The sequence below is a fragment of the Rana temporaria genome, chromosome 6 (genome assembly GCF_905171775.1).
Source record: "Rana temporaria chromosome 6, aRanTem1.1, whole genome shotgun sequence".
NCBI lineage: Eukaryota > Metazoa > Chordata > Amphibia > Anura > Ranidae > Rana > Rana temporaria.
This window is the reverse complement of record NC_053494.1, coordinates 217590350-217662438: the sequence shown is the minus strand read 5'-3', so window position 1 is coordinate 217662438 and position 72089 is coordinate 217590350. Positions and strand designations below refer to the sequence as shown.

The following is a 72089-nucleotide window of genomic DNA, read 5'->3' as shown; positions in this document are numbered from 1 at the left end:
GGATGAGACTCTCTGTCTCTTGGCTTATGGCTGGGGCCCCTCTGACCCCTTGGGTGACACCCTCTCAGTTTCTGGCTGGGGCACATCTGACCCCTCAGGTAAGACCCTCTGTCTCTTAGTTTCTGGCTGGGGCATCTCTGACCCCTCGGGTAAGACCCTCTGTCTCTTAGTTTCAGGCTGGGGCATCTCTGACCCCTCGGGTAAGACCCTCTGTCTCTTAGTTTCTGGCTGGGGCACATCTGACCCCTCGGGTAAGACCCTCTGTCTCTTAGTTTCTGGCTGGGGCATCTCTGACCCCTCGCTGAGACCCTCTGTCTCTTGGCTTCTGGCTGGAGCACCCCTGTCCCCTCGGGAGGGACCCTCTGTTTCTTACCTCCTGGCTGGGGCCCCCTGATCCCTGGGTGAGACCTTTCATTTCCCACACTGAGCTATCCTCAGACCTGGGTATCTAACGACCCTGCACATCTGGGTACTCAGACCGGTTGTCTAGCAAAAACCCGGACAGATAGATAGATAGGTAGGTAGGTAGATAGATAGATAGATAGATAGATAGATAGATAGATAGATAGATAGATAGATAGATAGATAGATAGATAGATAGATAGATAGATATTGTTAGTTTCTTTGTAAATATGCCCGGAGCTCCACATTGACCTTTGTACGGCGCCCCCCTCTGATGTCCTCCGGCACCAATGAGTCATTTCGCTCAGCTGATCGGGTAACATAGAAAGTAACAGAGCGCAACCGGTCGGACGAGTTTGCGACAGGCGTTCCCCCCCCCATCACCCTTCCGGGTTCTTGTAACAAACGCACGTCCATCATGTACAATTTCTCTGGTTGGTGGCTTTTCTCCGGCCTGTGACTTTAAGGGCTAACTCTCTACATTTCAGTTAGGGGCGGAGGCGTCACGCCGCTGCTCACATCAGTCAGAGAGTCCCAGGGGGTGAGATCGGCCTCTTATTAGAGGAGGTTCCCACATGCACGGGTTCCGAAACACGCGGATCATCGGTCACGTTTCCGTCCCGCAGGCAAAACTTTAGCGCTTTTTTTAACCACTTGACCACCAGAAGGTTTTACCTTCATGACCCGGCCATTTTTTGCTATTCAGCACTGGTAATTGCGCGGTCGTGCGACACTGTACCCGAGTGAAATTTATATCATTTTTTTCCCCACAAACAGAGATTTTTTTTTATCGTGGTAGTTAACCACTTCCATACCGGGCACTTACGCAGCTTCCTGCCCAGGCCAATTTTCAGCTTTCAGCGCTGTCGCACTTTGAATGACAATTGCGCGGTCGTGCTACACTGTACCCAAACTATTTTTTTATAATTTTGTTCCCACAAATAGAGCTTTCTTTTGGTGGTATTTGATCACCTCTGCGATTTTTATTTTTTGCGCAACAACTAAAAAAATACCGAAATTTTTGAAAAAAATTAAGTTTTTATTTTTTTTTGAAAATTTTTTTGTAAATAAGTATGTTTTCTTTTTTAATTACGGGCACCGATGAGGTGGCACTGAACACTGATAGGCGGCACAGATGGACACTGATAGGCGGCGCTGGTATGCGGCACTGATGGGCACTCATAGGCGGCACTGATGGGCACTCATAGGCGGCACTGATGGGTACTCATAGGCGGCACTATTGGGTGGAACTGATGGGTGGGCACTGGGCACGGATGGACACTGAGGGGTGGCACTGATGGACACTGAGTGGTGGCACGGATGGACACTGAGTGGTGGCACTTGTTTATTTACAATTTTTCCAATCAGTGCCCATGTTGCCAGTCAGTGCCCATTTGTGGGCACTGATTGGCATCTATTGTGCATATTTTTTACATGTGGGTGGCCATGGGGGATGTACCTGGCCATCCACATGTTTCCTCCAATCCCTGGTGGTCCTGGCGGCTTCCCTGTGGTCTAGTGTGGGCAACCGAGGGGTGGCTGCGCTGATAAAGAATCAGCGTGAACCCCCCCGTCAGGAGAGCCGCCGATCGGCTCTCCTCTACTCGCGTCTATCAGACGCGAGTGAGGAAGAGCCGATCAACGGCTCTTCCTGTTTACATCGTGATCAGCCGTGATGTTCAGAGACCATCAGAGATGCTCAAAGACACTCGGAGACCATCAGAGACTCTCAGAGACACTTGGAGATGCTCGGAGACCATCAGAGACTCTCAGAGACACTTGGAGATGCTCAGAGACACTTAGAGACCATCAGAGACTCTCAGAGACACTTGGAGATGCTCAGAGACACTTGGAGATGCTCAGAGACACTTAGAGACCATCAGAGACTCTCAGAGACACTTGGAGATGCTCAGAGACACTTGGAGACCATCAGAGACACTCAGAGACCATCAGAAATGTTCAGAGACCATCAGAGATGCTCAGAGACACTCAGAGACCATCAGAGACACTCGGAGATGCTCGGAGACCATCAGAGATGCTCAGAGACCATCAGAGACTCTCAGAGACACTTGGAGATGCTCAGAGACACTTAGAGACCATCAGAGACTCTCAGAGACACTTGGAGATGCTCAGAGACACTTGGAGACCATCAGAGATGCTCAGAGACCATCAGAAATGTTCAGAGACGCTCGGAGACCATCAGAGATGCTCAGAGACACTCAGAGACCATCAGAGACACTCGGAGATGCTCGGAGACCATCAGAGATGCTCAGAGACACTCGGAGACCATCAGAGACGCTCAGAGACACTTGGAGATGCTCGGAGACCATCAGAGACTCTCAGAGACACTTGGAGATGCTCACAGACACTCAGAGACCATCAGAGACTCTCAGAGACACTTGGAGATGCTCAGAGACACTTGGAGACCATCAGAGATGCTCAGAGACCATCAGAAATGTTCAGAGACGCTCGGAGACCATCAGAGATGCTCAGACACACTCAGAGACCATCAGAGATGCTCAGAGACACTCGGAGATGCTCATAGACATTTGGAGACCATCAGAGATGTTCAGAGACGATCAGAAATGTTCAGAGACGCTCGGAGACCATCAGAGATGCTCAGAGACACTCAGAGACCATCAGAGATGCTCAGAGACACTCAGAGACCATCAGAGACTCTCAGAGATGCTCGGAGACCATCAGAGATGCTCAGACACACTCAGAGACACATTTGGAGATGCTCGAAGACCATCCGAGATGTTCATAGACACTTGGAGACCATCAGAGACACTTGGAGATGCTCAGACACACTCAGAGACCATCAAAGTTGCTTGGAGATGATCAGAGAACGCTCAGACACTTGGAGACACTCAGAGACCATCAGAGAACGCTCAGACACTTGGAGACCATCAGAGATGCTCAGAGACGCTCAGAGACCATCAGAGACACTCAGAGATGCTCGGAGACTATCAGAGATGCTCAGAGACCATCAGAGACACTCAGAGACACTCAGAGATGCTCGGAGACTATCAGAGATGCTTAAAGAGGCTCAGAGACACTCCGAGCATCACAGGTGCCCCCGCACCTCTGGTCACATGTGGTACTGCATAGACAAGCAGTGGCTGTGGAACGGATTATCTGAGTTTCCATTATTTCCTATGGGGAAACTTGCTTTGATATACGAGTGCTTTGGATTACAAGCATTCTTCTGGAACCAATTACGATCATAATCCGAGAATTACTGCACACATTTCCCCCTCCAATGAGGGAATCAGGAATCCAATCGGCGACACAATACTACGCCCATAACTGAAATGCCACTTATTGGGTGGAGTAGCCCTTGAAGACGTGGCAGAAGAAGCGGGCGCGTTTTTCCGTAGAATCACACCCACCCGCCGCTGCCGGGACGTCAGAACAGCCAGTTGAAGCGCATTCTACCTCCGGTGATTGAGTGACAGGCCGGGGGTGACGGCAATTCATTTAACCGTCATTAGGCTACGGCGGCCCAGTGTCTACCTGTCACCATCAGACAAAAGGGTGTAATAAACCGGTATTTGCGGCGAGCCTCCCGAGAAGAAGAAACGCCTCGGAGGCACGAGGTGCAGCACGTCTCCGAAGCCTCCCGGGTCCGGCTCAGGAAATACAAAAGTACCAAACACGCGGCTCGGAAAGAACTTTCGCTTTTCGTTTTGGAAAGAGAGTAAACATTTCATCAGGTTTTTATTTTCTCTGTGTGACCCCCATTAGGGAAATTTGTCTTGACTTCCTGTCTCTGTGACAACAAGAAATGGGAGTGGGGGGGGGGGTAGGGGTTGTCACCGGGACAAGAAGGCACCGACAAAAATAAAATTCTTACATACGTTGTAATAAATACGTTGTTACAAACGCTACTACAAAGGGGGTGTCTGTGTCCCTCCCTGATAGAAAGATACTCTCACTTCCTGTCCGGACTCCTGACAGGAAGTGAAGGGGAATTCCCATTAATGTGGTCACAGACCCCCCCCCCCCCCCCCCTGGCAGAAATGATAGTTCTCTGTCCCATACTGAATGAGGATGCTGTAAAGATCTCTAGGAGCTCCCTCTAGTGTTAGTTTTTATATTGCCGTGTGTCGAACTTGTAACAAACTTGGATAATTTAAACTGAGTGGAAGGTGACAACATGCCGGGACCCGGGGTCACCGTCAGAGGAACCCTCATGTCAGTATGACCTGCAGATCCCGAGATATAAGCAGATTGAAAATTCAATTTGGACTTTTCTGTAAGGCTCATTTAGACTTGAGACCAATCAGGAGTCCTGTATGTGCTGCTACACATTCCTCAGACAGAGAGTTTATAAACATTGTATCTCTCTCTGAACAATGTTTAGAAGCAGGGATGATCCTAGGGTCACAGACGCCTGGGTGCAGAAATATTTCTGGCGCAAACCACATGGGCGTGGTCATCTTACTAACTCCTCCCCTTTACAAATGTTTCTATGGCTACGACTTAAACACAGAGATGCTCCCCTAAGAAGTCTTCATTAATGTCCCCCATCAGAGCCCCCCACAGCAGGTGTCCCCCATCAGAGCCCCCCAGCAACAGGTGTCCCCCATCAGAGCCCCCCACAGCAGGTGTCCCCCATCAGAGCCCCACAGCAACAGGTGTCCCCCATCAGAGCCCCCCACAGCAGGTGTCCCCCATCAGAGCCCCACAGCAACAGGTGTCCCCCATCAGAGCCCCCCATCAGAGCCCCCCACAGCAGGTGTCCCCCATCAGAGCCCCCCACAGCAGGTGTCCCCCATCAGAGCCCCCCACAGCAGGTGTCCCCCATCAGAGCCCCACAGCAGGTGTCCTCCATCAGAGCCCCCCACAGCAGGTGTCCCCCATTAGAGCCCCCCAGCAGGTGTCCCCCCATCAGAGCTCCCCCAGCAGGTGTCCCCCCATCAGAGCCCCCCCACAGCAGGTGTCCCCTTTAGAGCCCCCCCACAGCAGGTGTCCCCCCATCAGAGCCCCCCACAGCAGGTGTCCCCCCATCAGAGGCCCCCCACAGCAGGTGTCCCCCCATCAGAGCCCCACAGCAGGTGTCCCCCATCAGAGCCCCACAGCAGGTGTCCTCCATCAGAGCCCCCCACAGCAGGTGTCCCCCATCAGAGCCCCACAGCAGGTGTCCTCCATCAGAGCCCCCCCATCAGAGCCCCCCCACAGCAGGTGTCCCCCATCAGAGCCCCCCCCACAGCAGGTGTCCCCCATCAGAGCCCCCCACAGCAGGTGTCCCCCATCAGAGGCCCCCCACAGCAGGTGTCCCCATAGATCAGTACTTGTCCAATAGGTGCATGTACCTCGGGCGCGCTGGGAGTAGAAGCACATTACAGGGGGCGGGGCATATTTGGCTACTAGGAGGGTGGCACTCGGAGAGCATTTCTGGGAGTGCACGGGATGATTGGCAGCAGCTCCGGCCAACCCAGAAGCCTCTCATCACACCGCCTATGGGAGAAGAGCCGACACACGCAGAGGGGGTGGGGCAGACAGGAGACTGCTCCACGCGCACCGGACAGAATTAGTTAGTGGAGCCTAATACCAGAGCGTGTTCCGGTACTAGGCTCCGCTGCGGTGCCCAACCCGGATTCCAGGGACAGCAGGAGGTATGCGCTCTTTTGCCAGCGGAGAGAGCAAGCGGTATGGGGAACCGAAGCACCCACTACATGCGCTCTGCCTCTGGACACAGACAAGGAGGAGGGAGGGGAGCACTTTGGAGCTTCGGCGCCCCCACCTCTGCGGCACCTGGGTGCGAAGCACCCCCTGCACCCTGCCTAGGATCGGCCCTGTTTATAAGTAATGTTACTTTGTGTCCCTCGTTCACCCGTCTGATTTATGTTTATAAACAATGTTACTTGGCATCTCTCTATACCCTGTCTGAACAAAGTCATTTTGTTTATAATAATTGTTCAGAGGAGAGATACAAAGTAACATGGTTTAGAAAAAAAATATTTCTCTATTTCTCACATACCTCTCGGCAAGGTCTGACGGAAGTGGGGAAGGCTACCTTTCAAAAAAGATGCCCACTCAAAAAAGATGCCCGCTACCCCCGGGGGAGCAGTAAAACCATGGCTCAAAGCATATTTTTTACTGCTTTTTATCTCCCCGTGTAAACAGGACAACCAGACAAGCAAAACACATGTTTTTATATATATATATATATATTTTTTTTTTAATTGTTCCTATTTAACCCTTTAATAATGCCTATTTTATAAAAAGTGAAAAAATGCGCATACCAAAAAGAAACTTAAAAAAGCAGCAGACTCAAAATGTTATACAGCATATAAATCAATAGTTAAAAAGTGGGAGTTGCGCTAAAAATAATAATAAATGAGTGACCATATATAAATAAAAATAAAAAATTGCTGAGCCAGAGTCAGCTCAATCAAAAAACAAAATGTAGAGTATAAAAACTCAATATGTGTTCATAAACAAATCAATAAGAAATATATATTATAAAATTGAAAAAAGTCCCCAAAAAAAAGTCCAAAAACACTAGGAAGTGAATCCAAATCTGTGGTTTAAAGTTGGGACAATATCCAAGTGAAAGAATTCAGGCTTGACCCTTACCAGAAGTATAGATCCCAGGGGATCAAGAAGAGCCATCCATACTGTAGCCACAAATATGTGGAGCGGTCCTATGTGGAGCGATACAGGGGTTCCTACTTCCGTAGACTCAGCCCAGTGAAAAGTAAAAGGAAAAAAAAGAAAAACAAAAATAGTGCAAAAACGGATGATAAGCAGACACAGACTAACTCCCAGTGGCTAAAGTTGACAGACACTGTGCAGTAAAGCTGGGGTCCCACCACCAAACGAACACACTGACCCTTACCAAAGATAAGCGACCCTCAAAGGATCAGTTTTGCATGTCAGTGTGTAACGATCTACAGCAGGAAGACGCTTGTCAGGCAGGTCATTTTGATCCAGAGGTCAGGTAACCAGGAAACATGAAAGATATGCAAACTCTCATAGTGAAATACCATCAAAGTTTAATTAATAAAAAAAGTAGAGCACTTACAATTAAAAAGGTTCAATGCAGCAGAGATAAAATGTAGCCGGCCGGCAAACAAACAAACGAGGCACGTCCTCTGTACGCGATGACGTCAGCACGCCAACCTCCCAACGTTTCGTCTTCGTATAGACGTGGTCACGGGAATGCCTATTTTATCCTCATTCGGCTTATACAGGATGTGACATCACCGCCGCGCCTTGTCATCTCATCCACTCTGAGAAGGCTTTGCATTCATTGAGAAAATGCAAAAAAAAAAAAAAACACAGCAAAAGGGAGAGTAGTTACATTGAATGAGAATGTCCCTTGTGCTGGTTGTTTCTCTCTCAGTTGAAATCTTCCATCCTGTGCCCCTCACATGCCCCATGCAGAAGTAATCTTCTAGCATTGTGTGGGGGGGGGGTGTTAATGGGGGCTGAGGAAGCTGTCATAGGCACTTATGCTCCCCAGTGGCGCCGCCTCCCTAATCCATGTGCCCGGCCCCTAATCTACATGCGGGGCGCCGGACGTATGGATTTCAATGTTTGTCTGTTTTTTTGAAGCACATGATTACAGCCTGAGGCTCTAATTGGCTTAAAAAAACTTGGGCTCGAGGCGCAGAGCACTGCGCCCCGAGCCCACCCGGTTGTGTGACAATAGCAAACTTTTGTTCGATATTGTCTTCCTGATTCTCCTCCCGGCCAATCAGGAAACGGGCCCCGAGACCTATTTCCTGGTCGGCCAAAAGGAGAAGCTACCCTATTGGCCGAGGGAAGAGGAGGGGGGAGACACATGGCAAAGACACAGCCGTGGTGCCGAGGAGGAGACGCACGGCAAGGACACCATTGCGATGCCGAGAAGAAAACACAGGGGAAGCCAGTCGGTCGTCGGGAAGCTCCGCCCGGGGTAAATGTTGCGTTGTTAACCAACCGACCCTGACCGGGGGGAAAGGGGTGGGGGTGGTGCAGATGACCAGACGGGGGGGGGGGGGGTGGCTGTTTGCCACCCCCCACAAGAAAAGATACCACAGCTGCCACTGATCTCCAGTCTGATCATATCTATATAACAATGTTACTTTGTATCTCTTTATCTCCTGTCTGAACAAGATAACATTGTTTAGAGGAGAGATACAATGTTTATTTATAATCAATGTTACTTTGTTCAGACAGGAGATAGAGAGATACAGGTGACCTGATCGGGGGATTGGTCAGGGAGTCTTTAGGCCCTGGAGCGGGGAGCAGCAAACTTGGATCCTCCTTATCAGCCTCCTAAGGTAAGGAGGCCTCTGATTGCTGCCTTCACCATCTGTCTCCTGCGGCAGGGGGGTGGGGTTATGATCGATGCCTTTACCATCCGACTCCCGTTGGATGGTGGCTGGAATCGCCGCCTTCTCGTCTGTCTCCCGTTGGTTTGCCGTCGCCCTCCCGCCCAAATATTGAGCACCAGCCTCCACTGATAGAAATTTATGCACCCGATTAGCACCAGAGGCTCTAATAGGCTCAGAACTCACCCAGTTGTGTGACCATAGCAAATTAATTTTCACTATTATCACACTAAAGTTCCTCCCTGCCAATCAGGAGGGAGGTCGGCAAGACCTGTTTCTCGGTTGGCCAAAGCGTCAGGCGATCCTATTGGATGCCTGGCGCTTTGGCCAAAGACACATGGAGGAGGAAGCTGGAGGAGCAGACACCGGAGACGCTGCTCACACTCCAGGAGAGGACACCACAGCCCCGCCACTGGAGCGGTTACATGGTGGGCTGGATTGGGTGCTGTGCCACACCACCCCCCCCCCCCCCGGGAGGGATCCCATCAGCCGCCACTGAATTGTACTGTGGCTTCCATGAATGAAAAGCGCTCAATGGATGGAGGACGGGTGAATGAATGGGAAGGCCACCTCCAAAGACCATTTTCATGGATGGAAGCTCTAGTACAACATTTCATGGTCGACTCAACAAGGAGTTAAGGACCTGGCTGCGCAGTGGCGGTTTGCATCTATGAAGGGCGCAGGAACGCCTGATAGGCGTCCAATCATAGGAGAGGACCAGAGTAGGAGCGGGCGGGAGAAGAAGACATTGAGGAAGAAATGGAGGACAACCGCTCGCCGCCTGCTGTTACCTACTGCCCACCTGAGACAAGGTAAGGGCCGGGCAGACAACGGGCTCATAGTGGCAGCACTTGGGGCACAGTGGCAGCATTTTGGGACACAGTGGCAACACTTGGGGCACAGTGGCAGCATTTGGGGCACATCGGCAACACTTGGAGCACAGTGGCAGCATTTGGAGCACAGTGGCAACACTTGGGGCACAGTGGCAACACTTGGGGCACAGTGGCAGCATTTGGAGCACAGTGGCAGCATTTTGGGACACAGTGGCAACACTTGAGGCACAGTGGCAGCATTTGGAGCACAGTGGCAACACTTGGGGCACAGTGGCAGCCTTTGGAGCACAGTGGCAACACTTGGGGCACAGTGGCAGCATTTTGGGACACAGTGGCAACACTTGGGGTACAGTGGCAGCACTTGGGGCACAGTGGCAGCTTTTGATGGGCACAGTGGCTGCGTTTGATGGGCACAGTGAGGCTGCAATTGATGGTTTTTTTTTCCTGAATTTTTCAGTTTGTTTGCGCCCCCTCAAAAATTTGGAGCACCGGCCGCCACTGTGGCTGCGCTATCCTACAGTGGCGCCAAGATCAGCCGACTGTCCCAAATGAATTCGCTTTTCCTGAAAATATTCCTTTAAATGAAATGGTTACATTATAACTTCTCGCCAAATCTTTATTTCAGGTGGACGCGGTGACCCCGTTATCTCCGCCGCCGTGTGCCGGAGCGTCAGAGGTTAACCTGCATCCCGGGTGCAGAGAGTGACAATTAATAATGAATACGCCGTCAAAGTGCGGATTTCAAAGAGACGCTCCAACCTTCCATCCTGGATAACCAGAATCATCAAACGAAGGCGATGACAAGATTTTAGGGGGGGACACTTCAAGACCTGCCCCCCCCCCTCCCCCGAGTCTGATTCTATACATTATCCATAATACTTTGTACCTACACATCTATACGGCCTGAGGACACGGAGAATCAATGGATAAAAAACACTCAAATAGAATATTTTATCACTCAGTCCTTCAGAAAAGAAAAAATATATATCTGCAATTATCTAGAATTATGGAAATTTCCCACTGATTGTAACCCGACTGCTGTCAGAGGCCCAGAGGGGACAGGGGGGGGGGGGGGCTTTGATATGGATTTCTGAGAACGCAGATCGCCCGTCACTGAATATCTGTATATGACGGAGATGTTCTATGGAATATCTGTATGCAGGGGGCTTGGGGGGGGGGGCCGGAGCCCAGAATGGGTCCCCGAAAAGCCCAGAGTCTCAGGCATGCAGCATTCTATTGTTGGCCCCAAGACCGATCTGATTCCGAGCGCGGCCGAGGGCCATAGCAGGTCCTGCCTTCTGGATGGATGTCCCACTGGTCCAATGCCGGGACCAGGGGACATGTGACATCCATCATAGGCGCTGCAGGCTCCAGAACGCGGGAATTACAAATTCGGCCGCCGCACCACATCCCTGCTCCCAGCTCGGGCGGGCAGCTCTCCTTTTCGGCTCCTCCTCTGACAACTGACTGCCTGCTGTGACACCGCACACCGCGGCTGAGCTGAGATAGGTCAGAGACAGTGTATGGATGTAGGCAGGTCAGTGTCCACACAAAACACCCCCCCCCCCCCCCCCGCCGTTTCCGGTCTTGGACTTCGGGCTGAAGGCCCTGGACTTTTTGTCCCCTAGCAACACCCCTGTTTTATGGAATATCTGTATGAGACGGGGATGTTTTATGGAATATCTGTATGAGACGGGGATGTTTTATGGAATATCTGTATGAGACGGGGATGTTTTATGGAATATCTGTATGTGAGGGTGATATTCTGTTAGTTTCAGGGCCAATATCAAGCAAAAATTTGGCCCCCGATTCATCCCTGAACCGGAGAATGGGGATGCACAGCATTTCTGTAGCACCAATTCAGGTCAACACTTTTTGGGTTGATTTACTAAAGACAAATCCACTTTGCACTACACGCGCACTTAGAAGTTCAGTCACTGTAGATCTGAGGGGGAAGCTCTGAAACAGGGGAGGGAAAGAGAAAATCTGAAACGAGTGGGGGGGGGGGGGGCAGAGAAGATCTGAAACGAGGGGGGGGGGGCAGAGAAGATCTGAAACGGGGGGGGGGGGGGCAGAGAAGATCTGAAACGAGGGGGGGGGGCAGAGAAGATCTGAAACGAGGGGGGGGGGGCAGAGAAGATCTGAAACGAGGGGGGGGGGGGGCAGAGAAGATCTGAAACGAGGGGGGGGGGGCAGAGAAGATCTGAAACGGGGGGGGGGGGGGCAGAGAAGATCTGAAACGAGGGGGGGGGCAGAGAAGATCTGAAACGAGGGGGGGGGGACAGAGAAGATCTGAAACAAGAGGGGGGGACAGAGAAGATCTGAAACAAGAGGGGGGGACAGAGAAGATCTGAAACAAGAGGGGGGGACAGAGAAGATCTGAAACGAGGGGGGGGGGCAGAGAAGATCTGAAACGAGGGGGGGGGGGCAGAGAAGATCTGAAACAAGGGGGAGGCAGAGAAGATCTGAAACGAGGGGGGGGGGGGGGAGATCTGAAACGAGGGGGATTCGCCCATCAAGCATACAGTGAATAGCTGCCGATTGTTAGGGAGCGAACCAGGAAGACGGCCGCTGCGTCCTTAACAACGGATGAATCATCAACTGTCAGCAGGCTTCCCCCGTTGTTGGCTGAATATATTGAAAAAAAAAAAAAAACACACCCCCCCGGCAATAGGGGAAAAAAAAAAAAAATGGGAGTCCCCTCACAATCCATAGGAGACCCTTATCCGATCATGCAGTCTGGCAGACCAGGAAATAGGGGGGATCCCCTTAAAATCCATAGCAGACCCAACGGGCATGATATGGATTGGGGCACCCCACCGATTCCCAAAAAGTAGTTTCTGTACTTTTGGCGACTTCGGGTGCAATTTCAATAGACATCTGCGCAGGTACCCGCATAGGCGTTTCTGAAATCGCACCCCAAGGGTCGGACTGACATGCAGGGATAAAATTGTGCGAGTTCAGCTGACCCCGCATTATTTCAGTCCCGAAGCATACAATTCAAAAAGGGGAACTTTTGATTTTTCAAGTTCAGATCCCATAGACTATAATGGGGTTTGTGGTTCAGGTCCCAACTTTTTCCATGTTCAGGAGTTTTGGTGTGAACCGAACCGGGGGGGGGGGGGGAAGTCATTACTAGTTGACCACCTCTTGTCATGAGCAATAAAGATTTACTTGATCCATACTTTCTACACACTTCAGATGCATTTTTAGGATACCCTGGTAAACAATTTTAAAGTATTGAAAAAGCTATTTTTTTAAATAAATCACATTCGCCGCATTGATCCCAGCTGCATTCCCCCCCCGGGAACCTGAGAACTGAGCAATTAAATACCACTGATCACTCAGTTCTCAACCTTCAGAGAGTCGGTTACTTCAGTGCTCTGCCCCTCCAGTGCTCACTGGGGCACCGGACTGTGGAGGGGGTGGGAGCGGCTGGCGAAGGCGCTCAGTCCAGGCTTTTGGATGAATCCAGACCATATAGTCGAGATCCACTCAGAGCCTGGATCAGCTCTGGTGACACCAGCATCTAACCGCACTCCTGGAACCCACAGGAGACGATCCGTCACCAAAAGAAAAAAAACTCTGGCCATACTTCCTTTAACTACTTCAATACCTTCCTGCTCAGACCAATTTTCAGCAGCGACACTTTGAACGACAATTGCACAGCCATACAAAACCCTATCCATAAGAAATGTTTATTTTTTTTCCCCACACAAATAGAGAATTTTTTTGGTGGTATTTAATCACCACTGAGTTTTTTTTTTGGCCAAAAAGTTTTCTGCTACATGTCTCTGGAAATTTGGTCAAAATAACCCAAATCAGTGTTTATCATTTAGTCCGTAGGAAAGTTACACAGTCCACAAATTATGAAATGGAGATCAACACATACACACTATGGCCCAGATTCTCAAAGGAGTTACGCCGTCGTATCTCTGAGTGTGCGGCGTCGTATCTATGCGCCCGATTCTTAGAATCAGTTACGCATAGATTTGTCTTAGATCCTACCGGCGTAAGTCTCTTACGCCGTCGTATCTAAGTTGCATATTTACGCTGGCCGCTAGGTGGCGCTTCCGTCGATTTACGCGTCAAATATGGTAATGAGCTAGATACGCCGATTCTCAAAACATACATGCGCCCGGCGCATTTTTTTACGTCGTTTACGTAAGGCTTTTTTGGGTGTAAAGTTACCCCTGCTCTATGAGGCGTACCAATGTTAGGTATGGATGTCGGAACAGCGTAGAATTTCACGCTTTATGTCGTTTGCGTAAATCGTCCGTGAATGGGGCTGGACGTAAGTTATGTTCACGTCGTCTAGGCATTGAGCGGGCGTAATTTAATTTGAAAATTCGACGTGCGCCGTTCGTTAAAAGCGTCAAATACACGGGGTCACGATTGATTTACATAAAACACGCCCACCACTTCCACATTTGAAGTGGGCGGGCTTACGCCGGCCCAGTTACACTACGCCGGCGTAACTTAAATCGCAAGTTATTTGAGAATACGGGACCTACCGCTCTAAGTTACGGTGGCGTAGTTTATCTGAGATACACTACGCCCGCCTAAAGATAGGCGAATCTACATGAATCTGGGTAGGTAGGCACATATATACACACACCAAGGTAGTATTTAGTAGGGCTGCAACTAACGATTATTTTCATAATCGATTAGTTGATCGATTAATCGGATAATAGCTTTAAAAAAAAAAAAAAAAAAAAAGCATTTAAAAAAAGATTTGGGCCAATTTGTTGCTGGGCAGATTACAAAACACAAATTGCCGCAAAAACACATTACACGCTTTTCTGCAGCTTCTCCATTGAAGTATATTGAACCAAAAAAAAAAAAAATAGCACCGTTTTGCGTTAAAAACTCCTCGCCCTTTCCAAATACGCAGCAGCTGAAAAAAAAATCATGGATGCGAACGTGTCCCATAGGAAAACATATAAATGAACTGGAGGGGTGTGGGATTATTGCGGTGCCAGCAATAATTGACGGTCATGTCACAAATCCCCTGACAAAGCCAACGATTGGCGAAACTATTTGGGTAGACTTGACCAATTGCCTGTATCTCTACATCTTGCTCCCACGTCGCTGTTGCTTTGTTTACATGCTTGAACCAAATTTTATCATTTTGTAATCAATAAATCTTTTTTATTTTTATATATCTATTATCTTTATTAGGACCATCGACCACTAACCCCATTATGTTACTTGACGATTATGAAAATTGTAATCAATTAATTTCATAATCGATTAGTTGTTTCAGCCCTAGTATTTAGTAAGAGGCATGGGGAGTTTGATTAAAAAAAAAAAATTATATATATTTTTTTTTTTTTGTGTGTGAATTTTTTGGAAAATTACGAGATTAAAAATATTTTTTTCACAATTATTTGTTTTGCCTACTGTCACTGGTTTGTGGCTGTGATCTGGGACAATGACTATTGACAGAATGCAAAAATAAATAAATAATAGTAAAACAAATTACACTTTTTTACATACTGTCAAAGTGTAATATTTTTCCTGTTGTACAGTAAAACCTTGGTTTGAGAGTAACTTGGTTTGAGAGCGTTTTGCAAGACAAGCAAAATATGTTTTAAAACATTTTGCCTTGATATACAAGCGATGTCTTGATATAAGAGCAGCGTCATGTCACTGCTGAGTATAAAAAAAGAAGAGAGGCGCCTCCAAGTGTAGCAATACGGTTACATTTAATGAAGGGACAACATCTAGCAACTTATTGCTACACTTAGAGGGGCCTCTCTTCTCTTTTATACTCGGTAAAAAAAAAAATGCTTTGATATACAAGTGCTTTGGATTACAAGCATGTTACTGGAACAAATTATGCTTGCAAACCAAGGTTTTACTGCATTACATATTTATTTTTTTTGCATACTGTGACCAGAGCCATACAGTGTTACCATAGTAACCAAGTACTACTCTGGGGAGGCGATTAGGATTTTTATTTGCTTTTTGCACTCTACGATTGCTTATAACGGTGAATGACATTCAGGGTTTACTATTGTGACTGGCCACAGCTATCACATGGTACAGACAGGCTGTGATTGGCCATCTGTACCATGTGATCACTGTGACCAAAACACAGCTAGCAACAGAATTATACACAATGAATGGAAGCCATCCATTGTGTACAATTGTCATGAGATCTGCTGTGACTGGCCACAGCTATCACATGGTACAGACAGGCTGTAATTGGCCCTGTCTGTACCATGTGATCACTGTGAATATCATTCAGGGTTTACTATTGTGACTGGCCACAGCTATCACATGGTACAGACAGGCTGTGATTGGCCATCTGTACCATGTGATCACTGTGACCAAAACACAGGTAGCAACAAAATTGTACACAATTAATGGAAGCCATCCATTGTGTACAATTGTCATGTGATCTGCTGTGATTGGTCACAGGCGATCACATGGTAACAGAAGCATGCCGGTACACTGATCTGTCATCCGTTGGGTCTTGCGGACACAGCGGGTGAAAAAAAAAAAAAAAGTAACACTGCAGTGCAAAACGGGGAGGACATAATATGACGTCCACCCGGATCTAGAGCGGTCCCACCCAACTCTCATTTTACTATAGGGCAATACAGTCAGTCTCCCGCCCCGGTCACCAATGGCCACTGGCCCCGCATGCATCAGGCCCCAGAGCCCCCCTCATTCAAGCTGCGACTTCTGAGTCCCATCCATAAGATCAGCCTCCAGTTCAATCATTCGCAACAAAAAAAGAGACAGTTCACCCACCGGCGTCGACAACTGCAAAAGTGTTTGAATAACTTTATTAATAACTCCGAAAGTCTGGTGGCTTCTGCCCGTGACAAAAGAAAAAAAAAAACGCAGACTAAACCTGCGTAAAGAAATTGGCAAGCAACAAAAAAAAAATACTGCAGTATAACCTGAATTATAACAAAAAAAAAAAAAAAATTAAAATACAAAATTTAGGTTGCGTACGGAAATGAGGCACGTTAGATCAGGGCTGACGCAAAGCCGCGAGGAGCCGTTCCCAGAAAGACCTTTAGTAGCAGTAAAAAGGGCCCCGCCTGCTATTTACAAAGAGCCGGTCCGGGGGTATTAACGCTTTAGGGGTGTAGGGGGCAGTAGAGCGTTGAGGGGGAGGGTCAGACGGCAAGAGCTCTCCTCGCTCTACGCGGCTTTCTACATCAACACTTGGCCAGCATGACGTTATGTAGTGGAGGCCGACGAACACTGTGCTTTAATATTCCACTGCTTCCAAGATCATTTTACATTGTATCCTTTTTACTCAGTCCCATATACATTGTTTCCAATCCTCAATCCCCAGTGAAGGGGGCGGATCTCTTTCCTGACGAAACGCGTCGACTCATTTTTTTGTTAAGTCTTCTATTTTAATCTAACATTGGAATAAACTTGTATCTGGACTAATAACTCATGGCTTGGCGTTTAATCTCGGCTATGTAGTGGATCGCACGTTGACCGTTCGCCCTTTACAGTCCTGGGGCGGGCAGGAGATCTCACAGTTTCTGGGCAGAGGTGGCCAAGAGTTTCTCTCGTGAAAAGTTTATTTTTTTTATTTGGCAGTGGTAAAAATTTGTTCTTTTTTTCGGCGAAGAATAGAAAGAGGAAAAAGAGAAAAGCTCAGAACCACGTGTGAGGGTGGCGGGACAATTCCTCCCCTGCCTACTAGAGAGGGGGGGGGGGTTAGCACCCCGTCTGGCTGCTGCTGGTCTTTAGCATTGAATTAAAAATACTAATAGAGTTAGAAAAGGAGGAAGGCGGTGGGTTCAGAGCCCTCGCTCGCTGCGGCCCTTCGCGGGCGGGTTTCCGCCGGCTCCACATCACAGTAGGCAGCAACGTTGTTTGAAGCTCTTCTTGCTTTTACCGCTTTTCTTTCCATTCTTGTCTTTGTTCTCAGACATTTTCTTCGATCGGACTTCCCGCATGAGGTCAAAGAAAACCTGAAAAAGGGGAGAAAAAATACGAAAAGGTGGTAAAAAAAAACAAACACAACAACAACAACAACAACAACAACAACAACAACAACAACAACAAGGCTCACCTTGAGCTGAATTCTGACTATACAGATAAAAAGATACCCCAATTCTATGGTTAACCCCCCTTTTCGGTGAAATGCGTCAGCAGGCAAGTCATGTCGGATGGACCCAACACAGTAGAGTGTGGCTTATATATGTTTGTATGCCTACAGAGATGAAGGCGGATTCTCAGAGAGCCTGTACACCCAATCCATGGGGGGCAACCGTGCGGGCACGCTCCTGAGTCCTGCGTCAAACGAGAACAGACATCAGGACTGGGTTTGATTGACAGCAGCAGGAGCCAATGGCTGCATACAATGAGGACCCGAGACAACGGCTGGAGCTGCTGGGCTCTTCCCCGTCGCTGGAAAGATTTAGCCAGATTCAGGTATAGTTACGCCGGCGTATCAGTAGATACGCCCTCGTAACTCTGCATCCGGGCCGTCCTACATTTAAGCGTATGCTCAAACTGAGATACGCTTAAAATGTTGCCAAGATATGAGCGGCGCAAGTCTTCCTATCATTATTTGTCTTTTCACCTTCCCGAGTGACACTCCCCCCGACACATGGGTGGACAACACCTACTATTCCAGGACCCCGACCACTCCACAAGTAGAGAACATTGTCCTCCCTCTCTACACACTCGCCATCTCTGAATATGGGAACCCCCCCCCCCCCCCCCCGGTCACATGACTCGACAACTTCTACCATTCCAGCACCCCGACCACACCGGGAGGTAGGAGGGCATTGTTAGCTCCGCCCACAAACACTCACCTTATCTACATTGGCTCTGGTTTTGGCCGAGGTCTCCACATACTGAACTCCCCATTCCTCCGACTTGCCTCGGGCCTCATCCACGGGGACTTGTCTCCTGTCCTCCAGATCCGATTTGTTCCCTACGAGGAGCAAAGGGATCTTATCTTCCTCCGCCTTCACACGCAGGATCTGCTCTCTGTACGAGGATACGAAAAAAACCAACACATACTTAATGTTATGAGAGATATATATATTGTATTGGGATTTTTAAAGGCAATTTCAAAAACAATAAAAATTATTTGAAATATTTATTTTCATATAGAAGAAAATGTCACAAATAATGATAAAAGGCTGTCAAGGAGGAGGAGGACCCTAGGCGGAACCTGATAGGCCCCTAAGACTAAAAAAATGTGTATATATATATATATATATATATATATATATATATATATATATATATATATATATATATATATATATTAATAAAAATAATTATATATATATATATATATATATATATATATATATATATATATATATATATATATATATATATATATATATATATATATATATATATATATATAGAGAGAGAGAGAGAGAGAGAGAAGTTGAGGTCACGTGCTCAGTGTCATCTCCAGAGGTCGTCTTTGGGAAACAGACGTACGAGTGCTGCCAGCATTGCTGCAGAGGTTGAAGGGGTGGGGGGGGGAGGGATAGAGATATATATATATATATATATATATATATATATATATATATTTTTATAAATAAATATATATAAATTATTTTTATAAATAAATATATATAAATTATTTTTATAAATAAATATATATATATATTATATATATTTTTTTTATTTTTTATTTATACATATTTTTTATTTATACATACACATATATATATACATACACATACATATATACATATATATACATATATATATATATATATATATATATATATATATATATATATATATATATATATATATATATATATATATAAATATTTTCTTGTATCTTTTCATGTGACAACACTGAAAAAATGACACTTTGTATCTACAATGTTGTGTAGTGAGTGTACAGCTTGTATAACGGTGTAAATTTGCCGTCCCCTCAAAACAACTCAACACACAGCCATTAATGTCTAAACCTCTGGCAACAAAAGTGAGGACACCCCTAAGTGAAAATGTCCAAATTGGCCCCAATTAGTCATTTCCCCTCCCCCCGGTGTCATGTGACTCGTTAGTGTTACAAGGTCTCAGGTGTGAATGGGGAGCAGGTGTGATAAATTTGGTGTTATCGCTCTCACTCTCTCATACTGGTCACTGGAAGGACAACATGGCCCCTCATGGCAAAGAACTCTCTGAGGATCTGATATAAAGAATTGTGTCTCTACATAAAGATGGCCGAGGATATAACAAAATCGCCAAGACCCTGAAACTGATCTGCAGCACGGGGGGGCCGGGACCATCCAGCGGTATAACAGGACGGGTTCCCCTCCCCCGCCTCGCCATGGTCCACCAAAGAAGTTGAGGTCACGTGCTCAGCGTCATATCCAGAGGTTGTCTTTGGGAAATAGACGTATGAGTGCTGCCAGCATTGCTGCAGAGGTTGAAGGGGTGGGGGAGGGGTCAGCCTGTCAGTGCTCAGACCATACGCCGCACACTGCATCAAATTGGTCTGCATGGCTGTCGTCCCGGAAGGAAGCCTCTTCTAAAGATGATGCACAAGAAAGAGCCGCAAACAGTTTGCTGAAGACAAGCAGACTAAGGACATGGATTACTGGAACCATGTCCTGTGGTCTGATGAGACAAGATAAAGGTATTTGGTGTCAGATGGTGTCAGGCGTGTGTGGGGGGAGGGGCCAGGTGAGGAGGACAAAGACAAGTGTGTCTTGTCTACAGTCAGGCATGGTGGGGGGAGGGTCATGGTCTTGGGCTGCGTGAGTGCTGCCGGCACTGGGGGGCTACAGATCATTGAGGGGACCATGAATGCCAACATGTACTGTGACATACTGAAGCAGAGCATGATCCCCTCCCTTCAGAGACTGGACCGCAGGGCAGTATTCCAACATGATAACGACCCCAAACACACCTCCACCACTGCCTTGCTAAATAAGCTGAGGGTAAAGGTGATGGACTGGCCAAGCAGGTCTCCAGACCTAAACCCTATTGAGCATCTGTGGGACATCCTCAAACAGAAGGTGGAGGAGCGCAAGGTCTCCAACATCCACCAGCTCTGTGATGTCATCATGGGGGAGGGGAAGAGGACTCCAGTGACAACCTGTGAACCTCTGGTGACCTCCATGCCCAAGAGGGTTAAGGCAGTGCTGGAAAATAATGGCGGCCACACAAAATAGACACTTTGGACCCAATTTGGACATTTTCACTTAGGGGTGTACTCACTTTTGTTGCCGGCGGTTTAGACATTAATGGATGTGTGTTGAGTTATTTTGAGGGGACAGCAAATTTACACCGTTATACAAGCTGTACACTCACTACACAACATTGTAGATACAAAGTGTAATTTCCTCAGTGTTGTCACATGAAAAGATACAAGAAAATATTTACTCAAAAAAATTTTTTTATATATATATTATATATATTATATATATATATATATATATATATATATATATATATATATATATATATATATATATTTTTTATTTTTTTTTTTACAAAAATGTGAGGGATGTACTCACTTTTGTGAGATACTGTACATACATACAGTATGAAATATTATGCGATATACATCTGTCAACTGCAGGACAGCGTTAGCAAATGCGTTTCGAAGCAGGGTTTTTGATTCTTCATCAGGGGTAGGATTGTGGATGTCACTGGTATAAGCAACCACTTTTTAACCACTTAAGACCCGGATCATTATGCAGGTTAAAGACCTTGTCCCTTTTTGCGATTCGGCACTGCGTCGCTTTAACTGACAATTGCACGGTCGTGCAACGTGGCCTTCAAACAAAATTGGCGTCCTTTTTGAAAATGACAATGGTCCCAAAAATGTGTCAAAATCGTCCGAAGTGTCCGCCATAATGTCGCAGTCACGAAAAAAATCGTTGATCACCGCCATTATTAGTAAAAAAAAAAAAATATTAATAAAAATGCCATAAAACTATCCCCTATTTTGTAAACGCCAATCCATAAACGCTTATTGCGATTTTTTTAAAAAATTTTTTTTATCAAAAATAGGTAGAATATGTTTCGTCCTAAACTGAGAAAAAAACGTTTTTTTATATATTTTTGGGGGATATTTATTATAGTAAAAAATATTGCATTTTTTTTCAAAATTGTCGCTCTATTTTTGTTTATAGCGCAAAAAATAAAAAACCGCAGAGGTGATCAAATACCACCAATAGAAAGCTCTATTTGTGGGGGAAAAAGGGCGTCAATTTTGTTTGGGAGCCACGTCGCAACGACCGCGCAATTGTCAGTTAAAGCGACGCAGTGCCGAATCGCAAAAACTGGCCAGGTCCTTTACCTGCATAAAGGTCCGGGTCTTAAGTGGTTAATAAGGCACCGACTGATAAGTCCCCACAGCTTACCAGGTCCTACCAGCATTGACCAAACACCAAAATATCATTTATGGGTGGGCCTGAACCTTAAGAAAAAAAAAACACACATCCAACCCACCTGAACTCCGCTGTTGCGGTGAAAGACTCGTGCTCCGTAATGGAGAAGACCAGCAGGAAGCCCTCGCCACTGCGGAAGTAGTTGTCTCGAATGGCCGCATAGTCCTCCTGACCCGCCGTGTCCAGGATGTCGATCTGAACCTCCTCTCCGTCCAGCACCACTTTCTTCCTGTAGCTGTCAGCCTTGGTGGGCTCATAATCTTCTACAAACTGCGATGGGAGAGGCAGACATGAGTCTAAAGTTCTATATAGAACTATACAGAATGTAGGTTGTGCGTGCGATTCACAGCACCTCATGCCGTTATTTGGTATCCAAGAACCAAGAAATTAAAGCGGGATTATAAATGGTGCAGATGTAAAATTCAAACCAAAAATTAGCAAATAAAATATCAATATTAACTACTTGGGACCCGCGCTATAGTCAATTGACAACTACAGCGCGGATCCCAAAATCCAAGTGGACGTCAATTGACGTCCGCCCCTTTGCGCGTTCCCCACGCAAAACTCTGTCTTGGCCGTGTCCCTTGGACACAGCCAATTACAGATCGCCGCGAACGGCCAATCAGAGTGCGATGCGATCTGTGCGGCCAATGAGAGACGATCTCATATGTAAACATATGAGATCATCTCTCATTGCCGTTTTACACAGAGACAGCGGTCCTGTCTCTGGAGAGGAGACCGATCTGTGTCCCTTGTACATAGGGACACAGATCGGTCACCCCCCCCCCCACCTACAGTTAGTAACACTATACAGGGAACATATTTAACCCCTTCCTCACCCCCTAGTGTTAACCCCTTCAATGCCAGTCACATTTATACTGTAATTAGTGCATATTTATAGCACCGATCGCAGTATAAATGTGAATGGCGCCAAAAATGTGTCCGATGTGTCCGCCATAACGTCGCAGTCCCAATAAAAAAAATCAGATATCCGCCATTTCTAGTAAAAAAAAAAATAATAATAATTCTGTCCCCTATTTTGTAAGCGCTATAACTTTTGCGCAAACCAGTCGCTTATTGCGTTTTTATTTTTTTTTTTACCAAAAATATGTAGAAGAATACGCATCGGCCTAAACTGAGAAAAATGTGTTTTTTTTTTTTTAAATTGGGATATTTATTATAGCAAGAAGTAAAAAATATTGTATTTTTTTCAAAATTGTCGCTCTATTTTTGTTTATAGCGCAAAAAATAAAAACCGCACAGGCGATCAAATACCACCAAAAGAAAGCTCTACTTGTGGGGAAAAAAGGACGTCAATTTTGTTTGGGAGCCACGCCGCACGACTGCGCAATTGTTAGTTAAAGCGAGGCAGTGCCGAAAGCTGAAATTTCACCTGGGCAGGAGGGGGGTATATGTGCCCAGTAAGCAAGTGGTTAATAACATTTAAAACAATGTTACCATTAAGACCATATTTATAACCCACAGAAATACCGCTCCTTAGTCTGCATGAAGCGGTATAGATGGAAGTTCCTGACATGTTTCGCCTTAGGATTAGACTACCTCCGGGATTTTGAGGACCAAAAGTTTGTGGACGTCACACCTTTATAAGCGTGTGGATATCTGTAACGGTTTGGCCCGTGAGACCCAGAGGCTCTTGAAGGATACGGGGTACTCCTGTGTCAGCTTCACCAATGACTCTTGTGTCTAGGGTCATCCTATGTCCACTAGGGGCATAGGATGACTGAGAACTGATATCATGAATTACATGAGATGGGACAGTAATGATAATTCATGTATTGCAGGATATCTTGAAATATTACAAGTTGTTCATTCTGAACCCAACAGGTCAATAGAGTGTCTCCTTCAATGTGGAACATAGACTGTTGAGATGTTAATTGATGTTAATCACCACCAGCTACCTGGCTGTAGTGATGAAAGCTTGCTGTGATTGCATTCTATTGTCTATTGTGTTAATTAAGTCTGGCTCCTAAGATATTTCATGGTGCTATGCTAACTAACCCTGTATTGTGTGAAAGTTCTATTGATGCTAATATGTGTTGTGAGTTAGCACACTCTAAAGGTCAGACGTCTTATGTTCACTAAAGGAATGTGTATTGTGTAGCAGGTGAGAATAGCTTATCGCGGAGTCAGAAAGTCTGTCTAAGATGTGGATTGAGGGGGACTCGTTGGCACCCATTGTGTGATGTTGTGGGTGGAGTGGGTCATTGTCCCTTTGATTCCTGCAGCATGCTTTCTAACTGTATATAAGAAACCTGAGTTTACCATTAAAATCGATCTGTTTGGAACCAGAGAACAGAGCTGTGTCTCGTTATTCTGGGGGAAATCCAATGGGTCCTGTCTGCTGGATTGTGGAGTGTCAGAAGCTGTCTCAGGTTGGTGGAATGTAATATCGTAACTGCGTTAACCCCTGACCGTTACAATATCCAATTCAAAGACTGTGTCCTTTAATATGAAGTAACATACCCCCCATCTCACCTACAACATTCTCTTCTATTCTGGGAAGACTTTCCACAAGATATGAAGGTGTCTGTGGGAATGTGTGTCCATCTATGAGGTTGGGTACTGATCTTGGATCAAAAGACCTGGCTCATCAAAGGGGTTCAGCAGCATTGAGATCAGATCTTGGATCAAAAGACCTGGCTCATCAAAGGGGTTCAGCAGCATTGAGATCAGGGCTCTGTGCAGGACACTCGAGTTCCTCTGCACCAAGCTGGAGCTGTAGAGTTCCTCCACACCAAAGAGTCCTGACCTCAACCCTACTTAACAGCTCCATAAAGACACGGTCTGTCCAGTTTGGTGTGGAGGATACTCGAGTGATCTACAAAAGATCCCTGACCTCAACCCTACCCAACAGGTTCATAAAGACATGGTCTGTCCAGTCTGGTGGGGAGGAACTCGAGTGTCCTGCAGACTGGTCAAACCATGTAATTCTGGAGCCGTTTGGTAGGGTTGAGGTCAAAGCTCTGTGTAAGACGCTCAAGTTCCTTCACACCAGACTGGTCAACCCGCGTCTTTATGGTGCCAAAGCTATCATGACGGAGCTATAGCTCCCCAGTAAACCCAGATTGCCAACTACTTTCCCAAGACGAACCACCAAACTCCTGAAACCATCAAAGTGACTGGACATGGATGGCGGTATAACAGACTTTTAGATCTCACAGGATGACCATGTTGGGATTTTGTGCTCCAATTCTTTATTGTAAGCTAGGTGTCCCCCAAAATCTATCACAACACCTAAACCCATCTTCTGAGGTTTGATGTTTGGAGATGGACCTTTCATGGACGCCTTTAAATGGCCTTCTAAAACACTAAACATGTTTTTTTAACCACGATTATATACACGTCGGCACTTTGAAGAGGGATATCTCTGTTATGGCAGCAGCTGCTACAATACAATACAATACAATAATGGTGGCCTCTGCGGCAGATTCGCCGTGAGATTACCGTTATGGGCGGTGGGAGAGGGGCCCCCCTCCTACCCGCTCTCTTGCACCCCGAGGCTTCGATAGCGGCGGAGTCAATCGGCTCCTTCTCGTGGCTGGGTATGGATACGAGTGAGTGGGAAGATGGCCCTCACCCATCTCCCTACCATAGCAGGGGGCGGAAGCGAAGTTAAAACGTAACTTCGGCCCATAGCTCTTAAAGGGACATTTTTTTTTTTTTATTATTGCACGTTAGTGTAAATATGAGGTCTTTTTGACCCCAGATCTCATATTTAAGAGGACCTGTCATGCATTTTTCCTATTACAAGGGAGTTTTACATTCCTTGTAATAGAAATAAAAGACCCCCCCAAAAAAAAAAAAGTATGTGTAAAAGTAAAATAAGATTTATTTTTTTAAAGCGCCCCGTTCCAAATCATGTCTTTTATGGAGCTGGCTTTGTATCCAGGGGGCACAGTCATGCTGGAATAGAAAATGGTCTTTGCATGATTAACAACAGTACCCTTCAGTGGAAACACTAACTCAATTACTTCTAAGGGGGTCCATGTACATTTTGGCTACCGTATAAGCTGAAAATGCCCCCCCTCGGCTTATACTCGAAACTGTGGCCATCTGCGGCTTTGTGCACCTGAACTCCCGGTGCTGTGACGTCATTCTAGTCGACAGCCGAGCAGTGTAACAAAGCCCCGCCTCCTCCGTGATAGGCGGAACCACCAACTCACTGCTGGGAAACAGAGTCAGTGTTCCGTCACCGACGAGGAGGAGGAGGCGGGGGCGGCTACTAGACTGAATATATCACAGCTCCGGGAGATCGTAAGGCTGCAAATGGACACAGCACCGGTAGCTCAGGTAGGGAGATTGGGCAAGAAAGACGGACACAGCGAGGGCAAGAAAGACGGACACAGCGAGGGCAAGAAAGACGGACACAGCGAGGGCAAGAAAGACGGACACAGCGAGGGCAAGAAAGACGGACACAGCGAGGGCAAGAAAGACGGACACAGCGAGGGCAAGAAAGACGGACACAGCGAGGGCAAGAAAGACGGACACAGCGAGGGCAAGAAAGACGGACACAGCGAGGCACGCAGATGGACACCCTAGGCTTATACTCGAGTCAATACGTTTTCCCATTTTTTTGTGGTAAAATTGGGTGCTAGTATATACGGTATATAGTGAATTTAAAGCGGCAAAGCAGTCAGCATGGGTTAGAACTCACCTCATCATACATGAACTGTAGAGTAAGAGCAGACTTGCCCACGCCGCCGCTGCCCACCATGATCACCTTGTGCAGCACCAAGGAACTCTGCGTCTTGTTCTTGTTGGCTGCCATCTTGGGTTTGTTCTAAAATCTGCAGTCATACACCATCCGCTCCGTCTGTCCCAACTACTGCAAACAGGTAAAAATCGGTAATGTCATCACTTTGTATTTCTATAGCGCCAACAATTTATTTTATTTTTTTACAAATAACGTAGTGTTTATTCTGAGGAATAAAGGCATACAGAAGAATGATAATGACAACATAAGTACAATGAAAAGAAGAAAAACTGAAGAAAAAGTGGTGTACAACGAGTTTCCACCAATCATATGCTCTTGATCATAAAAAGCAGTGGCGGCCGGCGGGTACCCTACACGTCAGCCGGCCCTTATAGCGCCAACAATTTACAGAATTTTACAGAATGGGGGGGGGACACAGAGGATCATACGAGGAGGATCATTGAAACAGAATATATGAGAGGGCGTTGCCTAAAAGTGCAGTGGCCAATCAGGAGGGATTTTTGGAAATCACATGGTGTCATCCTTTATGCAACTGGATCACTGAAAGATATGAGCCGTGATACTGAAAGCCTTTCCTTTCCTTGGCAAAGCGACGAGAGCACCAGATATATAAAAGAGTACCGCTCCAGGTGGGTGTGCTGGACGATTAATAGCTACTCAGGAGACCAGGAGTGCCGGCAACGCACAAGGCAAATTATAGAGGCAAATGCACTACAAAGGTACAGCAAAACAATGGAGATAGCAGCCTACGCGTTTCACACTGGAGTGCTTAATCATGGCTCCATGAGGAGAGGAAGACAACCCAAAAGCCGTGGATCCACCCCCCATGGGGAGAGGAAGACAACCCAAAAGCCGTGGATCCACCCCACCATGGGGAAAGGAAGATGACCTGAAAGCTGTCGATACACCCCACCCCCCCATGGGGAGAGGAAGGCAACCCAAAAGCCGTGGATCCACTTCCCCCTCCCCCGTTCATTTAAGGCCCCCGAAGAACTTGCACTCTCAGTTTCCAATAACTATAAATTACTATACTATAAATACTAATTACTGTACTATAAATAAATAAGTGCCAAGTGTGAGACAGGCAGGCTTTGCGGCGGGTATAAAAATTGCTCCTAGGCTGGCGAGAATGCCCCGACTGATCCCTCTGCTTACACTCACTGACACGTCTAATCGCACTTTACACGCTTGTAAATCCTCATCTAACACGTCAGACCGAAATTCCTGCAACAAACGCATAAAAAAAAAAAAAAACTTTCCATGTTTATTCCACAGCCACCTTATGCGGCATTCCTCACCGGAGCCGAAACCAGAGTTCAAGGAAATCCCCCAAATATATATATATATATATATATAAAAATACTTAGAACCACCAAACATGAAGGGGACCCTCACACTCCTGTACCCCATTAGATACAAACTATTGATCAGGACCCTCATACCTCCTATACCCCATTAGATACAACCTATTAATAAGGACACCCCTATCTCTTGTACCCCATTAGATGCTACTGCATCTATTGGGGTATAAGATATCGGGGTCCTGATTTGTACCCCATTAGATGCAAACTGTATTAATCAGGACCCCGATATCTTATACCCCAATAGATGGTTAGCATCTAATGGGATACAAGAGATAGGAGGGTCCTTATTAATAGTTTGTATCTAATGGGGTACAGGAGGTATGAGGGTCCTGATTAATACCGTTTGCATCTATTGGGGTACAGGAGGTATGAAGGTCGCAATAGTTTGCATCTAATGGGGTATAGGAGATATCGGGGTCCTGATTAATACAAACTATTGATTGTGACGCTTTTACCTCCTGTACCCCAAAAGATGCAAACTGTATTGATAAGGACCCTGATATCTCCTGCACCCCAATAGATGCAAACTGTGTTGATCCGGACCCTCATACCTCATGTACCCCAAAAGATCCAAATCATTAATAAGGACCCTCCTATCTCTTGTACCCCATTAGATGCCAAGTGCATACATTAATCAGGTCCCCGATATCTCCTATATCCCAATAGATGCAAACAATTGATTGCGACCCTCATACCTCCTGTACCCCAATAGATGCAAGCTATATCAGGACCCTCATACCTCCTGTACCCCAATAGATGCAAACAATTGATTGCGACCCTCATACCTCCTGTACCCCAATGGATGCAAACTGTATCAAGACCCTCATACCTCCTGTACCCGGACCCCTATAGCCCCTGTACACCAATATATGCAAACGGTATTAGGACCCTCATATCTCCTGTACCACATTAGATGCAATCTATATTGATCATGACCCTCACATCTTCTGTACCCCAATAAATGCAAACTATTGATCCAGACCCTCATACCTCCTTTACCCCAATAGATCCAAACTACTAAAAAAGGACCCTCCTATCTTGTACCCCATTAGATGCCAACTATCAGGACCCCGATATCTCCTATACCCCAATAGATGCAAACTATTAATTGCGACCCTCATACCTCCTGTACCCCAATAGATGCAAGCTCTATTGATCACAACCCTCATATCTCCTGTACCCCAATAAAGGCAAACTGTATTGATCCATACCTACCTCCTGTACCCCATTAGATGCACTCTGTATTGATCATGACCCTTCCATCTCTTGTATCCCAATAAATGCAAACTGTATTGGTCAAAACCCTCATATCTCCTTAGATGCAAACTGCATTAGGACCCTCACATCTCCTGTACCCCAATACATCTAAACTATTAATAAGGACCCTCCTATCTCTTGTACCCCATTAAATGCTAACTGTATTAATCAGGACCCCAATATCTCCTATACCCCATTAGATGCAAACTATATTGATCCAGACCCGCATACCTACCGTACCCTATTAGATGCACTCTGTATTGATCATGACCCTCCCATCTCTTGTATCCCAATAAATGCAAACTGTATTGATCAGGACCCGCCTATCTCTTGTACCCCAGTAGATGCTAACTGAATTAAATCAGAACCCCAATATCTCCTATAACCCAATAGATGCAAGCTATATTGATCACGACCCTCATATCTCCTGTACCCCCAATAAATGCAAACTGTATTGACCCATACCTACCTCCTGTACCCCATTAGATGCACACTGTATTGATCATGACCCTCCCATCTCTTGTACCCCAATAAATGCAAACTGTATTGATCAAAACCCTCATATCTCCTGTACCCCATTAGATGCAAACTGCATTAGGACCCTCATACCTCCTGTACCCCAATATATCTGAACTATTAATAAGGACCCTCCTATCTCTTGTACCCCATCAGATGCAAACTGTATTAATCAGGACCCCGATAGATGCAAACTACATTAATCAGGACCCCGATCTCTCCTGTACCCCATTAGATGCAAACAGTATGGACCAGGCCCTCATACCTCCTGTTCTCCACTAAATGTAATCTGTATTGATCAGGCTCCTCACACCTCCCCCGTTTCCTCCAAGGAAGGGGGTCTCAAACTGGCGGCCCTCCAGCTGTGGTGAAACTACAAGTCCCATCATTGCCTCTGCCTGAGGAAGTCATGCTTGTAACTGTCAGCCTTGCAATGTCTCATGGGACTTGTAGCTTCGCAACAGCTGGAGTGCCGCCAGTTTGAGACCCCCCTGATCTAAGGTCATCTCTTGTAAGTATATGTTGCCTTTACACCCTTCCGACTATAAGAACGCATTGGGCCCCGTTCACATTGCGGCGATGAGCTCCATGCCCCATGCAGGACGTCTTTTCCCAGGAACTTTGTATCCAACAAGAACAAATGTATCTTTTGGAGGAATTCTCACTTCCTGCCATTGTCCCCCCCCCCTCCCTATATGAACACAGAGAATAAACTTCCTGTCGGTGTATCCTGTTAGATGACAACTTGCCATCCTGCGTGCAAAGCTTTCAGGCTCACCGATATTCCCCCCCCCCCCCCCCCACTGTATTATCTACAGCTCCAGGGACGATCTTGGGTGGTCCGATCTGCCCCCATGATCTGGGTTTAATTACCCGTTACATTGTTATTTCCAGTACCAGCTAAAAGCAACAAACCCACACCACACAGGCTCCTACGTTCCGATCTTACCTGCCGCAGTGGAATCCGGGAACAAAAATCACCAACCGCTCTACTCCCCTGTACAGGACGCCATCCTTGCAACCCGCAGCTCTGCCAACCAACCAACCGCCCGACTCCGACCCTTCTCCTCCCAGCACGTCGTCCCCGACAGCCCGTCACAGGATATAAAGCAAGGAAGCCGACTTCTCTAACTACACCAAATCGGTGACATCATGTGTTTGTAGAATGGAGAAGGGGCGGGCGGCACGCCTGATCGGAAGGACGACATACAAGTCGCTGAATTATAATAACAGAACATAAAGTGAGGAGGCTTTGTTTTCCTGAGGTTTAGACACCGTGTATAGAGATTGTGTAATCATTTCACTTTTACACCATAAATTCCCTCCAACGTCCTCCACCCCCGCCACATCAAAACCAGCGAAACTAGAAAAAAACTTCAATAATATTTTTATATATATATATATATATATATATATATATATATTATTAATATTTAATATTTTTTTAAATATATAAAATATTTAAAAAATAATAATAATAATAATAATAATAATAATAATAATAATTTGGAATCTAGGAGCCAGCTAAAAAAGTTAGGAGCCACAAAACGAACCCCGTCCCAACTAGCACACGCGCAGAAGCGAACGCATACGTGAGCAGCGCCCACATATGAAAACGCTGTTCAAACCACATGTGAAGTATCGCCGCGATCGTTCGAGCGAGAGCAATAATTCTAGCCCTAGACCTCCTCTAACTCAAAACATGCAACCTGTAGAATTTTTTTAAACGTCGCCTATGGAGATTTTAAAGGGGTAAAAGTTTGTCGCCATTCCATGAACGGACCTAATTTTGAAGCGCGACATGTTGGGTATTAATTTACTCGGCGTAACATTATCTTTCACAATATAAAAAATTGGGCTGACTTTACTGTTGTCTTATTTTTTAATAAAAAAAAAAAAGTGTATTTTTTCCCTCAAAAAAGTGCGCTTGTAAGGCCGCTGCGCAAATACGGCGTGATAAAGTAATGCAAAGATCGCCATTTTATTCTCTAGGGTGTTAGAAGAATAAAAAAAATGATATATATATATATATATATGTTTGGAGGTTCTAATTAGAGGGAAGGAGATGGCAGTGAAAAATTACATATTAGAACTGCCGTTTTACTTGTAATGCTACACCGCGGCCAAACCGGCCACCACCAGATGGCGCAGGTCACAGAAGGAAGCTTGGCACTTCACAAGGCCGCGGCCTCAATTACCGGCCGTCGCACGGCGGTGGGGGTGTGGCGGGGGCACACTGTGCCTACGTGCTCCCCCGCCGCGCAAACAGCGGGCCCACAACAGCCGGTAACTGAGGCCGCAGCTTTGCAGCCTTGTAGGCCTCAAAGCCGCGGCCTCAATTACCGGCGAGCGCCAGGTCACAATTTGTCGCAATTGCGACCTGGCGCCCCGATTTTTTCCGAGCACTGGTTTAAAGATGAAGTAAACAAGCGTTATTGTATTCCTTTATATAACAAGCACAAAAATAACAAAATAAAAAACCTACGTGCCTAAATTCTAGAGAAAAAAAAAATATATATATATATATATATATATATATATATATATATATATATATATATATATATATATATATATATATATATATATATATATTAAATAAATCATAATAAAAAAAAAAATCATAAAACAATAAAAAAAATATAAAAAAAAAAAAAAAAACAAAACAACATTACTTTATAAAGTAAAAAAAGAGAGAAAAAAAAAAGGGACACCCTCAGCAGTCTACATTAACAAGAAGTTCAAAAGGAGCAATCAGGGTGTCTAAAATAGGAAACAAGAAACACTGCTTCAGCAAGTTATACAAGTCCCACATTTTTTTCCTCACATATATTAATAGTTAAGAGATTATAAAAGGACGGATAGGCCCAAAATAGATGAACATGGAAAGCTGGTCACACATGAGAGGGAAAAGGCAGATGTGGTCAATCATTTTTTGCAGGTTAAAAAAAAAAAAAAAAAAAAAAAAAGGTGCAGGAACTCTCCCTTTTTGGAGTTACCCCGTCTTCACCACTACCTACCTCCAAGCACCGTTCCTTGGTCCCACCCCCTACCCACCTCTCAGTACTGCCCCTTTTAATTTGTTAATGATAACAAGAAAAGCAGGAAAATCCCCTACAGCCAAAAACAATAGACCCCCCAGCAACAATAGTTGCTTGGCAACAATAGACCACCCTCAAAAAAATAAACACCCCCTAGCAACAATAAATCCCCAGCAGAAACAAAAGATCTCCCCACAGGCAGCATCAATAGACCATCCAGCAGTCAGCTACAATAGAATTCTCTCTCCCTCCAGGCAACAATTAACTCTCCCAGGAACATAAGACCCATCCCAGAAACAATAGATGCCCCGTCAGCAAAAATATACCTCCTGAGCAACAATAGATCCTCCCCTTGCAAAAATACATCCATTCCAGCAACACTATATCCCCCAGCAGCAATAGACACTGTAGCACAACCCAGCACCCCTTGACATCACATACATTCAATGCTAGAGGTGCCGGAACTGCGTTCCCCCGCGTTTCCGCTGAAAAAAAGCCATGCAGGTAACTACAGACCAGTCAGCCTAACATCAATAGTATGTAGAAATTTGAGTAAAATGGTAAGGGACTCACAGAAATTTGTCCGATGAAACATATTGCGACAACCAGCAGGGATTTATGAGCGTTCTTGTCTGATCAACCTATCGTTCTATAAAGGAAGTGATAAATTGGATGGTGGACGCGGTGGGGCTGACTTACTAAAACTGGAGTGTGCAAAATCTGGTGAAGCTCTGCGTAGAAACCAATCGGCTTCCAGAATTTTTTTGCCAAAGCTTAACTGAACAAGCACAAGTTAGAAGCAGATTGGCTACCATGCACAGCTGCACCAGATGTTGCCCTCCACAGTTTTAGCAAACCAACCCCAGTGCCTCTAGATTTTCCTAAGGCATTTGATATTGTACCTCAAAAAGTTTACCATATTTATCGGCGTATACCGCGCACTTTTTTCCCCTTAAAATCAGGGGGAAAATCGTGGGTGCGCGATATACGCCGATCCCCGCTGTCTGAGCACAGCAGCCTAGAGCCGAGCGTACTGCGCACTCGGCTAGGCTCGGCTCCGCCCGCAGCTACACGAGGAGCCGAGACAAGCCGAGAGGAGCCGAACACAGGAAATCCGGCTCGGCCGAGGCGCCAAATCCAAAAACAAACACTGCGGCAACCCCGGGCAAGGTGCGGATGGACTCGCAGATGGACACCCACAAGGCTGGATGGACCCCGCGCTAGGCCGCAGACGGACGCCGGACAAGGCCGCCGATGGACGCAGGGCAAAAATTTAAGTTTTCTTCCCCCCTTAAACTACCTTTCTAAGCTTGGGGTGCGCGTTATACCCCCATAAATACGATAAATTATAAACCGGGGTCTTGAATTAAAATTTACAGGTGGTCTAATCAGTAACATTTTCTTGTCGGCAGAAATCCAAATCTCAGGTTTGCACTAGAACACATCACAGTCCCTTTACATCAGTGTTTATAGCTAGGAATGGGCTCAGGCGATCTTCGGATCGTAGTCCCAACCCACCTGAGCAATCCCACCAGGAAGTCCTCACTGCCAATCACAGGCAGCAAGGCATTTTCCGGCTCCCAGCTGCACATACACGCGCTGCCTATGATTGGTGGTGTGCAGTGACGGCTTCCTGGCGGGATTGTTCAGGTGGGTTGGGACTACGCTCCGAACAACGCCTATTTGTATCCCACCCTTCACATCCTAGCACCCTTTACACCAGCAGCCTCAGCCCCCTTTCACGTCACGACCCCGCTTAACATCACGGTTCCCCCTTTATAGCAGGGTCTATAGCAGGTGATGGGGAACCTTGGCACCCCAAGATGTTTTGGAACTACATTTCCCCCATGATGCTCATGCACTCTGCAGTCTAGTTGAGCATCATGGGGGAAATGTAGTTTCAAAACACCTGGCAACAGGGCAGCTTAAAAAATCTTTGGGCCCCTTACACAACTTTACGCCTGCCCCCCCCCCCCCCCCCCGAGCATGACCGCCAACATTCCCCAGGGCTTGCCCACTGGCCATACCACCGAATCCACATACCAGCCAATCTCACCTGTACGCACTCAGCCCCCTTTCCCCTCAATCCTGTATATATGTCGGCCCCCCTCACACCTGTATATATGTCAGTCCCCCCCCCCTATTATATATATATATATATATATATATATATATATATATATATATATATATATATATATATATATATATATATATATATATATATACACACACACACACACACACACACAGGTGTGAGGGGGTGGAGCAGACATATATACAGGTGTGAGGGGGGTGGAGCAGACATATATACAGGTGTGAGGGGGGTGGAGCAGACATATATACAGGTGTGAGGGGGGTGGAGCAGACATATATACAGGTGTGAGGGGGGTGGAGCAGACATATATACAGGTGTGATGGGGGTGGAGCAGACATATATACAGGTGTGAGGGGGGCCGACATATATACAGGTGTGTTTGGGGTGGGGATGGGGCAGATAGATAGAGATATACATCTCTCTATGTGTATGTCAGCCCCATCCCCACCCAAACACACCTGTATATGTTAGCCCCCCACCGCACCTCTATATATGCCAGAACCCCCCCCCCTTCCCCCCACGTGTACATGTGTATATATAAATAAATAAATCATCCTCACACATATGTAAACACACAAGCCTCTGGCCCCTCCCTGTACACAAATAGCCCCCTCCCTTTCCTTCACAGCCCCTACTTGTACAGAAGATCTTCCTACCTGGTCGGTGGCAGTAAAGAGCTCGATGTCTTCGCTCAATGACACAGAGAGAAGCAGAAGCTGCGAGATCGTTTCTATAGTGCACAACACGGCTCCCCTTCATCCATCCTGCCTTCTCCTTACAACTGTAAGGGGCCTGAGGGGCCCGCCCGGCTATCGGATGTACCCCCCTGATGGCGGATCTGCCTGGGAAGATTCGCCATCACTGGTCTATAGCCCCCCCCTTTAAAGCAGCCCCACCGTGTCCTCAGTTCCCTTCATATCACAGCCCCCCCCCCCCTTTACATTGCAGTGCCCCTCCACATTAGAGTCCCCCTTTTGAGCAAAGTTAGTACCAATTTACAAAAAGAAAAGGATCGAGATGCATACAAAGAAATGACAGATCAGTCAGCCTAACAACAATAGTATGTAAGGTATTTGAGTGAATGTTTAGCGACTCTACACATGCTTGGGACAAATACAGATCTGTACTCAAAGTTAAAAGGCAACAATAAAAAAGAAAAAAAGGAAAAGAAAACAAATACAAAAAGGAATCAGCCTTAGGCCATTTAGGGGTATTTGTTTTTTTTTGTTTGTATGTAAATCTTACACATTTACGTTTCTATAAAATGTATCTAAATTGATCTTGGCACCCAAAACAAAAACTGGGAAGTTAGATGAAGAAATATAGTAATAACTACATCGTCAAAACCACAGAGAATATTTCATCGAGAATTAAGTCTTTCCCAGAGCGCAGCAAAGCCGCAAAAGGGAGGTTAGACCTTCACAGAAAAGCAGAATAGGAAACAGGAACAAAAGGCCAGCACTTCCCTAAAAAATACAGCTAGAAAATATCCGTCACCATCCAGAGACCGGTGACCCAAATCTCACCCTGGAGACCGAACAGATCAGAACCAACACCAGGGGGACCTCTAGTGTCCAACAGTGCAGGAACAACACGTCTCAGCATGTCTCATCAGCCAGGAGCTCTTCAGCCTAGGCTGGGAATTGTAGTTCCCCCCCTTCCCCTATTAGAAGAATTGTTAAAACAAACTAGGGAAAAGGGACCAAGAAAAAAAAAAAAGGGACCAAGGAAAAAAAGACCAAAAGGAAAAAAGAAAAAAAAGAAAAAAAAAAGAGAGAAAAGGGACCAAAAAAAAAAAAGGAACAAGAAAAAAAAAAAAGAGAATAAAAAGGGACCAAGAGAAAAAAAAGGGAACAAGAAAAAAAAAAAGAGAAAAAAAAAGACCAAGGAAAAAAAAAGAAGACCAAAAGGAAAAGAGAAAAAGGGACCAAGAATAAAAAAAAGAGAAAAAAAAAAAAAAAGGGACCAAGAGAAAAAAAAAGACCAAGGAAAAAAAAAAAAGACCAAAAAGGAAAAGAGAAAAATGGACCAAAAAAAAATAAAGAGAAAAAAAAAAACAGAAAAAAAAGGGACCAAGAGAAGAAAGGGACAAAGAAAAAAAAAAGAGAAAAAAGGGACCAAGGAAAAAAAAAGAAAAAGGGTCCAAGAAAAATAAATGAGAAAAGGGACCAAAAAAAAAAAAAAAAAAAAAAGAAGAAAAAAAATAAAATAGAGAAAAAAGGGACCAAAAAAAAAAAAAGACAAAAAAGAAAATGGACCAAGAAAAAAAAAGGGGGGGGGAGGAAAAAAAGGGACCAAGAAAAAAAAAAGAGAAAAGGGACGAAGAGAAAGAAAAAGTTGCAATTTTAAACAGCAACCTTATATTTTGTTTCAATGATTCCTCTGAAGGGGGAACTACAATTCCCAGCCTAGCCTGAAGAGCTCCTAGCTGATGAGACATGCTGAGACTTGTAGTTCCTGTACTGCTGGACACTAGAGGTCCGTGGTTCTGGTCCGTTCGGTCTCCAGAATGAGATTTGGGTCATTGAATAATAAAGACACCCCCGTGGCCCTTTCCTTCCCCAAAAAGTCACATACAGAAAATTACTCACCCCGCCCCCCGAGGAGAAACAAACACGAGAGTCGAAGATTTGAAAATTATTTTGGCATTCGATAGTACGAAGGTAGAAATGTCTTCTGAGGTCGGGGGTAGAAGCGTCACGCTCGGCGGTGAAATGCCTCGGACGGGTGTCAGGTCTCACCGCCCTCCGGGAGCCGCTCTCGTGACTCGTCCGAAATTCATACTGGAGCCAGGCTGGGCAGACACAGCGCTCTCTCTCTGCGAGCTTCACCCGCTCCTGGCACTGCGCCACAGAGAAAAATGACTTTCTACACATACAAATGAATGGAATTATAAACAATTAGGCTTCCTGGCGCGTGTAGCTGGGATTGTGACAAAGAAAAAAAAAAACACAAAGTGTAATGTGAGAGACCCTGAATTTATACATCCCATGAGCTGTCCAATCACTATACAATCTGATTGTACAATTTACATTAGACCAAAGCTATGTAATACAATAAAAAAAAAATATCATTGCACTTGTATCAAATCAAGCAGACCCTTACACTGCATATAGGATGGTAGATCTAAAAGGAGATGTAACCCATGTAACAAGTCCTATACACATATAGTGTCTTCCTCCCACATACGGTTTTGGCAATAAAGCTTGTTTGAATGGGCCCATTGGAAGGTAAAGGTAAGGAAGGAAGGAAGGAAGGAAGGAAGGAAGGAAGGAAGGAAAGAAAGAAAGAAAGAAAGAAAGAAAGAAAGAAAGAAAGAAAGAAAGAAAGAAAGAAAGAAAGAAAGAAAGAAAGGAGAGAGAGAGATAAGGGGTTTAAAGAAAGATAGGAGATAAAGTGTTGATTCCCTCAACATTTGATGTGGAATCACTCCCACTTAGGAGCCTTCCCTGCTGGAGAATATAATGATCAGCAATGTCGGCTATAGCTTGCGGCACTGATCGTTTGGGGGAAAAAAAAAAAACTGGAGCGGCCAAGAAAAAAAAAAAAAAATAGGAGAAAAAAAAAGGAAAGAAGGAGGAGGAGGGAGGAGGGAGGAGGAGGGAGGAGGGAGGAGGAGGGAGGAGGAGGGAGGAGGGAGGAGGAGGGAGGAGGAGGGAGGAGGGAGGAGGAGGGAGGAGGAGGGAGGAGGGAGGAGGAGGGAGGAGGGAGGAGGGAGGAGGGAGGAGGAAGGAGGAGGGAGAAAAAAAAAAAGGAACGAAGGGGAGAGAGAGAGAGAGAGAGAGAGAGAGAGAGAGAGAGAGAGAGAGAGAGAGAGAGAGAGAGAGAGAGAGAGAGAGAGAGAGAGAGAGAGAGAGAGAGAGAGAGAGAGAGAGAGAGAGAGAGAGAAAAAAGGAACGAAGGAGGAGAGAGAGAAGAAAAAAAGGAACGAAGGAGGAGAGAGAGAAGAAAAAAAAGGAACGAAGGAGGAGAGAGAGAAGAAAAAAAAGGAACGAAGGAGGAGAGAGAGAAGAAAAAAAAGGAACGAAGGAGGAGAGAAGAAAAAAAGGAACGAAGGAGGAGAGAGAAAAAAAGGAACGAAGGAGGAGAGAGAAAAAAAGGAACGAAGGAGGAGAGAGAAAAAAAGGAACGAAGGAGGAGAGAGAGAAGAAAAAAAAAAAGGAACGAAGGAGGAGAGAGAGAGAGAGAAGAAAAAAAGGAACGAAGGAGGAGAGAAGAAAAAAAGGAACGAAGGAGGAGAGAAGAAAAAAAGGAACGAAGGAGGAGAGAAGAAAAAAAGGAACGAAGCAGAGAGAAAAGGGAACAAAGGAGAGAGAAAAGGGAACAAAGGAGAAAAAGGAAGAGAGGAGGGAGAAATGAAATAAAAAATAAAATAAAAAAAGATAGAGATAGAAAATGAGAAAGAAAAAAGGAAAATAGAATAGAAAGAACAATGGATGGGGGAGGGGGGGATAAGGGGAAAAAGGGGTGATGGAGAGATTAGGGGGGGGGGGGGGGGATTCTGCACGGATCTGTATTGGAGATGTAGACGTGGTTTGTGCTGCAAAAACATAACATCCAATTACAGATACAATGTGATTATTACTAATCCGCTCATTTCCTGCATCAATCCCAATCTTCTGATATATGGCAGAGCCCGGAATCCTCGGCACAGAGAGGAGAGTCGGATGGGATACTTCCACAGAGATATATTACACAGATAGGACACACAGGGGTCCCCCCCCCCCCACCAGACTTCTCAACATTCCCACCCCAGAGGAATTTTTCCCCCCCTGCTCTGCGTTTGTCGCCTTCCTCTGGATCAGCTGTGATAATAGAATTGTGTATATTGGATTGTACGATATTATTGTTGTTATTTTTTTTATGGTTGAACTGGATGGACTTTTTCAACCTGACCAACTATGGAACCCCAATGAAATCTCCCCCATCTTAAGGGAACGCTACAAATGACCACCCTTCCTTTACAGACAGCTAAAGAAATGATTTGTGTCATGTAGCCAGCTCCACAACTACCCAGCCTCCCTCCCATTCAAATATGGGGGGGGGGGGGGGTTCAATCAACCCCCATCTCTAGAAACCCCAAAAAGGACCCTGGCTGAGAATGAGTCAGGAGCAGCCATGGCATCACCTGGGTACACAGAGGGGCAGCCATGGCATCACTTGGGTACACAGAGGGGCAGCCATGGCATCACTTGGGTACACAGAGGGGCAGCCATGGCATCACTTGGGTACACAGAGGGGCAGCCATGGCATCACTTGGGTACACAGAGGGGCAGCCATGGCATCACTTGGGTACACAGAGGGGCAGCCATGGCATCACTTGGGTACACAGAGGGGCAGCCATGGCATCACTTGGGTACACAGAGGGGCAGCCATGGCATCACTTGGGTACACAGAGGGGCAGCCATGGCATCACTTGGGTACACAGAGGGGCAGCCATGGCATCACTTGGGTACACAGAGGGGCAGCCATGGCATCACTTGGGTACACAGAGGGGCAGCCATGGCATCACTTGGGTACACAGAGGGGCAGCCATGGCATCACTTGGGTACACAGAGGGGCAGCCATGGCATCACTTGGGTACACAGAGGGGCAGCCATGGCATCACTTGGGTACACAGAGGGGCAGCCATGGCATCACTTGGGTACACAGAGGGGCAGCCATGGCATCACTTGGGTACACAGAGGGGCAGCCATGGCATCACTTGGGTACACAGAGGGGCAGCCATGGCATCACTTGGGTACACAGAGGGGCAGCCATGGCATCACTTGGGTACACAGAGGGGCAGCCATGGCATCACTTGGGTACACAGAGGGGCAGCCATGGCATCACTTGGGTACACAGAGGGGGCAGCCATGGCATCACTTGGGTACACAGAGGGGGCAGCCATGGCATCACTTGGGTACACAGAGGGGGCAGCCATGGCATCACTCGGGGATACAGAGGGGCAGCCATGACATCACTGGGGATACAGAGGAGCAGCGATGACATCACTGGCGATACAGAGGAGCAGCCATGACATCACTGGGTATAAAATTAGGTATGTAATGAAAACAGAAAGGCTCTCATATTGATGGGGGGGGGACCAGAACCAAGAAATCTTTTGGGAAAGTTACAATGTAACAAAACTTTATATCTTCTGTAACACTCTAAACCTGGGATATGCAATTAGCGGACCTCCAGCTGTTGCAAAAGTTCCATCATGCCTCTGCCTCTGGGTGTCATGCTTGTGGCTGTCAGAGTCTTGCTATGCCTCATGGGACTTGTAGTTCAGCAACAGCTGGAGGTCTGCTAATTGCATATCCCTGCTCTAAACAATGATGTAGTTAAAGATCTGAGGAAGGTTCCCGGGATGTTCTGCGCCGGCCGGTCCTCCCTGTTTTCTCATCACCCGGCCGGGACATTTCACAGAAACCTCCTTCCCCCCCAATCTACGTCACCCGGCGAGGGCGCAGGGCCCGCCGACAGGAGGACACGAAGCAGGCGTCATTCTACGACCAGGAGGCCCCGCCCACCTCACCCAACTACTCCGCCGGCGGCTTCTAAAAAAAACCCAAAGCATCCCCGACTAATCCATCATAAAATAAAATAAACCCCGAGAGGCAGCAGCTTATACAAACTTGTATTTCACCCGCCGCGTACTGCAGGCCAGACGAGAGACGGCGACTTTTTTTTCCTATTACGGTTGTTAAAGGGGCCCTCACTTTTTTTTTTAAACCTTTAAAACGCAAATATGTTAAAAAAAATAAAATTATGTTTGAACATTTGTTTAAAAACCCCTCAAAACGTAGCTTGTGAAAGTAGAAACCCTGAAGAATAAAATGGCGGTAGCTCTAAATTTTTTACGTCACACAATATTATAACAAAGGTAAGGTTAAAAAAAAATAAAAAAATTAAAATAAAACACACTAAAAGCTAATTTTTCCATCAGACAAATGCAATAAATTACTTAATTTTTGATAAAATATAAAAAGATGGAGGTTGCACCGAGTTAATAGATACCAAACATGGCAAAATCGAGCCTGCCTAGGAACGCCCACTCCTCCAGACTGACACCCGCCCATCAAAGCATTGTGATATTTTCATAACTCCTCCCACTGCTTGTATCAAGGCTCTGGAGAGGAGTACTGAGGTGGGGGGGGGGGGGGGGGGGCTGTGATGTTATCGGGAAGCCATGTACAGCACCCTCCCACTAGCCATGATCTGCCGGCTCTGCATAAAGAAGCACAGAGACTCGGTAATGACATCACCGGATCTAAGATATAGAATTTATTTAACCACTTCAGCCCCAGAAAGGTTTTACCCCCTTAACCACTTGCCGCCCGTCTTATGCAAAGAGACGTCGGCAAAGTGGTTTCAATATCCTGAGTGGACGTCCTCAGGATATTGAGCCGCTGCACGCTCCTGGGGGCGCGCATCACGCCGATCGTTGTTGCAGGGTGTCAGTCTGACAGCCCCCGCAACACCGACGGAGACTCTACCACGTGATCAGCCATGTCCAATCACGGCTGATCACGATGTAAACAGGAAAAGCCGGTCGATCTGCTGCTCCTCTGACAGGGGGGGGTTTGTGCTGATCGATTATCAGCACAGCCCCCCCCCAGGATGCCCACACTGGACCACCAGGGATGCCACTACACCACCAGGGATGCAAAACACAGGTATGCCACCCTAGACCACCAGGGATGACAATGACAGAAATAATGGATGCCAATCAGTGCCTGCAATGGGCATCACTGATTGGCAGGCATTGTTTGGCACTGATTGGCATCCATTAGTACAATACATACATTAGTGCCACCAATCAGTGCCCATCCGCGCCGCCAATCAGTGCCCATCCGCGCCGCGGGATCAGTGCCCATCCGCGCCGCCGGATCAGTGCTAAAGAAAAAAAATGCACTGTCACTGTATAAATGCCACTGGCAGGGGAGGGGTTAACATCAGGGGGCGATCAAAATTCTTAAATGTGTTCCTAGAGCAGTGATGGGGAACCTCGGCACCCCAGATGTTTTGGAACTACATTTCCCATGATGCTCGGCGACACTGCAGAGCGCAAGAGCATCATGGGAAATGTAGTTCCAAAGCATCTGGGGTGCAGAGGTTCATCATCACCGTCCTAGGGAGTGCTTTCTAACTATGTGGGGGGGGGGGGACTGAATGGAGGGAGAGACGATGATGATAATAAATAATATAATATAATAATAATAATAATAATAAAATTCATAATAAAAAAAATTCATAAATAAGAATAAGTATTTATTAAATAATTTATTTATTATTTTATTATTATAAATTTATATGTATTATTAATAATTAATAATAACAATAAATAATAAAATAAATATTTTTTAATAATATTATTAATTACAAATATTATTATTTATAATAATATAAAGGGGGGGCTATTATGCATGTTGAGGTGGGGGGGAACCAGGGATAGCAAAATATAGAATAAACTTTTTTCAATGTAATAGTCCACCCCCCCCCCCAATAGGCTCAGGTCAGGGGGGACGCTCTGTTCTCAGTTTGATTTCATGTGTATTTTTTATTATATTAATAATTAATAATAACAATAAATAAATAATAAATATTATTTATTATTATTTTTTAATAATATTATTATTACAAATATTATTATTATTTATAATATAAAGGGGGGGGGGCTATTATTATTATTCTTATGCATGTTGATGAGGTGGGGGGGAACCAGGGATAGCAAAATATAGAATAAACTCCCCCCCCCCCCCCCCCAATAGGCTCAGGTCAGGGGGGGGGCGCTCTGTTCTCAGTTGCATTTCCTGTGTACGCTGATCTCGGTGGAGAGGGGGAGGGGGGGAACTTGGACATTCTTGGCTCCGTCTTCCATGTTTCCTGTTATGTGACCGGTAGGAGCGCGGCCCATTTCTAATATCTACTGTAATTGAAAGTGACCGGCCTGCTCCGGCTCCATACAGCAGTGCATGATGGGAGGAGAGGAGTGCAGGATCTAGCCGTGCCGGGGACGTGATTCACTCACCCGTCTACACCCAGCGATAATCACCTGGAGAGCAAATATAAATATAGCAGCAGATAAAAAAAAAAAAATCTGCAAAATGAGCAACAGGGAGAGTTATTGAGCAATCGCATCTCCATGGCAGGTGTACAGACCCGGAAACTCAGCACAGGGATGGTGGGAACTCCTCATAATGGGCACAGCGGGTGTACAGACCTGGGAACTCAGCACAGGGATGGTGGGAACCCCTCATAATGGGCACAGCGGGTGTACAGACCTGGGAACTCAGCACAGGGATGGTGGGAGCCCCTCATAATGGGCACAGCGGGTGTACAGACCCGGGAACTCGGCACAGGGATGGTGGGAACCCCTCATAATGGGCACAGCGGGTGTACAGACCCGGGAACTCAGCACAGGGATGGTGGGAACTCCTCATAATGGGCACAGCGGGTGTACAGACCTGGGAACTCAGCACAGGGATGGTGGGAACCCCTCATAATGGGCACAGCGGGTGTACAGACCTGGGAACTCAGCACAGGGATGGTGGGAGCCCCTCATAATGGGCACAGCGGGTGTACAGACCCGGGAACTCGGCACAGGGATGGTGGGAACCCCTCATAATGGGCACAGCGGGTGTACAGACCCGGGAACTCAGCACAGGGATGGTGGGAACCCCTTATAATGGGCACAGCAGGTGTACAGACCCGGGAGCTCAGCACAGGGATGGTGGGAACCCCTCATAATGGGCACAGCGGGTGTACAGACCCAGGAACTCAGCACAGGGATGGTGGGAACCCCTCATAATGGGCACAGCGGGTGTACAGACCCAGGAACTCAGCACAGGGATGGTGGGAACCCCTCATAATGGGCACAGAGGGTGTACAGACCCGGGAACTCAGCACAGGGATGGTGGGAACCCCTCATAATGGGCACAGCGGGTGTACAGACCAGGGAACTCAGCACAGGGATGGTGGGAACCCCTCATAATGGGGCACAGCAGGTGTACAGACCCGGGAACTCAGCACAGGGATGGTGGGAACCCCTCATAATGGGCACAGCGGGTGTACAGACCCGGGAACTCAGCACAGGGATGGTGGGAACCCCTCATAATGGGCACAGCGGGTGTACAGACCCGGGAACTCAGCACAGGGATGGTGGGAACCCCTCATAATGGGCACAGCGGGTGTAGAGACCCGGGAACTCAGCACAGGGATGGTGGGAACCCCTCATAATGGGCACAGCAGGTGTACAGACCCGGGAACTCAGCACAGGGATGGTGGGAACCCCTCATAATGGGCACAGCGGGTGTACAGACCCGGGAACTCAGCACAGGGATGCTGGGAACCCCTCATAATGGGCACAGCGGGTGTACAGACCCGGGAACTCAGCACAGGGATGGTGGGAACCCCTCATAATGGGGCACAGCAGGTGTACAGACCCGGGAACTCAGCACAGGGAGATCATAACTTTTTAGTGTCCTTCAGAAACCAATATAAACCAGAACAGTATAATACTGAGATATTACAGAGAGGGGGAGGGGGGGGGGGGCCTCAATGATATATGACGTTCTGTGGAGACCCGGGCCTGTGTTACGTCGGAGTCCTTATCTGGGATCAGTACTGTCTCTGCATATTTAACCCTCTCCAAGGAATTAGATTTTTAAAGCGGAACTTGCGCTTCATGCCAATTAGTGCCCACAATGGGCATCACTGATTGGCAGGCATTGTTTGGCACGGATTGGCATCCATTAGTACAACACATACAATAGTGCCCATCCGTGCCGCCTATCCGTCCCCATCCGTGCCGCCTATCCGTCCCCATCCGTGCCGCCTATCCGTCCCCATCCGTGCCGCCTATCCGTCCCCATCCGTGCCGCCTATCCGTCCCCATCCGTGCCGCCTATCCGTCCCCATCCGTGCCGCCCATCAGTGCCCATCCGTGCCACCCATCAGTGCCGCATATTAGTGCCCATCAATGCCACCACATCAGTGCCACCTCATCGGTGCCCATCAGTGCCCGTCAGTGCAGTACCGTCAGTGCCCATCAGTGAAGGAGAAAACGTACTTATTTACAATGTTTTATAACAGAAACAAAAAAAAACCCTTTTCTAAATTTTCGGTAATTTTTTTTGCAGAAAATAAATATCCCAGAGGTGATCAAATACCACCAAAAGAAAGCTCTATTTGTGGGAACAAAATGATACAAATTTAGTTTGGGTACAGTGTAGCATGACCGCGCAATTGTCATTCAAAGTGCAACAGCGCTGAAAGCTAAAAATTGGTCTGGGCGGGAAGGTGTATAAGTGCCCCCCGGTATGGAAGTGGTTAATAGGTATTTACTCGTTTTTTAAACAGAATCATTACACTTTTGTCTGTCTACCTTTTTCCTTTACAACTCCTTTAAACACCAAACCTTTTTCTGACAGCCGATTTCAAAGTTAAACATTTTTTTGCTAGAAAATGACTAGGAACCCCCAAACACATTATATACATATATTAGTAGAGCTGCACGATTCTGGACAAAATGAGAATCACAAGTTTTATATTTTTTTGCTTAGAATAAAGATTGCGATTCTGGCGGCGTAAAATCTTTCACATTAAACAAAAAAAATTTGGAAAAAACTTTACTAGTTGTGTTTTTTTTTTCCTCTCTCTCTCGCTCTCTCATTAAAGTAATTTCCCCCCAAAAATTGTATTTGAAAGATCGCTAATACAGTGTGACATAAAATATTGCAACAACCACCATTTTATTCTCTAGGGTCTCTACTCTACTCTGTTGATACATAATACATTTTTTACCTAAAACGGTCTCTTCAATCCTGGAGAGAAGGTCGGTCCAGAAAGGACGACTCTTTCAGGAAAGATCCTTCCTCGGTAGATAGCCGCAGTCCAGCGCTGAGACACGGGTGCAGAGGTCCCATATCACAGCACTGAACAGCCTTCCTCTGTACCCACCCCCAGTGCAAACACCGGCCGATACAAACTCTGACATGGAAAGTCATTGAGGAAGAAACTGAAGCAAATAGGACAGAAGTATAAAAAGAAACTAAAAAGGTAAAAATCGTACACGTTCTCTCTCTCTCTGTATGATATAGGAAGAGATGGCACCAGAAAATCTGCATTTTTTCCACATAAAGACAGGTTTGTTCTGCAAGTCACAGAAAGAAAGAAAGAAAGAAAGAAAGAAAGAGAGAAAGAGAGAAAGAGAGAAAGAGAGAAAGAGAGAAAGAAAGAGAGAAAGAAAGAAAGAAAAAGAAAAGAAAGAAAAAGAAAAGAAAGAAAAAGAAAAGAAAGAAAAAGAAAAGAAAGAAAAAGAAAAGAAAGAAAAAGAAAAGAAAGAAAAAGAAAAGAAAGAAAAAGAAAAGAAAGAAAAAGAAAAGAAAGAAAAAGAAAGAAAGAAAAAGAAAAAAAAAAAAAGAAAGAAAGAAAGAAGAAAAGAAAGAAAAGAAAGAAAGGAGAAAAGAAAGAAAAGAAAGAAAGAAAGGAGAAAAGAAAGAAAAGAAAGAAAGGAGAAAAGAAAGAAAAGAAAGAAAAGAAAGAAAAGGAAAAGGAAAGAAAAGAAAAGAAAAGAAAAGAAAGGAAGAAAAAGAAAAGAAAGAAGAAAGAAAGGAGAAAGAAGAAAAGAAAGAAAAGGAGATAAGAAAAGAAAAAGACAGAGAAAGGAGGAAAGAGGAAAACAGAAAGAAGAGGAGAAAAGACGAGAGAAAAAAGAAAGAGAGGAAAGGAAAAGGAAAGGAAAGAAAAAGAAAGAAAAGAACAAGAAAGGAGGAAAAGGAAGGGGAGGAAAGAAAGAGAAAAAAAGAAAAGAAAGAAAGGAGAAAAAAAGAAAGAAAGGAGAAAAGAAAGAAAAGAAAGAAAGGAGAAAAGAAAGAAAGAACGACACAACAAAAAGGAAAAAACCTACAACCCCAATTATTAAAGTGACCCCCCCACCCCAAGCACTACAAATCCCGGTTGCACGATTATCCATCATTTGTAAAAAAAATAAAAAAAAAGTTTTGCCTGGTCAATTCACATCGGTAAGTTACCAATGGACGGATATCTGGGGGTAGATCCTCGTACATTGGCGCATTAATGCGCCGGGCTTAGCATATCTAAGATACACTACGCCGCTGTAACTTACTTTGTTTGAATCCTCAACGAATTCGTGCCGTAAGTTACGGCGGCGTAGTTTATCTGTTGCGGCGTAAGGGCGCGGAATTCAAATGGATGTGATGGGGGCGTGTTTTATGCAAATACGGCGTGACCCGACGTAAACAACGTTTTTTTTTTTTTAACTGCGCATGCTCCGTCCATGGGGGTATCCCAGTGCGCATGCTCGAAATTTAACCGGAACAAGCCAATGCTTACGACGGTGACGTCATTCTACGCAAATTCCTATTCGCGAACGACTTATGCAAACGACGTAAAAAATTCAAAATTGTACGCGGGAACGACGGCCATACTTAACATTGAGTACGCCTCATAACAGCAGCTTTAACTATACGCCGGAAAAAGCAGAACGCAAACGACGGAAAAAAATGCGCCGGCCGGACGTACGTTCGTGGATCGCCGTAACTAGCTAATTTGCATACTCAACGCTGATTTCGACGGGAACGCCACCCAGCGGCATCTAAGATCCGACGGCGTACGAAGATGTACGCCTGTTGGATCGAACCCAGATGCCGTCGTATCTTGTTTTGTGGCTACAAAACAAAGATACGACGCGGGAAATTTAAAATTACGTAATCCTTTTGTGGATCTGCCCCCTGCTGTGTAAATTTTGCACCTAGATTAGACTTGTATACTTTCCCATTGTTTTTGTATATCGCAGGTTTTGATCTTCCCGATACCCCCTGAGGAAGATTATTTTTAATGGAAACTCGTTGGGAAGAATCAGTGGTTATCTACATTTTCATATGTACAATGTATCCCCCCCCCCCCCCCATTTGGGCGACCATAAAGCCCCGTACACACGATCCGATTCCCCCCCCCCCCCCGACAACAATTGTGTGATGGAAGAGTTTTGTCGGGTAATCCGGCCGTTTATACACTCCATCCGACAATTGTTGTCGGAATTTCCGACAACAAATGTTGGATAGCAGGCTTTCAAAATTTTTACGACAACAAATGTGTCTTGTCGGATTATCCGATCATGTGTACACAAGTTCGTCGGAAAAAAAAAATTCCTAAAGTACAAACACGCATGCTCGGAACCAATAATAACCATAACACAACATTAGCAGAAGTTTCCCCAAAGGGTGGCAATAAAGAGCTGAAAAAACACGTAGTTTCGTGTATGTTGGCTGAAAAAGTTCTGCCGTCTGTAGGCAGAACAATTTCACAGGCCAACGCACTCCGCACAAAATTCCACGGATTTGTCCGATGAAGATCCGATCATGTGTACGAGGCTTTACACCATCGTGTATATAGTTTCTAGACCAGACATCTTTGGCGCATGGATTCAATTTTAACCTCGTGTATAAATAAAAGTTTTTTTTTTTTTTTTTTTTTTAAATATATATAAAAAAAAAAAAAAAAAAAAAAAAAAAAAAAAAAAAACAAAAAAAAAAAAAAAAAAAAAACAACTTTCTTTTGGCTTCCATAAAGTCCAATGGAAGTTACAATGCCTTGAAAAAGTATTCATACCCCTTGATATTTTGTCATGTTACAACCAAAAACGTAAATGTATTTTATTGGGATTTTATGTGAGAGACACAAAGTGTCACATAATTGTGAAGTGGAAGGAAAATGATAAATGATACAAATAAATATGTGAAAAGTGTGGGGGAGGGGCATTTGTGTGGCGCCCCCCGGAGTCAATACTTTGTAGAACCCCCTTTCTCTACAAGTCTTTTTGGGGGTGTCTGTACCAGCTTTGCACATCTAGAGAGGAACATTTCTCCTCTGTAAAATATCTCTGTCTCTGTCAGATTGGATGGAGAGCGTCTGTGATCAGCAATTTTCATGTCTTGCCACAGATTCTCAATGGGATTTGGGTCTGGACTGTGACTGGGCCATTCTAACACATGAATAGGCTTTGATCTAAACCATTCCATTGTAGCTCTGGCTGTACTTTAGGGTCGTTGTCCTGCTGGAAGGTGACCCTCCCCCCCCGGTCTCAAGTCTTTTGCAAGTTTTCTTCTAAGATTGTCCTGTATTTGTCTCCATCCATCTTCCCATCAACTCTGATCAGCTTCCCTGTCCCTGCTGAAGAAAAGCATCCCCACCACATGATGCTGCCACCACCATGTTTCACGGTGGGGATGATGTGTTCAGGGTGATGTGCTGTGTTAGTTTCCCCCACACATGGTGTCATGTGACCAGAGCCCCTTCTCCCACATGTTTGCTGTGTCCCCTCCCCCACATGTTTGCTGTGTCCCCTCCCCCACATGGCTTCTCACAAACTGCAAACAGGACTTCTTATGTCTTTCTTCCTCCAATGTCTTTCTTCTCGTCACTCTTCCATAAAGGGCAGATTTGTGGAGAGACCACTAATAGTTGTCCAGATTCTGAGCTGTGGATCTCTGCAGCTCCTCCAGAGTTACCATGGGACCTCTTGGCTGCTTCTCTGATGAACGCTCTCCTTGCCCGGCCCGGTCAGTTTAGGTGGACGGCCGTGTCTTGGTAGGTTTGCAGTTGTGCCATACTCTTTCCGTTTTCCGATGATGGATTGAACAGAAGCTCCGTGAGATCTTCAAAGCTTGGGAGATTTTTATTTTTTATAACCGAACCCTGCTTTATACTTCTCCACAACTTTATCCCCGACCTGTCTGGTGTGTTCCTCGGCCTTCATGATGCTGTTTGTTCACTGAGGTTCTCTAACAAACCTCTGAGGGCTTCACGGAACAGCTGCATTTATACTGAGATTACATGACACACAGGTGGACTCTATTTACTAATCAGGTGACTTCAGGAGGCAATTGGTTCCTCTAGATTTTAGTTAAAGGTATCGGAGTAAAGGGGGCTGAATACAAATGACCCCCCCCCCCCACACACACTTTTCACATATTTATTTGTATCATTTTCCTTCCACTTCACAAATTATGTGACACTTTGTGTTGGGCTATCACATAAAATCCCAATAAAATACATTTACGTTTTTTGGTTGCAACATGACAAAAACTCCCCATCCCCCAATAAAGGAGGCGGGTTCTGTAATGCCGGGAGATGGAATTCCTGTGGATAGCAGAGTGAAGGGAGGAGGACGAGTCAGATTGGTTCCCCTCCTCCATCTTGACTTCATATCCTAAAGTAGAGGTACTTTAACATTATAAAAGTTTCCCATCCCCCCCCCCTTTTATTTTAACCCCCAGATGTCTGCTTTAGCTCAGACCCATCCCCCCACCACCATTTCTATCTGTTTTGCACAGGATGTAAAGCGGTGTGCAGGACTACAAGTGCCACAGAAATGAAAGTCCAGATATAAGGAGGTACCATCCGGCAGGATACGGGTCACTATTGGAGAGGCAGGAAGTGAGGAGCACACAGGGCATAGGGGGGACTATGGCAGAGGCAGGAAGTGGGGAGCACAGGGCATAGGGGGACTACGGCAGAGGCAGGAAGTGGGGAGCACAGGGCATAGGGGGACTACGGCAGAGGCAGGAAGTGGGGAGCACAGGGCATAGGGGGACTACGGCAGAGGCAGGAAGTGGGGAGCACAGGGCATAGGGGGACTACGGCAGAGGCAGGAATTGGGGCGCGCGCACAGGGCACTGATGGCAGAGGCAGGAAGTGGGGAGCACACAGGGCAAAGTGGGAACTATGGCAGAGGCAGAAGTGGGGCACGCATAGGGGGACTATGGCAGAGGCAGGAAGAGGGGCGCGCATAGGGGGACTATGGCAAAGGCAGGAAGAGGGGCGCGCACAGGGGGGCTATGGCAGAGGCAGGAAGTGGGGAGCACACAGGGCATAGGGGGACAATGGCAATGGCAGAAAGAGGGGAGCGCATAGGGGGACTATGGCAGAGGCAGGAAGTGGGGCGCACACAGGGCATAGGGGGACTATGGCAGAAAGAGGGGAGCACACAGGGCATAGGAGGGACTATGGCAGAGGCAGGAAGTGGGGAGCACACAGGGCATAGGAGGGACTATGGCAGAGGCAGAAAGAGGGGAGCGCATAGGGGGACTATGGCAGAGGCAGGAAGTGGGGAGCACACAGGGCATAGGGGGACAATGGCAATGGCAGAAAGAGGGGAGCGCATAGGGGGACTATGGCAGAGGCAGGAAGTGGGGAGCACACAGGGCATAGGAGGGACTATGGCAGAGGCAGCAAGTGGGGAGCACACAGGGCATAGGGGGACTATGGCAGAGTCAGGAAGAGGGGCACGCATAGGGGGACTATGACAGAGGCAGGAAGTGGGGCGCGCACAGGGCATAGGGGGACTATGGCAGGAAGCGTGGTGCACATAGGGGGAATATGGCAGAGGCAGGAAGTGGGGCGCGCACAGGGCATAGGGGGACTACGGCAGGAATTGGGGCGCGCGCACAGGGCACTGAGGCAGGAAGTGGGGAACACACACCGGGCATAGGGGGACTATGGCAGAGACAGGAAGTGGGGCGCACACCGGGCATAGGGGGACTATGGCAAAGGCAGGAAGTGGGGCGCACACCGGGCATAGGGGGGACTATGGCAGTGGCAGGAAGTGGGGCGCGCATAGGGGGACTATGGCAGTGGCAGGAAGTGGGGCGCACAAAGGACACATTTACATTGTACCCCGCAATGTAAGACTGTACCAGTCTGCAATGTTCTGTGTTCTCATTCACATTGCTGGCACTTGTTGTCCCTTTATACAAAGTTTTCTTGAAGTTGCCCATAAAGAGGACCTGTCACCTCCAATGTCCTCTCATCCGGCTTCCCCCTGTGTGTGTGAGACCCTACAGAAATGAGCGATCCCCCCAACCAGCACCCCAGGAGACGGGTGGGCGGCGGCCTCCTCAGATGACAGGTCCTCTTTAATAGAGAATGTATACAATGTAACAGAGCAAGAGAGAGAAAAAGATACAAGTCACATGACTCCAAAGTATGAGGGGGGGGGGGGGACATCCGATACCATCATCTACATACAGACGTCCCACCCTACTATATAATGGGGGTGAATACATACACAGGGGGGGGGGGATTATATATATACACACACACAGGGGGCAGATTCACGTACCTTTTACGGCGGCGTATCTCCAGGTACGCCGCGGTAATTTGAAATCTGCGCCCGCGTATCGTTACGCCGATTCTCAAAGGCAGATACGCTTAAAAAAAATAGGCTTCCTCCACCGACGTAACTTGATTGCGGCGGCGTAGAATTGTGTGCAATATAACGTTGGCCGCTAGGTGGCGTTTCCGTTGTTGTCGGCGTAGAATATGCTAATGACCTAGATACGCCGATTCACAAACGTACGTACGTCCGGCGCAATTTATTTACGTAGTTTACGTTAGGCTTTTTCGGCGTAAGGTTGTTCCTGCTGTTAGGAGGCGCAGCCAATGTTAAGTATGGACGTCGTTCCCGCTTCGAAATTTGAATTTTTTTTGCGTAAGTCGTTCGCGAATAGGGCTGGACGTAATTTACGTTCACGTCGAAAACCAATACGTCGTTGCGGCGTTCTTGGGAGCAATGCACACTGGCATATGTACACGGACGGCGCATGCGTACAAAACGTCAATCATGTCAGGTCATCACACATTTACATAAAACACGCCCCCCCTTCCACATTTGAATTACGCGCGCTTACCCCGGCCCCATTTACGCTGCTACGCCGCCGCAACTTACGGAGCAAGTGCTTTGTGAATACAGCACTTGCTCCTGTAAGTTGCGGCGGCGTAGCGTAAATACGATACGCTGCGCCGCAGTATCATTGCGCGCCCTTACCTGAATCTAGCCCAGGGAGTATATAGGAGGGGGGGGTGAATATATATAGTAGGGTATATACATACAGGGTGGGGTAAATATCAGGGGGAATACATACCGGGTGGTATATATAGAGGGAGTGGAATATATATATATATACACACAGGGAGGGGTATATATACACACATAGGGGTAAACACATACATGGTGGTATATATAGAGAAGGTATATACACACAGTGTGGGGGTTATATACACACAGTGTGGGGGTTACATACATACAGTGTGGGGGGGAAGGGAAGTCGGTGAATAGTTACCCCCGGGCTCTCTCTCGGCCTCCACTTCTCTCCCTCTCCGGTGGGGCCCCGCCCTCCTTCTCTCGCTCTCTCTCAGGGTGGCCCCGCCCTCTCTCTCTCGCTCTTCCTGCGGTCGGTACGGCTCCCCGGGAAGGACAATCCTCCTCAGCGCGCCACTTCAGACACGCCTCCTTTACTCAGAACACGCCTCCCGCTGCTTCGAAAGACGCCTCTCTTTACTCGCAAAGAGCCCGCCCCTCTCTGTCTGGTCCGCTCAATCCCACCATGGCGCATGCGCAGTGCCTGTTCTTCGTGGTCCGCCCCGGCTGGTGTCGCTGTCTGTCTGTCATTCCTGGGCCCCGCCTCCTCCAGGGCTCCGTGATGTCCGGGGATTTTGCGGCACGTGAAGTGAAGTTACTGAAGCTTTTACCTAAGTTTCCAATCAGAAATCGTCTCTTAAAGGGGGAATTCCCCCCAAAACAGCCGACTCGGCTGTGACAACTGGCGCGCTTCTATCAACGTACCTCCCAACTGTCCCGGATTCCGCGGGATCCTCCCGCAATTCAAAGTCTGTCCCGGGGTCCCGCGGACTAGACTAGGATCCCGCAAAACAGGGCCCGGGGCGCGACATTACGTGCCTCCATGTTTGCGTTCCACCTCCATGTTTGCGTTCCACCGCCATGTTTGGTTTCCGGTTCCCTGTGATTGGGCGTATGGTGGTCATGTGTGGCGTGGGGCTGGCCTGTCATTGATCGTCTAGAAGTCCCGCCTCCGCACATGACCGCTATACGCCCAATCACAGTGCGGCAGGAAATACGGAGCGGGCTACAGTGGAATGGCGCAGGCGGGGTGTCGGGACAGAGGAATAAGCACAGGTAGGAGAACATGCCCCCCCCCCTGCTCAACAACTTTGACCCCCGGCCCCCCCCCGCTCAAGATGTCCCGCATTGTATTTTCTAAATGTTGGGAGGTATGTATCAACGTATAACATTGGGGGGGGGGGGGGCAATTCACTAAGAGTTAAATAACGGACAGAAAAATGCGGTAAATCAGTTGAGAAAGTTCAAGTCATTGATAATTTACCGTAACGTAAAATAACCGGGCAAGGGTTGTGGGGATGAGGCCCTTGTCCCTATCAACAGTGCTTTGGGGACCCTCCCCATTTTGAGGGCATGGAGGGGGGGGGGGCATTCGTTCCTGACCTGCCATGGCTGCTTGCTCGGATAAGGGTACAGTATGGGCACGCAACATTTTTTTTTGAATTTTTTTGTGGAGTTATTAACTGGGAGGGGGGGGGACCCACGCCAATTTTTTCATTGATCTTTATCTATATTTCCGGGATCCGGCAATACATTACAGCCGCAAGCAATTTTAAATGATTTTTTTTTTCCTTTGGAAATGTAATTTTGCTGCAGCGCAGAAATAAAAAAAAAAGAGAAAGATGCGCCACTTTACAGGCAGACCAAGGGGACCCCCCAAGCATGATATTTAAAGGAATATTTAATTTTTATTGTTTTGCTTTTTACTTTTTATGGCAATAACCTGCATATAAGCCTTTAAAATTGACACTTTTGATTTTTCACGTTCGTGTCCCATAGACTTTAACCCCTTGCCGACTGCTGCACGCCGATATACGTCGGCAGAATGGCAGCGGTAGGCAAATGGACGTACCCGTACGTCCCCTTTAAGAAGCAGGCTCGCGCCGCACTCTCTGTGACCATGCCCGTGGGCCCCGCAAACTCGATGTTCACTGGCGGACCGCGATCGTGTCACAGAGAGGCAGAAAAGGGGGGGTGGCTGTAAACAAGGCATCTCCCTGTTCTGCCTAGTGACAGGACAGCAGGGCCGCCATCAGGGGGGGTACAGGCATTACACCTGTAAGGGGCCCGGCTGGCCCCCCTATCGTGTTTTTTTTGTTTGTTTGACATTACACCTGTAAGGGGCCCGATGGTCCCCAGGGCACCATACCCCCCCCCCGCTTATTATCTCGCGTCAGCACCCCAATACCAACCCCCCCCCCCTGGTTTTCTGCTCCAGGTGGGCCCTGCCTAAAGCTGTGTAAATTTGTGATGGCTGCCCTGCAGGACACTGATCTACTGCTCCCTGTCATCGAGAGAAGTGATCTCTGTCATGTCACTAGTAGCCACGCCCCCTCACAGTTAGAATCACTCCCTAGGACACACTTAACCCCTTCCTCGCCCCCTAGTGGTTAACTCCTTTCCTGCCAGTGTCATTTACACAGCAATCAGTACATTTTTATAGCACTGTTCGCTGTATAAATGACAAGGGTCCCAAAATAGAGTCAAAAGTGTCCGATGTGTCCGCCGTAATGTCGCAGTCACGATAAGGATCGCCGCCATTACTAGTAAAAAAATAAATAAAAATGCCATAAAACTATCCCCTATTTTGTAGACGCTATAACTTTTGCGCAAACCATTTAATAAACGCTTATTGCGATTTTTTTTAGCCAAAAATATGTAGAAGAATACGTATCGGCCTAAACTGAGAAAAAAATAAATTTTATATTTTTTTGGGGATATTTATTAAAGCAAAAAGTAAAAAATATTGCTTTTTTTATTTATTTTTATTGTCGCTCTTTTTTTGTTTATAGCGCAAAAAATAAAAGCCGCAGAGGCGATCAAATACCACCAAAAGAAAGCTCTATTTGTCGAAAAAAAAGGACGTAAATTTTGTTTGGGAGCCACGTCACGCGATCGCGCAATTGTCAGTTAAAGCGACGCAGTGCCGAATCGCAAAAATTGGCCTGGTCTGTGGCCAGCCGAATGGTCCGGGGCTTAAGTGGTTAATAGGGTTTGCATGTTTGCTCAAATTTTTTGCATGTTCTGGTGGTGGGGGGGGTCGGCTCACCCCTAGTAACCTGCACCCAGAGGAGGAATGTCAGTTTCTTGGCTCTGGGGGTCCCCATCGGGCCCAGACTGGCCATAGGGCATACCGGGCATATGTCACGTCTCCCCCTAGTGTAACATGCAGGGGGTCCAGAACTGTAACGGGGTTGTCTGTGTAACAAACTGTGGGGGGGCTGTGTAATGTAAAGGGGTCCAGAGGTGCAGGGTGCTGTGTAATGTAAAGGGGTCCAGAGGTGCAGGGTGCTGTGTAATGTAAATAGGTCCAGTGATGCAGGGTGCTGTGTAATGTAAAAGGGTCCAGAGGTGCAGGGGGCTATGTGATGTAAAGGGGTCCAGAGGTGCAGGGTGCTGTGTAATGTAAAGGGGACCAGAGGTGCAGGGTGCTGTGTAATGTAAAGGGGTCCAGAGGTGCAGGGTGCTGTGTAATGTAAAGGGGACCAGAGGTGCAGGGTGCTATGTAATGTAAAGGGGCCCAGAGGTGCAGGGTGCTGTGTAATGTAATGGGGCCAGAGGTGCAGGGTGTTGTGTAATGTAAAGGGGCCCAGAGGTGCAGGGTGCTGTGTAATGTAAAGGGGTCCAGAGGTGCGTGCTGTGTAATGTAAAGGGGGCCAGAGGTGCAGGGGCTGTGTAATGTAAAGGGGCCCAGAGGTGCAGGGTGCTGTGTAATGTAAAGGGGTCCAGAGGTGCAGGGTGCTGTGTAATGTAAAGGGGTCCAGTGATGCAGGTGCTGTGTAATGTAAAGGGGTCCAGAGGTGCAGGGTGCTGTGTAATGTAAAAGGGGCCAGAGGTGCAGGGTGCTGTGTAATGTAAAGGGGTCCAGAGGTGCAGGGTGCTGTGTAATGTAAAGGTGTCCAGAGGTGCAGTGTGCTGTGTAATGTAATGGGGGCCAGAGGTGCAGGGTGCTGTGTAATGTAAAAGGGTCCAGAGGTGCAGGGTGCTGTGTAATGTAAAGGGGCCAGAGGTGCAGGGTGCTGTGTAATGTAAAGGGGCCCAGAGGTGCAGGGTGCTGTATAATGTAAAGGGGTCCAGAGGTGCAGGGTGCTATGTAATGTAAAGGGGTCCAGAGGTGCAGGGTGCTGTGTAATGTAAAGGGTCCAGAGGTGCAGGGTGCTGTGTAATGTAAAAGGGTCCAGAGGTGCAGGGTGCTGTGTAATGTAAAGGGGCCCAGAGGTGCAGGGTGCTGTGTAATGTAATGGGGTCCAGAGGTGCGGGGTGCTGTGTAATGTAAAGGGGGCCAGAGGTGCAGGGTGATGCGTAATGTAAAGGGGGCCAGAGGTGCAGGGTGCTATGTAATGTAAAGGGGCCCAGAGGTGCAGGATGCTGTCTAATGTAAAGGGGGCCAGAGGTGCAGGGTGCTGTGTAATGTAAAGGGGTCCAGAGGTACAAGGTGCTGGAACCCCACATCCCATAATTAATCGCCGCTGCACCCCCCCCCCCTGACCGCACTGCTCAGTGCTGTGCCTATCTGGGGCATACGGTAGTCAGTGGAGGGGTCACCGGGGGGGTCACGTAGCTCTATTGTTCTGTCAGTGACCTCAGTAAACATCTTCCTGCCCCTGATTACAATTCCTCCTCTCCTGGACCTTTCACTCCTTCCTGTGGGAAACTTTCCTGCTGACTGGAGGGAAACATTCCGGTTCAGTGCCGAGTACACTGCTCGCTATGGGCGATGTAAACCCCCGACGGAGTGACATTTCATGTGCCGTGTGCGACATCGAATTCTCCACTCTATACTGGAAATAAAATGCTTGTTCTCCCCTTCTTTGCTTCTCTTTTGTTGCATCTCATTGCTGCTAATCTCCCCGCACGTTTTTGCGTTTTTAATTTTTTTTCCTGTTTATAGCTGGTTGTTAAAGGAAATTCTAAAAAAATTAAATTTGTTGGCTAAAAAAAAAAAAAAAAAAACGCAAATCGCGGTCAAATCGCAGTAAAAACGTGTCGAAAAACGCAGCAAGCACCACAAAAAGCACTGCAGAACCGCGCAAAAGCAACATGCATAGGTGTGAATGGAGCCTAAGGCCAGAATTACACCTATGCATGTTGCTTTTGAGCGTTTTTGCAGTGCTTTTTGTGGTGCTTGCTGCGTTTTTCGACCCGCGTTTTTACCGCGATTTTACCATGATTTACGTTTTTTTTCTTTTTATAATATTTTTTTTTACATTTCCTTTAATCACTGGTTCAGGCTGGTGGTGGGGGTGTAATGGTGGGGGGGGGGGGGGTGGGGTATCACCGGGTCAGGCTGGGGGTGTAATGGTGTGGGGGATGGGGTATCACCGGGTCAGACTGGTGGGGGGGATGGGGTATCACTGGTTCAGGCTGGTGGGGGTGTAATGGTGGGGGGGATGGGGTATCACTGGTTCAGGCTGGTGGGGGTGTAATGGTGGGGGGGATGGGGTATCACCGGGTCAGGCTGGTGGTGGGGGTGTAATGGTGGGGGAATGGGGTATCACCGGGTCAGGCTGGTGGTGGGGGTGTAATGGTGGGGGGGTGGGGTATCACTGGGTCAGGCTGGTGGTGGGGGTGTAATGGTGTGGGGGATGGGTTATCACTGGTTCAGGCTGGTGATGGGGGTGTAATGGTGTGGGGGGATGGGGTATCACTGGTTCAGGCTGGTGGTGGGGGTGTAATGGTGTGGGGGGTTGGGGTATCACTGGTTCAGGCTGGTGGTGGGAGTATAATGGTGGGGGGGATGGGGTATCACTGGTTCAGGCTGGTGGTGGGGGTGTAATGGTGTGGGGGGAATAGGGTATCACCGGGTCAGGCTGGTGGTGGGGGTGTAATGGTGTGGGGAATGGGGTATCACCGGATCAGGCTGGTGGTGGGGGTATAATGGTGTGGGGGATGGGGTATCACCGGATCAGGCTGGTGATGGGGGTGTAATGGTGTGGGGGAAGGGGTATCACCGGTTCAGGCTGGTGGTGGGGGTGTAATGGTGGGGGGGGATGGGGTATCATCGGTTCAGGATGGTGGTGGGGGTGTAATGGTGTGGGGGATGGGGTATCACCGGTTCAGGCTGGTGGTGGGGGTGTAATGGTGTGGGGGGATGGGGTATCACCGGGTCAGGCTGGTGGTGGGGGTGTAATGGTGTGGGGGATGGGTTATCACTGGTTCAGGCTGGTGATGGGGGTGTAATGGTGTGGGGGGATGGGGTATCACTGGTTCAGGCTGGTGGGGGTGTAATGGTGGGGGGGATGGGGTATCACCGGGTCAGGCTGGTGGTGGGGGTGTAATGGTGGGGGAATGGGGTATCACCGGGTCAGGCTGGTGGTGGGGGTGTAATGGTGGGGGGGTGGGGTATCACTGGGTCAGGCTGGTGGTGGGGGTGTAATGGTGTGGGGGATGGGTTATCACTGGTTCAGGCTGGTGATGGGGGTGTAATGGTGTGGGGGATGGGGTATCACCGGATCAGGCTGGTGGTGGGGGTATAATGGTGTGGGGGATGGGGTATCACCGGATCAGGCTGGTGATGGGGGTGTAATGGTGTGGGGGAAGGGGTATCACCGGTTCAGGCTGGTGGTGGGGGTGTAATGGTGGGGGGGGATGGGGTATCATCGGTTCAGGATGGTGGTGGGGGTGTAATGGTGTGGGGGATGGGGTATCACCGGTTCAGGCTGGTGGTGGGGGTGTAATGGTGTGGGGGGATGGGGTATCACCGGGTCAGGCTGGTGGTGGGGGTGTAATGGTGTGGGGGATGGGTTATCACTGGTTCAGGCTGGTGATGGGGGTGTAATGGTGTGGGGGGATGGGGTATCACTGGTTCAGGCTGGTGGGGGTGTAATGGTGGGGGGGATGGGGTATCACCGGGTCAGGCTGGTGGTGGGGGTGTAATGGTGGGGGAATGGGGTATCACCGGGTCAGGCTGGTGGTGGGGGTGTAATGGTGGGGGGGTGGGGTATCACTGGGTCAGGCTGGTGGTGGGGGTGTAATGGTGTGGGGGATGGGTTATCACTGGTTCAGGCTGGTGATGGGGGTGTAATGGTGTGGGGAGATGGGGTATCACTGGTTTAGGCTGGTGGTGGGGGTGTAATGGTGTGGGGGGATGGGGTATCAGTGGTTTAGGCTGGTGGTGGGGGTGTAATGGTGTGGGGGGATGGGGTATCACTGGTTTAGGCTGGTGGTGGGGGTGTAATGGTGTGGGGGGTTGGGGTATCACTGGTTCAGGCTGGTGGTGGGAGTATAATGGTGGGGGGGATGGGGTATCACTGGTTCAGGCTGGTGATGGGGGTGTAATGGTGTGGGGGGATGGGGTATCACTGGTTCAGGCTGGTGGTGGGGGTGTAATGGTGTGGGGGATGGGGTATCACTGGTTCAGGCTGGTGGTGGGGGTGTAATGGTGTGGGGGGATGGGGTATCACTGGTTCAGGCTGGTGGTGGGGGTGTAATGGTGGGGGGGGGGGGGGGTATCACTGGTTCAGGCTGGTGATGGGGGTGTAATGGTGTGGGGGGATGGGGTATCACTGGTTCAGGCTGGTGGTGGGGGTGTAATGGTGTGGGGGGTTGGGGTATCACTGGTTCAGGCTGGTGGTGGGAGTATAATGGTGGGGGGGATGGGGTATCACTGGTTCAGGCTGGTGGTGGGGGTGTAATGGTGTGGGGGGAATAGGGTATCACCGGGTCAGGCTGGTGGTGGGGGTGTAATGGTGTGGGGAATGGGGTATCACCGGATCAGGCTGGTGGTGGGGGTGAAATGGTGGGGGGTTGGGGTATCACTGGTTCAGGCTGGTGGTGGGGGTGTAATGGTGTGGGGGATGGGGTATCACCGGATCAGGCTGGTGGTGGGGGTATAATGGTGTGGGGGATGGGGTATCACCGGATCAGGCTGGTGATGGGGGTGTAATGGTGTGGGGGAAGGGGTATCACCGGTTCAGGCTGGTGGTGGGGGTGTAATGGTGGGGGGGGGATGGGGTATCATCGGTTCAGGATGGTGGTGGGGGTGTAATGGTGTGGGGGATGGGGTATCACCGGTTCAGGCTGGTGGTGGGGGTGTAATGGTGTGGGGGGATGGGGTATCACCGGGTCAGGCTGGTGGTGGGGGTGTAATGGTGTGGGGGATGGGTTATCACTGGTTCAGGCTGGTGATGGGGGTGTAATGGTGTGGGGGGATGGGGTATCACTGGTTCAGGCTGGTGGGGGTGTAATGGTGGGGGGGATGGGGTATCACCGGGTCAGGCTGGTGGTGGTTGTGTAATGGTGGGGGAATGGGGTATCACCGGGTCAGGCTGGTGGTGGGGGTGTAATGGTGGGGGGGTGGGGTATCACTGGGTCAGGCTGGTGGTGGGGGTGTAATGGTGTGGGGGGATGGGGTATCACTGGTTCAGGCTGGTGGTGGGGGTGTAATGGTGTGGGGGGATGGGGTATCACCGGGTCAGGCTGGTGGTGGGGGTGTAATGGTGTGGGGAATGGGCACACTTTGGGCCCCCCATGGTTTAATAACCCCAACCCCTAACTAGCAAGGGGGACCTAATAAAGTGGCCGGTGAGTTTAGATCTCTTATATGTATTTATTTTCTGTATTTAGTTGACTTTCATCTTTAATTTTATGGTGTTTTCCGTTTTATCTCCTCCGCCCCTCCCCCCCTCACACATAAAAATGACTTCAGCATTTTCTAATTAATATTGAAATGACGATTTTCTCTAATTGGCCGGGAGGTTGTTTTGTGGTGAACTCCTCAGGCAGGATTATCCGCTCTTTGTTATCGCAAGCGGCACGTCTTATTTTTAACTGGTGGCCGTTGAGTGAGAGGGTCGCGCATTGTGCCTGGGGGAGCGTTTTCTCAGGGCTGAAATGAGTTAATCCCACAGAGATGACTTCTTCTTGGGGGGGGACGTTTGGCAGGACGCACGTGAAGTGGGGAGCTTTCTATCGGCCCGCGCCGCCCGCCAATCTACACGTTCTTCGCACTCTCGACCTTCCTCATTAAAAGACACCCTGTCACCCGGGATTCATTTCTAAATCTTCCCATTTTATTCAATACGTTTTCATTCAGAGCTGTAAATGGATACAGGGGGCCAGACCCACAACGAACTTACGGCGGCGTATCTATTGATACGCCGCGTAAGTTCTACGATGCGCCGTGGTATCTTTGTTTTGTATCCACAAAACAAGATATGCCTGAATGTGGGGTAGATCCGGCCGACGTACGCCGTCAGATCGTAGGTGCATATTTACGCTGGCCGCAAGGTGGCGCTTCCGTTGATTTCCACGTAGAGTATGCAAAGTAGTTAGATACGCCTGATTCTCAAACGCACGTCCGCCCGGCGCATTTTTTACGTCGTTTACGTAAGGCTTTTTTCGACGTAATGTTACCCCTGGCTCTATGAGGCGTACGCAATGTTAAGAATGGACGTCGGGACGACGTCGAATTTTCCGCTGTTTGCGTAAAACGTTCGCGAATAGAGCTTCGCGTAAATTACGTTCACGTCGAAAGCATTGACTATTTGCGACGTGATTTCGAGCATGCGCACTGGGATTCCTCCACGGCGTTAAAAAAAAAACGTCATTTACGCGGGGTCACAATGATTTAACATAAAACACGCCCACATCTCAGACATTTGAATTTCGCGCGCTTACGCCGACACATTTACACTACGCCGCCGTAACTTACGGCGCAAATTCTTTCTGGATAAGGAACCTGCCGCTATAAGTTACGGCGGCGTAGTGTATCTGAGATACGCTACGCCTGCCTAAAGATAGGGGGCCGGATTCAGAAACATTGGCGTATCTGTCCGGCCCGCGTAACGTATCTCCGATACGTTACGCCGCTCTAACTTTGGGCGCAGGTTCTTTATTCAGAAAGAACTTGCGCCCTTAGTTACGGTGGCGTAACGTATGTGTTGCGGTGTAAGGCCGCGTAATTCAAATGGGGCTGTAGGGGGCGTGTTTTATCTACATTTTCCTTGACCCCGCGTTTTTTACGTTTTACTTGAACGGCGCATGCGCGGTCCGTAAAATCTCCCAGCGTGCATTGCTCTAAATGACGTCGCAAGGACGTCATTGCTTTCATTGTGAACGTAAATTACGTCCATCCGTATTCGCGAACCACTTACGCAAACGACGTAAAAATTTCAAAACTTGGCGCGGGAAAGACGGCCATACTTAACATTGGCTGCGCTTCATAGACCCAGGGGTAACTATACGCCGGAAAAAGCCGAACCCAATTGACGTAAAAAAAAAGCGCTGGGCGGTCGTTCGTTTCTGAATCGGCGGATCTCCTCATTTGCATATTCGTCACGTATACATACGGAAGCGCCACCAAGCGGCCAGCGTGAGATTGCAGCCTAAGATCCGACGGTGTAAGTCACTTACACCTGTCGGATCTTAGGGAGATCTATGCGTAACCTGATTCTATGAATCAGGCGCATAGATACGACGGCGTATCAGGAGATACACCGTCGTATCTCTATGAGAATCCGGCCCAGGCAGTTCTTTGTGGATCTGGCCCATTGTGTGTAATATTGTATCACATTACGTATCTGATATTTGTCTTTATTTGCTACTTTGTGTTTGTTTGCACTAAAACTCATATTAGGGGGTTTTTCTTTTTCCCTGAAAATATCTGATAAATTGCTGTGCGACATAAAAAAAAATTGCAACTATCATAGTTTTATTCTCCAGGGTCTCTGCTTTCTGAAAAAAAATAACAAAATGTTTTGGTGGTTTACAGCCATTTTTGCAATTTTTTTTTTTTTTTTAAATGCCTCGGTACCATTTGGTGTTATCGCTCTCACTCTCTCATCTGGTCACTGGAAGGACAACATGGCACCTCATGGCAAAGAACTCTCTGAGGATCTGATATAAAGAATTGTGGGCCAGATTCACCAAAGAGATACGACGGCGTTTCTCCTGATACGCCGTCGTATCTCTGTTTCTATCTATGCGGCTGATTCATAGAACCAGGTTACGCATAGATATCCATAAGATCCGACAGGTGTAATTGTTTTACACTGTCGGATCTTAGGATGCAGTACCGCGGCCGCCGCTGGATGGAGTTTGCGTCGTAAACCAGCGTCGGGTATGCAAATTAGCAGTTACGGCGATCCCCGACGGATTTTCACGTTCGCTACGTCGTCCGTAGTCAAGTTTCCCGTCGCAATTTTAGTCGTTATTTTACCTGCCCTAACTTTAGTCAGCAATCTCATTGCTGTCTAAAGTATGGCCGTCGTTCCCGCGTCGAAATTTTAAATTTAACGTCGTTTGCGTAACACGTCCGGGAATACGGAAGTACGCTACGCGCGTCGCCGTTCGAAAAAATGACGTCACGGCGCGCAAAGCACGGCGGGAGTTAGGAAACGGAGCATGCGCAGTAGGTCTGGCGCGGGAGCGCGCCTAATTTAAATGGCACACGCCCATTTGAATTGGCCCGCCTTGCGCCGGAGGCCGCCGGCGTAGTTTTCATCGCAAGTGCTTTGTGAATCAGGCACTTGTGAAGAAAACTTGCGGCGGTGTAACGTATCTACGATACGTTACGCCGCCGCAGTTCTATGTGAATCTGGCCCTGTGTCTCTACATAAAGATGGCCGAGGATATAAGAAGATCGCCAAGACCCTGAAACTGAGCCGCAGCACGGGGGCCAAGACCATCCAGCGGTATAACAGGACAGGTTCCCCTCAGAACAGGCCTCGCCATGATCCACCAAAGGAGTTGAGGTCACATGCTCAGCGTCATATCCAGAGGTTGTCTTTGGGAAACAGACGTATGAGCAGGGCCATCTTAATTGCATCATGGGCCCCTGGGCAAAGTAATGCTCTGGGGCCCCTACAATGATGACAGTGCAGGTAAACAGACATCAAGTAGGTAGGAGGCAGACTGCCTCCCTTGTGTATCTATCACTCTCAGTGCCATCATGGGGGGGGCCCCAATTTCAGGGCAGTGTGGGCTCAAGGACCAGCTGCTTTGGAGAAAGTGCAGGGCCCCCTCATACAGCTGGGGCCCCTGGGCAGTGCCCAGGTGTGCCCTCTCATTAAGACAGCCCTGTCTCAAATATTCCATCACATCTCGATATTACCCAGGGGGCACTATATAACATCTCACGGGGCATATTTTATATATATTATTATATTAACGCTGTCACCTCTGTGCTACATTCTGTCTCATTCTTCTTTTGCCCCATCCCCCCACACTTCCCCGGGATAAAGAGGCAACACTCAGATTGGAAAGACTTGAGCTGAGCGGGTCTTGTAGCTTAAACCTAAACTGTATAATTGATTTAATTAGTATTTGAAAAGTTTAGCACCGGAAAAGATTACCCCGTTGCTGGGGGAATAAAGGGTAAGATGGCACCCCCCCCCTCCCCCTCTCCACCTCGCCATGCCTTATAGAACCCTCTGGTGCGGCCTTTCCAAACAGCTGCCCTCATAAGAGCCCCCGTCACAAAAAAATAAACACGTCCCACGTCAGGGGATACATGAGGGTCTCGTGTGCCCAAACCCCCCTCCATCTTTCTTCTCCCGCGCCAGGGTCACACCACTCTGACGGGGGACAAGAAGAAATCTCCTCTAAGCCAACAGCACCACTTATGTCTCCTTCGGGTTTTTCTTTTTTTTTCATATCTAAGCTTTGCCCTGGAATTCCATTAAAGGGCCTTTATTAAAATGCTAATTCACAACGGCTGCAAACAAAACCTTTGTCAGCGCCAAGCCAAGAGTCTTTAAAAAGGGAGATTTAAGTGCCGGACTCTTGACCACGGCATCGGCAAAGCTGGAGAGGCTTCATGGTTCATATCCCGAGTTTGGTAATGTTCTCTAATCTCTAATGCTGCATACACACCATCACTTTATGTGATGAAAAAAAACGACACTTTCTGTGAAGTAAAAAATGACGTTTTTGAAAGTTCAATTTTCAAAGACGAAGTTGCCTACAAACCATCGTTTTTCTCACAATGTTCTAGCAAAGTGAGGTTACGTTCCACCACGTTTTTCCATTGAAGCTCACTTCATAAGGAGCTTCTGGGCATGCGTGGATGAAAAAACGTCTTAGAAAACTATGTTTTTGCTACACACGGTCAATTTCTGTGAAGTAAAAAGTGCACTTTTGAAAAACGACACATAAAATTGAAGCATGCTTGAATTTTTTTTGGTCGTTTTTTACAAGACATAAAACGACGTTTTCCCCCACACACGGTCAATTAAAGTGACGTTTTTAAAAACTTCATTTTTTTTCATCACATAAAGTGATGGTGTGTACGCGGCATCAAGATCCTTCAATTTACATCCTTCTTTTTATTTAAGTAAAAAAAGATATATATATTTTGAAACATTGTAAAAACAAAAATTCAAAAAGTTAAAGAAAGTAAACTCATGACTCTTGACCACGGTATCGGCAAAGCTGGAGAGGCTTCATGGTTCATATCCCGGGTTTGGTAATGTTCTCTAATCTCTAAGATCCTCCAATTCAGATCCTTCTTTTTATTTAATTAAAAAAAAAAAAAAAATAATTTTGAAACATTGTAAAAAAAAAAAAGTTAAAGAAAGTAAGCTCAAGACTCATCTTTAGCCTCATCTCTAGAAGTGTCGGACTCTTGACCACGGTATCTCAAAGCTGGAGAGGCTTCATGGTTCATATCCCGGGTTTGGTAATGTAATGTTCTCTAATCCCGGACTCCTTTTATTCACAGCCTTCTTTTTATTTAAGTAAAAAAAAAATATATATATATATATATATATATATATATATATATATATATTGAAACATTGTAAAAAAAAAAAAAAAAAAGTTAAAGAAAGTAAACTCATGACTCTTGACCACGGCAATCAGCAAAGCTGGAGAGGCTTCATGGTTCATATCCCGGGTTTGGTAATGTTCTCTAATCCCAAGATCCTTTAATTCACAGCCTTCTTTTTATTTATTTTTTAATTTTGAAACATTGTAAAAAAAAAAAGTTAAAGAAAGTACACTCCGGCTCATCTTTAGCCTCATCTCTAGAAGTGCCGGACTCTTGACCACGGTATCGGCAAAGCTGGAGAGGCTTCATGGTTCATATCCCGGGTTTGGTAATGTTCTCTAATCCCAAGATCCTTTAATTCACAGCCTTCTTTTTATTTATTTTTTAATTTTGAAACATTGTAAAAAAAAAAAGTTAAAGAAAGTAAACTTAAGCTCATCTTTAGCCTCATCTCTAGAAGTGCCGGACTCTTGACCACGGTATCGGCAAAGCTGGAAAGGATTCATGGTTCATATCCTGAGTTTGGTAATGTTCTCTAATCCCAAAATCCTCCAATTCACACCCTTCTTTTTATTTAATAAAAAAAAAAATTAAACATTGTAAAAAAAAAAAAAAAAAGTTAAAGAAAGTACACTCCGGCTCATCTTTAGCCTCATCTCTAGAAGTGTTGGGCTCTTGACCACGGTATCGGCAAAGCTGGAGAGGATTCATGGTTCATATCCTGAGTTTGGTAATGTTCTCTAATCCCAAGATCCTTCAATTCCACATCTTTCTTTTTATTTATTTTTTATTTTGAAACATTGTAAAAAAAAAATTCAAAGAGTTAAAGAAAGTAAACTCTGTCTCATCTTTAGCCTCTTCTCTAGAAGTGCCGGACTCTTGACCACGGCATCGGCAAAGCTGGAGAGGCTTCATGGTTCATATCCTGGGTTTGGTATTGTTCTCTATTCCCAAGATCCTTCATTTCACATGATTCTTTTTATTTAATAGCACAAAAAAATTAAATATTGTAAAAAAAAAATCAAAAAGTTAAAGAAAGTAAACTCCGGCTCATCTTTAGCCTCATCTTTAGAAGTGTTGGGCTCTTGACCACGGTATCGGCAAAGCTGGAGAGGATTCATGGTTCATATCCCGGGTTTGGTAATGTTCTCTAATCCCAAGATCCTTCACTTCACATCCTTCTTTTTATTCAATTTTGTTAACTTTTTTTATTTTGAAACATTGTAAAAATGTAAAAAGTTAAAGAAAGTAAACTCTGGCTCATCTTTAGCCTCATCTCTTTTTATTTAAATTTTGAAACATTGTAAAAAAAAGTTAAAGAAAGTAAACTCGGGAAACTCTTTAGCCTCATCTCTAGAAGTACCGGACTCTTGACCACAGTATTGGCAAAGCTGGAGAGGATTCATGGTTCATATCCCGGGTTTGGTAATGTTCTCTAATCCCAAGATCCTTCAATTCACATCCTTCTTTTTATTTAATTTAAAAAATATATAAAAAATAATTTTAGGGAGCTGCGGTGGCTCAACGCGATTGGCACTGCGCTGACAAGCCATTCACCTCTGCAGCTAGGGGTTCGGATCCCGGTCTCGGCTACATGTGAATTGAGTTTGGTGGTCTCAGCCCGGCTCCCGGTGGGTGTGCTGTGCGAGGTAAGCCTGCGCTTAGTAAGCCCCCCCCCCCCCCCCACAAAAAACCACCACACTTACACACGCACTCGAAATTGGGTTAACATGCACTCACTTTGACCACGCGGTCTCTAAAAAGAGAGGCGAAGGACTAACGGGGCTGGTTGAGCGGGCTAGATCCTCTCACTCCCTTATAGGGAGTCCCTCTGCCCCGTTGGGCTTCAAAGCGGAGCAGGTAGGGCGGGCTGTGTGGGAGGACCCCCTCACACACCCGCCATTGCCACCCGGGGCATGGAGAAAGGTGGCAGATTGCCTCTGGGGGAGGCCTGCCTACTCCCAACTCCTGCAGTCTGGCTCCTCTCTCGAGTACACGCACAAAATACACTTTAAAAAAAAAAAATAATAATTTTGAAATGTAAAAAAAAAGTTAAAGAAAGTAAGCTCAGACTCATCTGTAGCCTCATCTCTAAAAGTGCCGGACTTTTGACCACAGTATCGGCAAAGCTGGAGAGGATTCATGGTTCATATCCCGAGTTTGGTAATGTTCTCTAATCCCAAGATCCTTCAATTCACATCCTTCTTTTCATTTAATTTAAAATATATATATAAAATAATTTTGAAATATAAAAAAAAAGTTAAAGAAAGTAAGCTCAGACTCATCTTTAGCCTCATCTCTAGAAGTGCCGGACTCTTGACCACGGTATCGGCAAAGCTGGAGAGGATTCCTGGTTCATATCCCGGGTTTGGTAATGTTCTCTAATCCCGGGCTCCTTAAATTCACATCCTTCTTTTTATTTATTTTTTTAATTTTGAAACATTGTAAAAAAAAAAGTTAAAGAAAGTAAACTTAAGCTCATCTTTAGCCTCATCTCTAGAAGTGCCGGACTCTTGACCACGGGATCGGCAAAGCTGGAGAGGATTCATGGTTCATATCCGGGTTTGGTAATGTTCTCTAATCCCAGGCTCCTTTAATTCACAGCCTTCTTTTTATTTAAGTAAAAAAAGATATATATATATATATATATATATATATATATATATTGAAACATTGTAAAAACAAAAATTCAAAAAGTTAAAGAAAGTAAACTCATGACTCTTGACCACGGCATCGGCAAAGCTGGAGAGGCTTCATGGCTCATATCCCGAGTTTGGTAATGTTCTCTAATCTCTAAGGGCCAAATCCTCAGCCAGGCGGCGTAACTTAACTTTCAGCAGTTAAGTTACACTGACTTAAAGTTTTTACCTAAGTGCCTGATCCTCAAAGCACTTACGTAAAAATTTCAAGCAGTGTAAGTTAAGTGCCGCCGTCGTAAGGCGTTCCTCCTCTCCGGGGGGCGTTTACAATTTAAATGAGGCGCGCTCCCGCGCCGGCCGTACTGCGCATGCGCGTGACGTCATTTTCCCGACGTGCATCGCGCGAACGTAATTGACGCCGGGCGGCTTTGTGGATTGCGACGGGACACTAAAGTTACGACGGGTGAAAAAAAGACGCGCCGGGAAAACAAATAATTTTAAAAAAAAATGACAGCGTCGCTCGGCATGCATTCCTGAGGGAGAACTCCATGCCAATTTTCAATGAAAAAAACGGCATGGGTTCCCCCTCAGGAGCATACCAGGCCCTTAGGTCTGGTATGGGTTGTAAGGAGACCCCCCTCCGCCGCAAAATTGACGTAGGGGGTCCCCCTACAATCCATACCAGACCCGTATCCAAAGCACGCTACCCGGCCAGCCAGGAAGGGAGTGGGGACGAGCGAGCGCCCCCCCCCCCTCCTGAGCCGTGCCAGGCCGCATGCCCTCAACATGGGGGGGTTGGGTGCTCTGGGGCAGGGGGGCGCACTGCGGCCCCCCCCACCCCAGAGCACCCTGTCCCCATGTTGATGAGGACAGGACCTCTTCCCGACAACCCTTGCCATTGGTTGTCGGGGTCTGCGGGCGGAGGCTTATCGGAATCTGGGAGTCCCCTTTAATAAGGGGGCCCCCAGATACCGGCCCCCACCCTAAGTGAATGGATATGGGGTACATCGTACCCCTATCCATTCACCTGTAGGCAAAAAGTAAAAGTTAATAAACACACAACACAAGGCTTTTTAAAATATTTTATTATTCTGCTCCGGACGCCCCCCCTGTCTTCGTTATTAGCTCAATTACCAGGGGGGGCTTCTTCTTCCGCTCTCCGGGGGTCTTCTCCGCTCTCCGGGGGTGTTCCGCTCTCCGGGGGGGGCTTCTCCGGACTCCGGGGGCTTCTTCCATCTTCTCCCCTCTTCCGCTCTTGACTCGGCGAACCCCGGTTCTTCTGCAGCTCTCCGGTGCCTTCTTCTTCAGCGCTGGCTGCCTGCTATGTTTGTGTGTTAGCTCGATTTCAAACAGGCAGCCGGCGCGGTCTTCTGTGATGTCAGGGTCTTCTGGTCTTCTGTTCTTCCTATGTTGCCTCGTCGCCTGTTGTCGCTGTAATGATGGAAGCGCGCCTTGCATCCCATTTATATAGGCATCACCGTCCCATCATGCTCCGGTAGGTACCCACGTGGTGGGTGCACGTGGGTAGGCACCCACCACGTGGGTACCTACCGGAGCATGATGGGACGGCGATGCCTATATAAATGTGATGCAAGGCGCGCTTCCATCATTACAGCGACAACAGGCGACGAGGCAACATAGGAAGAACAGAAGACCAGAAGACCCTGACATCACAGAAGACCGCGCCGGCTGCCTGTTTGAAATCGAGCTAACACACAAACATAGCAGGCAGCCAGCGCTGAAGAAGAAGGCACCGGAGAGCTGCAGAAGAACCGGGGTTCGCCGAGTCAAGAGCGGAAGAGGGGAGAAGATGGAAGAAGCCCCCCGGAGTCCGGAGAAGCCCCCCCCGGAGAGCGGAACACCCCCGGAG

The 72089-nt window shown here is 47.2% G+C and overlaps 1 protein-coding gene across 3 annotated transcripts; it reads right to left on the bottom strand.

Annotated features, from left to right (window-relative positions):
* Positions 1-16340: 16340 nt before the first annotated feature.
* On the bottom strand, positions 16341-54159 carry RALB (RAS like proto-oncogene B). 3 transcript variants are annotated; one of them, XM_040358248.1, is made up of 5 exons: positions 54075-54159; positions 26609-26779; positions 21995-22203; positions 18364-18541; positions 16341-17514 (listed from the first exon to the last, which is right to left on the bottom strand). In XM_040358248.1, the coding sequence occupies exons 2-5, from the start codon at positions 26720-26722 to the stop codon at positions 17395-17397; spliced, it is 621 nt and encodes a 206-aa protein (XP_040214182.1). In that variant the 5' UTR covers positions 26723-26779; positions 54075-54159; the 3' UTR covers positions 16341-17394. The 3 variants fall into 3 exon arrangements, with proteins under 3 accessions (XP_040214182.1, XP_040214184.1, XP_040214183.1); XM_040358250.1 differs by having other exon boundaries at positions 26609-26776; positions 54075-54141; XM_040358249.1 differs by lacking the exon at positions 54075-54159 and adding an exon at positions 30755-30878.
* Positions 54160-72089: the final 17930 nt, after the last annotated feature.

Bases quoted from the DNA above. Each gene is read 5' to 3' on its own strand.
- RALB (XM_040358248.1), bottom strand. From the start codon at position 26,722: ATGGCAGCCAACAAGAACAAGACGCAGAGTTCCTTGGTGCTGCACAAG. The intron at 18,542-21,994 runs GTGGGTTGGATG...ATCCTCGTACAG, and splicing joins ACCGCAACAGCGGAGTTCAG to AGAGCAGATCCTGCGTGTGA. The intron at 17,515-18,363 runs GTGAGTGTTTGT...CCCCTTTTTCAG, and splicing joins CCAGAGCCAATGTAGATAAG to GTTTTCTTTGACCTCATGCG.